The sequence below is a fragment of the Glycine max genome, chromosome 15 (genome assembly GCF_000004515.6).
Source record: "Glycine max cultivar Williams 82 chromosome 15, Glycine_max_v4.0, whole genome shotgun sequence".
Classification (NCBI taxonomy): Eukaryota; Viridiplantae; Streptophyta; class Magnoliopsida; order Fabales; family Fabaceae; genus Glycine; species Glycine max.
The window spans coordinates 18,261,101-18,333,189 of NC_038251.2; the positions used below are offsets into that span (position 1 = coordinate 18,261,101).

General features: G+C 34.0%; 2 protein-coding genes and 1 long non-coding RNA gene across 9 annotated transcripts; 2 read left to right on the plus strand and 1 right to left on the minus strand.

Moving 5' to 3' along the window:
- The first annotated feature begins 24,337 nt into the window (after window positions 1-24,337).
- LOC100776439 (dnaJ protein ERDJ2A) lies at window positions 24,338-30,984 on the plus strand. 4 transcript variants are annotated; one of them, XM_003546482.5, is made up of 11 exons: window positions 24,338-24,476; window positions 25,030-25,256; window positions 25,402-25,497; window positions 25,655-25,775; window positions 25,898-26,004; window positions 26,095-26,312; window positions 26,797-26,974; window positions 27,092-27,211; window positions 27,948-28,034; window positions 29,092-29,205; window positions 29,921-30,984. In XM_003546482.5, exons 2-11 carry the CDS (start codon window positions 25,071-25,073, stop codon window positions 30,749-30,751), a joined length of 2,058 nt encoding a protein of 685 aa, XP_003546530.1. In that variant the 5' UTR covers window positions 24,338-24,476; window positions 25,030-25,070; the 3' UTR covers window positions 30,752-30,984. The 4 variants fall into 4 exon arrangements, with proteins under 4 accessions (XP_003546530.1, XP_006597894.1, XP_014623482.1 ...); XM_006597831.3 differs by having other exon boundaries at window positions 24,346-24,476; window positions 24,985-25,256; XM_014767996.3 differs by having other exon boundaries at window positions 24,362-24,476; window positions 25,062-25,256.
- Window positions 30,985-32,000: 1,016 nt separating this feature from the next.
- LOC112999566 (uncharacterized) lies at window positions 32,001-48,068 on the plus strand. Of its 3 annotated transcripts, XR_005888868.1 has the most exons (5): window positions 32,001-32,285; window positions 32,411-32,592; window positions 32,691-33,026; window positions 46,862-46,969; window positions 47,677-48,068. It is a non-coding gene; the product is annotated as an uncharacterized lncRNA (long non-coding RNA). The 3 variants fall into 3 exon arrangements; XR_005888867.1 differs by having other exon boundaries at window positions 32,411-33,026; XR_005888866.1 differs by lacking the exons at window positions 46,862-46,969; window positions 47,677-48,068 and adding an exon at window positions 33,408-33,793 and having other exon boundaries at window positions 32,411-32,508.
- Window positions 48,069-49,912: 1,844 nt separating this feature from the next.
- Window positions 49,913-54,906, minus strand: LOC100806036 (uncharacterized). 2 transcript variants are annotated; one of them, XM_006597832.4, is made up of 9 exons: window positions 54,547-54,906; window positions 54,319-54,459; window positions 53,594-53,821; window positions 52,542-52,749; window positions 51,967-52,103; window positions 51,777-51,842; window positions 51,568-51,648; window positions 50,516-50,582; window positions 49,913-50,433 (listed from the first exon to the last, which is right to left on the minus strand). In XM_006597832.4, the coding sequence occupies exons 1-9, from the start codon at window positions 54,819-54,821 to the stop codon at window positions 50,134-50,136; spliced, it is 1,503 nt and encodes a 500-aa protein (XP_006597895.1). In that variant the 5' UTR covers window positions 54,822-54,906; the 3' UTR covers window positions 49,913-50,133. The 2 variants fall into 2 exon arrangements, with proteins under 2 accessions (XP_006597895.1, XP_006597896.1); XM_006597833.4 differs by lacking the exon at window positions 51,777-51,842 and having other exon boundaries at window positions 54,547-54,904.
- Between the last annotated feature and the right edge of the window lie 17,183 nt (window positions 54,907-72,089).

The window sequence follows — 72,089 nt, forward strand, 5'->3', positions numbered from 1 at the left end:
CTCTTGTAAGTTCTTAAGAGAGAGCCTCATCAATGATATTTTTTCAAGATAGCAAGGAAAGAACCAAGTTAGAATTTAGAGATCAAAGGGCTAACAAGGAATATGATAAGAACAATATGGATGATAGAAACAACAAAGATAAGAACAAATACAAGATAATGAACAAATATACAAGACAAAATTTCACAAAGAGATCATAAAGTCCTTCCAATTCACAAAACTATTTTTTCTTTCCACAAATTGGGTTGTAGTATATGTTGTTGATGCACTTATGAATCCTCGTAGTTTTATTTTACAAATTTTGTTTACCCTTTTTTCAAACAGAGTACTTAATATGATACCAAGAACTTTATTTTCTTCTTTTTTGCACAAATTTATTTATTTTTCTTTTTGAATAGAACTCAAACTTCAACTTAAAATCTAATGTTGAACACAAAGAAGATGAAGGGAAATGAAAAGACACAAAAGAAGAATAAGGAATCACAAAATGGAAATGAAACAAGACTCAAAAATAGAATAGAAAAACACAAGGCAAAAAAAAAGACAAACTAAAGAACAAGTACTAGACAATTTAGAAAAGAAAGATTGAAGCAAAGAAAACTCAAAGTTGAACCTCAAGGAGCTGAAGATCTGATGCCAAATGACATGAATGCGAAAATAGGATGGATCGCCTTGAAGAATTCAAAATTTAGAAATTAATTTTAGTTTTCTTTTAAGGGAAGGATATTGATGTCACTCTCAAGAAATAGTTGAGAATGTGAGTGATAAATCATTAGTTGATCTCCACAAGTTTCCTTGATTAGATCAATTTAGTTTTTTGTCCAAGAACCAAGGAAAGCTCTCACAAAAAGAAGAAAACTCATATTTTCATTCGAATTCAACTTGTCTCAAAGGTGCAAAGTTCTCTCTATTCATAGACTTGGAATTTTTCTAAACATCTCACTAAGAATTAAATTCCCACTTATACTAAATTTCCACTAGAAATAAAACCTCACTAACCACTATAATGGATTAGAAAGCCTAAAAAACATTATAACTGACCCAAAACATATCAACAGTCATGTGAAATTATTACCTAAAAATAACAACGGAATTCATAGGAAAAATAGAAAAATGGGTTTTAATTGTTCCTTTAACCTAAAACTACGTAACCAGCCCAAAGAAGCTATAGCCCACATATATGTCAATCTTAATTTGGACTAAAATTAGAGTGTTGCTAGGTGCACCCAACATTTTTGCTGGTGCACCCAACAAAGTTTTTAAATGGCAAAAATGCCCCTGGCTTCTTTCTTTCTTAAAAAATGATTTTTTTTAAAGAAAGGCGCAGAACCTCCATTTTTGTTCGTTGTGCTTTCTCTCGTTTTCTCTTTTTCATGCGGCATTGCATCTTGTTCGTGAGGGTAGCAACGTTGAGGTCAACAGTGAAGGTGAAGGTACCGGCATCGAGCGTTGCGGTGGTTGGTGGCGGCAAACGAGGTACGCAGAACCTCCATTTTTGTTCGCAGACGTATGGACATCCTTCCAGATCATTTTGATCCGGAAGCCTCTTACGGATCAAGTTGATCCGGAAGAGTATTAAGTAGCTTCCGGATCAAGTTGATCCGTAAAACACTTACGGATCAACTTGATCCGGAAGGATGTTACGGATCAACGTGATCCATAAGATACAGATCAAGTTGATCCGTAACATTCTTCCGGATCAAGTTGATCCGTTAGTTCCGGATCAACTTGATCCGTAAGTGTATTATTTTTGGTATTTGCTGTTTTTGCATCTGTTCTTGCATTTTTGCATCTGTTTTTCCATTTATTTTCCTTTTTTATTTTAAATTACTAATTTTTTTGTATGGTCATTTTTTGTTTGATTTGGTTAGATGGATGAAGATGAGTGGATGTATGAAATAATGTCTGAACGAGCGGATATGGATTATGAAAATGCATAATCATGTGGTGCGAATGAACCACATGTTGATTGTTCGGATGCGTTCAAGACTTCTCAGGTTATAATGTTAATGCTTGTCACATATTTAATAAAATGAATACTGGTAGAAAACTTAAATTATGTGGACTTTTTAGGTGTTTGAGTGCCGAGAGAATGTTTTGCGGTGGGCTCGATCCGGGGTTCATGAAAATGGATTTGTGGCGGTGATTTTAAGGTCGGACACAAACACAGGTAGTAGAGGAAGGAGTACGTTTGTGTTAATTGGCTGTGAAAGGAGTGGCGAGTATAAGTGTAGGAAAAAAGAATTTATCAGAAGAGACACTAGGACTAGGAAATGTGGGTGTCCCTTCAAGCTTCGTTGCAAGCCAGTGGCTGGAGGAGAAGGCAAGATGGTGAAGTTGATTTGTGGAGTGCATAATCATGAATTGGCCAAGTCATTAGTTGGACATCCATATACGGGGCGATTGACTAAAGTTGAAAAAACACTTATTGCTGATATGACGAAGTCCATGGTGAAGCCAAGAAACATTCTGCTAACTCTGAAGGAACACAATGCCAATAGTTGTACGACTATTAAACAGATATACAATGCAAGAAGTGCATTCCGTTCTTCCATAAGAGGAAGCGATCTTGAAATGCAACATCTGATGAAGCTTATTGAACGTGATCAATATATTTATTGGCACAGAATAAAGGATGAAGACGTGGTTCGTGATATCTTTTGGTGTCACCCTGATTCAGTGAAGTTAGTCAACGCATGCAATTTGGTGATTTTGATAGACATCACCTACAAAACAAACCGGTATAGACTCCCATTGCTCGATTTTGTTGGGATGACACCGACTGGGATGACATTCTTTGCCGGTTTTGCATATGTGGAGGGTGAACGCGTTAATAATTTGGTATGGGCTTTACAACGCTTCCGAGGCCTTTTTTTAAAGCGTGATGCCCTCTCTGGAGTTATTGTCACTGACAGAGACCAAGCATTGATGAATGCAGTGAAAGATGTATTCCCTGAATGCACAAATTTGTTGTGCATCTTTCACATAAACAAGAATGTGAAGGCTAAATGTAAATCACTAATTGCGCAAAAAAATGCTTGGGATTATGTCATGTATTGCTAGGGATCTCTGACTGATTGTCCTTCAGAACAACAGTTTGATGAATGCCTGAAGAAGTTCGCAGTAGCTTGCGCACCTTGGCCAATATTTGTTGACTATGTCAAGGAAACATGGATAATACCACACAAGGAAAAATTTGTTTCCGATGAAACTGTTCAACTATTTTTATTAACATTGAAAAATTTATGGAATTGTATTATTGTATATGTTTATTTTTATTTGTGTATTTGAAATGTAGGGTTGAATCTGCTCACTCGTCTTTAAAAAGACTGTTACAAAACAGCATTGGAGACTTATGCAGTGTGTGGGATGTCGTGAACAACATGATTACGTTGCAGCACACACAGATTAAAGCATCATTTGAAACAAGTACACATGTCATTGGACATGTGTTCACAAAACCTTATATAGGAGGCTACTTGGAATGGTTTCAAGGTATGCTTTAAATCAGATTGTTGCTGAATTAGAGCATGTTCACTATGCTGGCAAGAATCCCTCAAGTTGTGGTTGCGTGGTGAAAACCACACTTGGTCTTCATTGTGCTTGTGAGCTATCCAAATATGTTGGTGGTTGCATCCCACTTGATTCAATCCATATGTTCTGGAGGAGACTCAGTTTTTCAGACCAAGGGTTATCTGAGCCCGAGGTGGGCATCAAGGACGTAATGAAAACAATATACCAAAAATTCGAAGAACTTGATGTTTGTGGCAAGTTTACTCTAAGAAGTAAACTTTGGGAAATTGCACACCCTGATCAGAATTCGATGTGTCCTCCTCCAGCAAAGGTTAACACAAAGGGGGCACCGAAGAAAACTACGAGTAGGAACCCAAGGTCAACAAAGCGCGATCCATCTTATTGGGAGTATGTAGATGCCTTTGAATCACAACAAAATAGCAATTCGTCCATGAGACGTACTGCATCATCCTCTGAGCAACCGAATCAAAGAACGATGGGAGTATGTAGATGCCTTTGAATCACAACAAAATATCAATTCGTCCGTGAGACGTACTGCATCATCCTCTGAGAAATCGAATCAAAGAATGATGATGCCCATGTTGGACCAGTTTCAGCCATTTATGCACGACTTCATTGATAAGATTGTTGATGTCAAAGGTGATGGTAACTATGGATATCGGTCGGTTGCCGGTTTATTAGGTATGGGTCAAGACTCTTGGTCGGTGGTCCGCAACCATCTGCTTAAAGAACTTGCCAATTTCTCAGAAGACTATATCAAGCTCTTTGGTGGCACGGAGAGATTTGAGGAATTAAGGATGTCACTACTTGTTGATGGGTTAACCAAGGTATGTAATTTATGAATTTGATTTTTAAGACTTTAGTTTGAAATTAAGTTTGACGTGTATATTTGTTTTATTCAGGTGACAACGGATAAGTGGATGGATATAATAGACATGGGACATGTCATTGCATCAAGGTATAACGTAATCGTTGTATCCTTGTCTAAACAACAAAGCATGACATTCTTTCCCCTTAGAAGTCAACCGCTGACAAATTCTTCATTGCATCGTATAATTTGTATCGGTCATGTGTATGACAATCATTTTGTTGAGGTACATTGTATATATGAAGTGTTTTTTTTATGATTATGCAATGACTTTTGTAGGATTGAGTTAACATTTATTTCGCATACACAACTGGTTTATTTAAAAGAACGTTGTCCCTTACCGCCTGTATCATTGTTATGGTCTAGCAATTGTCATCCGCAGGCGAAGTCATGGCCAAATCCATATATTAGCAGAATGCAGCATTACAAGAGCTTCGTGATGTTCAAGAGAGACTATGTTGACTTAAATGATGATTGAACATGTAATTTATAAATGCCTGATCGTTTTGAACATGTAATTTATTTGTTACGTCCACAACAAAATTATTACTTAATTCTAAAAAAGAATGTATGATATGTCGTTGTCTGACTTGACTACACATTGTGGAAAATCGTGTATGATAAATTGTTGTCTACATTAACATAAAGCGCGTGAAAGGACCCTGCACAGCATGACTACACATGCAGATCTGATGCAAGCTAAAGCATGTCATGTCATTCGTGTAGTTGACAACACATACAGAAAGCATGTGCATGCGTATTTTCAATCTTTAAAAAATGCAGCACTAATATTAAAACTCATCTATATATATGGCACAACCTAACCTTGTAAGAAAGCACAAGTTTCAGTATCAACCCAAGTCTTACAAATGTATATTTGTTTTATTCAGGTGACAACGGATAAGTGGATGGATATAATAGACATGGGACATGTCATTGCATCAAGGTATAACGTAATCGTTGTATCCTTGTCTAAACAACAAAGCATGACATTCTTTCCCCTTAGAAGTCAACCGCTGACAAATTCTTCATTGCATCGTATAATTTGTATCGGTCATGTGTATGACAATCATTTTGTTGAGGTACATTGTATATATGAAGTGTTTTTTTTATGATTATGCAATGACTTTTGTAGGATTGAGTTAACATTTATTTCGCATACACAACTGGTTTATTTAAAAGAACGTTGTCCCTTACCGCCTGTATCATTGTTATGGTCTAGCAATTGTCATCCGCAGGCGAAGTCATGGCCAAATCCATATATTAGCAGAATGCAGCATTACAAGAGCTTCGTGATGTTCAAGAGAGACTATGTTGACTTAAATGATGATTGAACATGTAATTTATAAATGCCTGATCGTTTTGAACATGTAATTTATTTGTTACGTCCACAACAAAATTATTACTTAATTCTAAAAAAGAATGTATGATATGTCGTTGTCTGACTTGACTACACATTGTGGAAAATCGTGTATGATAAATTGTTGTCTACATTAACATAAAGCGCGTGAAAGGACCCTGCACAGCATGACTACACATGCAGATCTGATGCAAGCTAAAGCATGTCATGTCATTCGTGTAGTTGACAACACATACAGAAAGCATGTGCATGCGTATTTTCAATCTTTAAAAAATGCAGCACTAATATTAAAACTCATCTATATATATGGCACAACCTAACCTTGTAAGAAAGCACAAGTTTCAGTATCAACCCAAGTCTTACAAAAAACTATGGCATTCTTGGGAGAGACAAGCAGTCAGACAGTTGTGAACTCCACATTAGGTTTTATTTTTCCAAATGGATCCATTGTTCACAACGACAGTGGTGTTTCCTTCCAAGCTTCCACTCCAGTTCCCATTCGAGTACCTAACGGGTGTGATTTTCAAATGTTAAAAACCAGAATACACAATACCCTTAAGCTAACCGACAAGCAATTTTTGGATGAAATTTACTACCGCCAGCCTTTCACGTATGCAGGTAATCAATTTCGGTTTCAATGTATGCAACTGAAAGATGATGCTGATGTTTACACAATGTTAATGTGTAATGGTGAATTTTCGTTTGTTGGTCCGATTGAGTTATTATGTAGCATTGCTAGAACCCCAGATGGTATTTTAAACTTACTTGAAACTACTATGACCCCTACTCATGATGCCCTGCTATATTACAATGGGAGGTGGAACATGTCACGCCAAAATGAGTTTGTAGGTTACTCGTTCACAGGAAAAAATCCCAAAAACTTTGACATTCCCACCGGATGTACCATGGATGAACTGAAGGATTTGATCAAACAAGTTGCGCCTCGTGGGATTCCTCCTTATGGTGTTGATGAAACACAAATGGCAACGCGATTATTTTTTCGGAAACCAAGTCACCATGAGTATTCAGAAAAAGTTATAAAATTTGAAATAATTGAACTCAAAACCAACGAGGACGTGATGAAGGTGCTCATTGAGTCTAACTACTGGAAAAAGATTGAGCCAATAGAAATTTTAGCTGTTTTCAGTAAACCTTTACCGCAAATGGAAGACGAGTTATCCTTGTCGCAAAATTAGCATGAGTTAGTTAGTTGTAGTATTTGATGAAAATTTAATTCTGTTCGACTATGTTGAAGTTAATGTACTGTTTGAATTCATGTATTGCATAATCGTTTTCAATTACAAGAATCTCAACTAAAAAAATAGATTTCTATATATAACAAACTAATTAATAAATTGTTTTTCTTCTTACGGATCAAGGTGATCCGTACGTTGATCTGTAAGTGTTTTACGGATTAACGTACAGATCACCTTGATCAGTAAGAAGAAAAACAAGTAGGGGCAATTTTGCCATTTAATAGCTTTGCTGGGTGCACCAACAATAATGCTGGGTGCACCTAGCAACACTCCTAAAATTATCTTCAAGTTGCAAGCATTTTAGATTGGGCTCAAATTCAGATGGATCTTTAACTTGCACCTCCATGACCAAGCCTTGCAAAGTCTTTTTAACTTTTTTAGTTCTTGCTCTAGTCATTGGGTGTTATATTCCTTGCCAAGGTTCTTTGAGATTATTAGACCTATCATGCTTTCCATCTTTCTCTTCCTTTTCGAAATGATTCTTCCTCGAATCAAACTCATGATTTACACCAAACAAAGATATACCAGTCACATTAAAAGTAGCGCTTACTTGATACTCACTTGGAAGATCAAGTTTATAAGCATTATCATTGATCTTCTCAATCACTTGAAAATAGCCATTTTCTCATATGAACCCAAACCAAATAATTAGGCTGAAAAGATACTTTCTTGCCCCCTTTATTGACTTGTTTGGCATATTGCTGAGTTCTCTTCTCAATTTCTTGCTTCACCTTCTCATGTAGCTGCCAAACATATTTTGCCTTTTTCTTGTCATCTTGGTGAACTTGATTATTCATTGGCAAAGGAATCAAGTCCAATGGAGTTAATGGATTTAAACCATAGACCACTTCAAAAGGAGAATGGTTGGTAGTAGAATGTACAACCTTATTGTATGCAAATTCAACATAAGGCAAACATTCTTTCCAAGATTTTAATTTTTTTCAATTACGACATGTAGTAAAATGGCAAGTGTGGTTTACTACCTCAATTTAGCTATGTATTTATGGATGAAAAGTTATAAAGAAGAGAAATTTTGTGTTAGATTTGGACGATCTACTAAATTGGACAACCTACCATACCATAGATTTTGATATTAACAATAGTATAAATTATTGATAATCTAATGAGTTGATGTTAAGTGCACAAGACCAACTTCGTAAGAGGGTCATATCGCTATTATATCAGCATCTATGGCTCTAGTAAGCTGCATCCATGCTTAAAGTGGAAAATGTTGTGTTAAGATATATCCAACATCCAACGCGCCATAAAATCAATCGCGTCCACTTATTTTGAAAACCAATGTTTATACATTGAGTGTTTTTATTACTTGTGTCCACATGTTATAAGTCACTTACATACTCATTTTATACTTTTATAAGTGATGTCCATCTGAGTACAGAAAGAAAATGTTAGTCACAAAAGGAAGTGCATGATCTCTCCTTTACGAAATTCAGTTTTGCCTCTCTTTATTTGAATTGCTAACATTTGAATTTAAGGAAAGAAAAAAATAGAAGAGCGTAGAAGACATTTATAGAATATTCCTCAAGAGGTCACTTTCGATGCGGAAGAGGAGCACATGATGTTATCTGTACTATTTTCCTCTCCAATCAGAGTGAGCCACGTTGCCTCACCTCCACATGTAAGACAATGGTCATATCAAGACTTAGCGCTAATCCCATAATGGATCCTTCACTAAAGTCTATAAAAGGAAGCCTTTACTCGTAAGCAGAGCAAGGGGAAAAAACATAAAAGAAACAAGCAAAATCTCTGAAGTGAAACTCTATGATGTTGGATCGAGTGGCCTCATAATAATTAAGAAGGGGGGGGGGGTTGAATTAATTATTCCTAAAACTTTACCAATTAAAAATTATTCTTTTAAGGCTTTTACTAAATTGTTAAGAGAAAGAGGAGTAGAAGAGAAACTTAACAGAAAGTAAAAGCGGAAATTAAATGCACAGCGGAAAGTAAAAGAGTAGGGAAGAAGGAAACAAACACACAAGGATTTTTATACTGGTTCAGCACAAACCCATGCCTACCTCCAGTCCCCAAGCAACCTGCGGTCCTTGGGATTTCTTTCAACCTTGTAAAAAACCTTTTACAAGAAAAGATCCATAAAGGATGTACCCTCCCTTGTTCTCTTTGAACCTAGTGGATGTACCCTCCACTATAACTGATCCACAAGAGATGTACCGTCTCTTGTTCTCAGTCAAACCCAAGTAGATGTACCCTCTACTTGTGCCATAAAGGATGTACCCTCCAATGTGTTAAGACAAAGATCTCAGGCTGTTACACCTTTGATACTTTGTGAATGGGGATACAAAAGAATTCTCAGGCGGTTAAACCTTTGAACGCTTTTGTATTAGGGAATGGGAAGAATCAAAAGAATTCTCAGACTGTGTCGTTTTGAATTCTTTGACAAGGGAGAAGGGAGACACAAAAGAATTCATGCGGTTAGTCCTTCCTTCTTTTGGAAAAGGGAGAAGAGAGGCACAAAAAGAATTCAGGCGATTAGTCCTTGGTGAATTCTTTTTGGCAAAGGGAGAAGAGAATGAAAAGGATGAATGGCACAAGTTTTCAAGGTTTAGAAAACCAGAAAACTTCAGAAAACTTTTGGTACAAAGAAGAAGAAGAAGTTCAAAGAGACTGAAGGCTTGTAAAGGATTGTAGGAGATTGTTAGAAAGACTTGGAATAATTTTTCAAATGCAAAACAAAGCCTTGCTTTTATAGACTCTTCATGTCTGGTCAAGAAAGCCATTTAGAAGAGTTATATCTTTTAGAAAAGCTTAAAACCCATTTGAAAGAGTCAAAACCTTTTTGAAGAGTTACATCTTTAGATTTTTCAGAAACAAACACTGGTAATCGATTACCAAATATGTGTAATCGATTACACAAAGCTTTTGAATGAAACAATGTGACTCTTCACATTTAAATTTGAATTTCAACATTCAAGGGCACTGGTAATCGATTACCAAAACATTGTAATCGATTACAGCCTTTTGAAAATATTTGGAACGTTGTAAATTCAGTTTGAAAACATTTTCAAACTCATTTTGCTACTGGTAATCGATTACAACAATATGGTAATCGATTACCAGAGAGTAAAAACTCTTTGGTAAAGGTTTTGTCAAAAACTCATGTGCTATTCAAAGTTTTGAAAAACTTTTTAATACTTATCTTGATTGAGTCTTTTCTTCATTCTTGAATCTTGAGTCTTGAATCTTGATCTTGAGATCTTGAATCTCTTAAGTCTTGAATCTTGATCTTGATTCTTGAGATCTTGAATCTTGATTCTTGTTTGTAGGCTTTCTTCTTGATTCTTGAACTCTTTGACTTGTTCTAGATTTTCTTGAGATGGATGTTCTTTGATTCTCTTGAGCTTTTTTGTTCATCACTTTTGTCATCATCTTTTGTTGTCATCATTGTTATCATCAAAACACCTTTGAATCATTGTTGATTCATCATGAAGCTTTGCTTCCACATATGAAATCATTGGACAATACACTTGAGATTATATTGTCTATTCTTTGATAAGGAAAGCTATTTGTATACGAGCTTATACGATTTATTCAATCTTTGAGTGTTTTTGAATCATTGTATTCATTCAAACTTTTGTTTGTGAAAACCAGGAGTGGCTTAGTGTTAAACAATATTTGGGTGTTCTTAGATTCAGGGAGAATGTAAGGGTGTGCCAGAAGTGGCTAGAAGAATACTTGTATAACCAAGAATGATAGAACAAAATTACTTGTTTTGTAATTAAAGTTTTGATTAGTGAAACCCTTTACAATTGCGTAAAGGAGAACTAGACATACTTTTAACCAAGTGTTTCAATGTCTCTTTTAAGTAGTTTTATTAAGTATTCTAGTAGCTTACTTTGTCACTTCTTCTTCCCAAGTGTTTATTTGAAAATCTTTTTTAAATATTGCTTTACATTGTCTGGATGACCAACCTCTGTTTTTATCAAACTTGTTTTTCCTTATCAGTGGACAACTCAAGTACATATATTTTTCTGAACTTGTGATAAAACTATTTATTTATTAAAAATTTCTTATCTTTGATTAACACGATATTCAACCCCCCTTCTAAAGTGATTTGTATTATTTTATTTTGTAACTAACTTGTTTCGCACGTAACTATAATGGCTTAGGAAGCCTAAAAAACATCAAAGCTGACCCAAAAACATATCAAGAGTCATTTGGAATTATACCCAAAAAATAACTATGAAGTTCATAGGAAAATAGAAAAATGGGTTTTAATTGTTTCTTGAACCTAAAACTAAGTAACTAGCCCAAAGAAGCTCTAGCTCACATATGTGTCCATCTTAATGTTGAGTCATAGGATTAATCAGAATCCTTAATAATTTTGATTAGATGCAAATATTTACAATAGTTAAAAGCTGCATATTAAATGCCATCGACAAACTCATTGTATCTGCATCTAAAAGATCAGACGAAAGCAAACAAATCATAAGCTCTAAGAAAGCCTTTAATAGTTCGTTTAATACTCTATGTTGTTTTGTAGGGAATGTCTTGAACATTCTTCTTAGGATTTATCAAAGATCAAGGAAGTGAAAGAATAATCAAGTATTAAAAGAAAATTCTTCTTCATCTCAAAAGACGTGATCTGTTATACCTGATGTGATCAGAGTTGCTTTGAGCAAAATCATATTGACTTCTATTGAAGTGTAGCTCAAGAAAGATAAAGAGAGTGGTGTTCCAACATTAAGATGACATGCATTTGATTCACCAACGAGCATGTTTTCAGACGCAAGCTCTCAATAAAGAAAAATAAGTCGTTTAGGCATAGCAAACACTTTCTAAAGACTACCTACAAATACAAAAAGATTTGGAGAAAGGAACATTTAACCCAACACGTTTTTTTTAAAACTTTTTTGTTCTCTCTTAAGTTCTTTCTTTGTAATCTCTTAAGTTGTAAAAGCTCTCAAAACACTTTGCATATCCTGAGAGAAAAGACTAAGTGCTTCATCTTTGTAATCATCTTTGAGACGTTAAGAACTAGTCAGTGAGCAAACCAAAACCGATGAATCTTATCATTTATTTAGAGCCACTAATGGCTTGGTAGAACAAATAATAGTAGGTGTTTGTAAAGCTTAGGTGTAAGTTGTGTTGTAAAAGCCATAATTGGCAAGGAAAAATACATGTAACTTTTGTGAAAGTTAGTGGAACTTGATGGGTTACCAAGAGCCAAACGTGGTCTCAATGGTAGAGACAAACTAGTATAAAACTCACTACGTCTTATATCTTTATTGCCTTCTATTTTTAACTAACAAGGGTTTGAATTTGTTTTTTAGATTGACAAAACTTTTTTTTTGGTCAGCAATCAATGATGAATATATATATATATATATATATATATATATATGTATGTATATGTATGTATGTATGTATGTATGTATTATACTGTGAACGGTACCAAAAATTACAAAAGATCAAGTTTTGTAGAATTGAATAGCTAAGGTTAGAATTTATTCATATCAAAGACTAGATATAAATAAGAGATAACCCAAGCCACCAAAAAAGCTACCACAAATCAGTAACTCCACCAAATAAGATTTTCACAAAGGTTTCTAAGCCACCAAAAAGGAGAAATACTAAAGAGCAAAGAAAAGATGCAACAAAAGATTGTAGCAACACAACTTGAAAAAAAGTTGCATTTCTTCCTAGAGTTTTTAAATTAAGATCCAAAGCACCATTAATACTCCACAATATTGTACCAAACTATGAAAGAGTTCAATAAATAATATGTTTCTTGTTTCAATATTCAAACCCCAACATTGGACCAAATACGTACCCTATATGTCTCGGCACAACAAATCCCAAAATGTTATTGCAAAAGAAAACGTAACCACAAGGCTCACCCTAACACCCAAAACCCATTAGAGCTACCTTTTAAAAGGGAAAATGGTCAATCAACTAACTAGCTACTTCCTAAGAGAAAAAGGAGTGCGAGAAAAAACCAAGAGAAAACACAAGTTTGGAAACCTCAACTCCTTCAACCAAAACCAAGAGAAAAAATAGAAATCATCCATTACATACCATGGCCAAAGGAACCTCCCCTGAAAACACATGAATTTTGCACCTTCCATAAATTCCAAATCATTGCACCCCATACCACCATCCTTACCTTATTGCCATTACTTGATTTTGTAGAACAAAAATGTTGGAGGAAATGCATTTTTGGTGAGCATGGTAAAACAGTTAACTCATTGAGCCAAAAATACATTAAGGTCCATACTGGGTAACTTTTTGTGCATGAGAATAACACATGATGACATGATTCAGCTTCAATCAAACAAAAGGGGCATCTAGGATCTTCCACATTTATTTTTGTTCTCATAAGATTGTGTACCGTTGGTACTGATTATAGAGAATCTTCCATATAAAGCATTGCACTTTATATGGGACTTTAATTTTTCATAATTTGTTAAAGACATCTTCTACCACACCATCAAATACAATACCACTTAGATTTAAGTACTTGCCACAATTATCCATATTCTAATACCAAGTGTCCATAACATTGTTAACTGTTAGCATAGTAACATCGCTTAATAGAGATAACAATTTTGTTTTCATATTATCTTCTCAACCAAACAGTTCTCTTCTCCAAAGAAAGTTCCATTGCCACACACCATCTACCTAAGATCTCATATCTGAAACAAGATGTTATTGTTAGGTGAAAACAACAAAAAGTCTCAAAAATAAGAAACCAAAAGAAGATTTTCCACACCAAGTGTCACCCCAAAATTTCACTCTCTCACTATTTCCCACCTTCTAAGAAACCAAGAGATCAAACCACTTGCTAGAACTCTTACCCCCCCCCCCCCCCAACCAAACAATGATCCCTCCACCAAATATAAGGTTTATAATTTGTGTTTCCCTCCACTAACCTTCTCCACCCACCATACTTTGATTTTATCACTTTAACCCACAAAGAATCCTCTTGTTCAAAGAGGTTCCATCTCCAATTACCTAGAAGTGCTTCATTAAAACATCTCAAATCTTTTACTCTAAGCCCCCCTTGATTTTTCTCCTCACAAATCTTTTCCCACCTCACCCAAGGTAACTTCCTATTGGACTTATTACTACCCCAAAGAAAATCCCTTTGCAATCTCACAATTTTGTTAAGAACCCCACTAAGGGTGTTTGCATATTGGAATCAATCAGTTTTGAAGGAAAAATATCCAATCCAATCACTTCGATTTTTTCAATTCATCATCTAATTAATTTTGTTCAAAACATTAATCCAATCAAATCCAATTTAAATCGGTTTGGATTGGATCAGTTTTTAGTTTTAATCTTATTTTTCTTTTTGTGAGAAAATATTAAATAAATAATAAGATATATAATAAATAAAATAAAAAATAATGTAAAGTATCAAAACTTTCATTTGCATGTTATTATGTAACTAATAATAGTATACTTTTCAAATATGTACTATATAAAAAATAGATTTTACAACTTGATAATTTTATTATGCCTCTTAACTCAAATAGTTAATAATAATTTGTACTTAATTAAATATATTTGGTACAAGTTATGTGATAATTTTACAAATATATAAGAAATAAAAATATAAACATGGGTGATATTATCAAATTATGAATACAAATATATACATATGTACAATTTCAATTTGTATTAGATTGGATCAGTCTTGAAAATCAAATCCGATAATTTTGATTTTTCTAAATTTTGATATGTTCAATTTTTAGTTTATTCGGTTTTCAGTTTTTTGGACCATATTTTTTGTTTTCATTGGATTGGATCAATTTATGAACGCCCCTAAACGCCACTAGTAATTTCAAAGAAAGATAGAAATAAGATAGGTAGAGAAGAAATTACGAGTTGATCAAACAAAGTCTCCCCACAATGGACAAAGTTTTGTATTTTCTAGAGGCCAATATTTCCCCCTCTTTGCAAATAATAGGTTTCCATGTTTCTTCCTCCCTAGGATCCCAAGGTACACAAAAGGTAAATAAAGAATTTTGTAATTCATCAAATTTGCATACCTTTCAAGAACATCTAACTCCACCTCAAAGCACCAAAGAAGCTTTTATGGACATTCACTTTAAGCCCTAATACAAGTTCATAGCACCTCAACATAGTTTTAATGGTGAGAACATTGTTCAAAGATGCCTCTCCAAAAAACAAAGTATCATTCACATATTAAAGGGGATTTACCTTGACCTTCTCCTTACCCACCAAGAAACTAGAATATAAGTTCTTGTTCAATGCTTGTCTCATCATGCCACAAAGCCCCTCTCCAACAATGGTAATCAAGAATGGCGCCAAAGTATCTCCTTGGCTAATACCCTTCTTGGCCATAAATTCTTTTTTCGGACTACTATTCACCAACACCAAGGTTGAACAAAAAACTAGACAAGATTGAATCCATCCCACCCACTTGTTACAAAATCCCAACCTCCTTAGCATATATAAAATGAAATTCCAATCGATAGAATCATATGTTTTCTCATAATCTACCTTAAACACCAAAAATTTCTTCTTCTCTCTCTTGGCTTTGTCAATAACCTTATTTTCCACCAATACACTATGGAAGAGATATCTATTTCCCAAGAATTCACTTTGACGTTGATCTATGACCCCCGACAGCACAATCTTCAATCCTTTTGCAAGCAATTTAACCATTATTTTGTACATGCATCCCACCAATGATATAGGCCTAAAATCCCCCAAATTTTGAGGATTTTCCACTGATGATATCACCCATGTTTATATTTTGTACATTTATTCTTCTTTCTCTTGGCTTTGTCAATAACCTTATTTGCCACCAATGCACTATGAAAAAATCATTACTATCCTATGGAAAGACACCATGTGGACGGAATTCTCTAATGAATCTCAATATCATTCTTCGTTACTCCCCAAAATTCCTTCATGAATTTGAAGTTAAGACCATCCAAACCTGGACTCTTTTGACTTCCACATTCCCAAATGGCCTCCTTAATCTTCGTTTCTCAAACTTTACTACCAACATGTTGTTCTCCTTTAATGATATGGTGTTGAAAGTCGCACCATCCAAAAGTGGTCTTCTCTCATCAACCTCATCAAATTTCTTTTCTAAGAAAAAGTTTTACGTATTTTTGTACAACTATAGGATCTGTTGGACAAGTGGCCTCATAAATTTTAAGAAGGGGGGGTTGAATTAAGATTTCGTTGACTATTCCTAATTGAAAATTTCCCTTACTTAGATATTCCCTAGATTCAATTATTTCTTTAATTATAAGTTACTCGAATAATAAATAAGGAGAAGTAAACTTAAAGAAATATAAACACAACAGAAAGTAAAAAAGATTAAGGGAAGAGAGAATGCAAAACCAGATTCATACTGTTTCGGTCACAACCTGTGCCTACATCCAGTCCCCAAGCAACCCGCTTGAGATTTCCACTATCCTTGTAAAATCCTTTATAAGCAATGAACCACAAAGGACTTCCCTCCTTTGTGTTAAGTGATTACAACCAAGAAGTTATTCCCACTTCTTGCAATGAACCCCAACGAACGTTGGTCCCTTGTGTCCAGTGATAACAACCAAGAAGTTATACCCACTTCTTGCAGTGAACCCAAAAGACGTTGGTCTTTTGTGTCCAGTGATCAACCAAGAAGCAAATCCTGCTTCTTGTAATGAACCTAAGGAATGTTGGTCCCTTGTGTTCAGTGTTTGCAACCAAGAAGACCTTCTCTTGAAAACAATCATCAAGAGTCGGTCTCTTGAAAAGCTTTTTGTAAGAATGGAGGAGAGAAAGAAAATAGAACAACACAATTTTTTGCCCAATGAACTTTTCTTGACAAAGCAAGTGTTGAACAAAAACTCTTAGAAAGATATTGAGAATAAGCATTATGAAATTCGTGCCATGGTCACATATTTATAGCCATTTGATGGCTCTTGAAGAAAGCATGTTAAATGTTGTGACTCTTGACAATTTCTTCAAAACCAGTCACTGGTAATCGATTACTATTATGGTGTAATCGATTACACAGTTTATTTTATCAAAGGTTGTTACTCTTCATGTTGAAGTTTGAAATCCAACGTTCAGAACCACTGGTAATTGATTACAAATATTGTGTAATCGATTACACTATTTTGAAAATATTTTGTCGCAAGTTGTGACTCTTGAGATTTGAAATTCAATGTTAAAAAATATTAGTAATCAATTACATGTCCATGGTAATCGATTACTACTTTGTAAAACAGTTATAAAACTATTTTGGGCTTCTGGTAATCGATTACTGCCTTATGGTAATCGATTACCAGAGAGTAAAAACTCTGGTAAAAGATTTTTCTTTGAAAAATTCTTTTGGACAAATTGTGCTATTCAATCTTTGAAAAATTATTTTTATACTTATCTTGATGCTTTTCTTGAGGTTCTTGCATATCTTGAATCTTCTTGATTTCTTTAATCTTGTTTGAATGTATCTTTTAAAAATCTTTGCCATCATCAAAATAATCTTGGAAGCTTTGCTTCTAGAGGATCTTCGTTCCATCTACATCAATTAATAGACCTTTTAAAAAAAATTCCTCTTCTAATTTACCTAGAAATGGAAATATCTTGAGTTTTGATCTCCCTCTATTACCCATTTGCAATGGGATTTTTGTCTCAAGAGATATTCATTATACGTAGCTACACTCCAAAGTTCCTCATAAAGTGTTATCTTTTGCATAGCCTCCTTTTCACTCAAATTGCCATTCTCCTCTTTTTTATTTAACTCATTCATGTTTTTTTAACCTCTCTTAGTCTCTTCTCTAAGCAACCAAACTCATTCACATTCCATACCTTCATACTATTTTTCAACATGTTGATTTTCTCTTTTAGGACAAATGCTCCATAACCATGCACCTCCATTGCCCACCAAGACTCCTCAATGAACTTATGGAATTTTTTATTATTCAACCACCAATCAAAAAACTTAAAAGGCTTAGGTCCCTAATCAATAGATGATTTTTTTTATCAACATTGGATAATGGTCAAAAATATTCCTATCAAGGATATATTGAGAACAACCATTCCACACATTGAGGCAATCCATTGAAACCAACACTTTATCAATTCTACTTCTAGCCATTCCATTAGGTCTAAACCATGTGAATTTCCTTCCCACCAAAGGCATACCAATCAATTCTAGGTCTAAACCAACACTTTCTTTTCTTCCATGCATGTTCTCCCCCACCCCTTCCCTCTCACGTGACACCTTCTACCCCAACACGCATATAAATGTGAAAACATATAAATCGTGAAATCTAATTAAATCAATTTTATTCAATAAAATTGTAAGTAAATCCACGTGGGTAAAAGGTCCACATTTACTTCACTGTTACCAAATAAAAACTTCTCAGAAATATTTCTGGCTCAAAACAAGGTCGTTCAAGTTTACAAAAGAACTCAAGTTAAGCAGCATAATAAAATAAAGTAAAATAACATGTTCGGAACATCATGCAATTAAAATAGAAACCCATGCCCCAAAGTCACATCCTATTAGAGCATTGTGTCCTGACATCTTCTAACACATGATTCCTTAAAGCAATCCACCTGGCCATGAACACATCGAGATCATCACATGATCCAAACACAAACAACACACGGAGAGTGAGTCATCACATTCCTCAACGAATAGAGATAAATGGAAGCATACATGTATGATATAAATATAATAGTAATATAATTATAACAACAATATAGGTATAACAAGGCTCAATTTGGCATAGTTCGCATCATTTCAACATTCAACACGTAACATCACTTGTCCTAGAATTTAATCACAAATCACATTCTACTCCTTCACGATTAATCACATATTCAAGACAACATATTTCAAATACAATACAACATCTCACACTTACACAATTCATTACACACGTCAGTGAAAAACCTCGTTGAACGCCTAGGAGTACATGACAAGATAGACCACACACTGGTAAGTCAGGTCACTCTCATTAGGTAAAATCACAGGGAGGCCAATCAAGGTCACATTGTTTTGTGAGAATGTTCTAACCATGTGAGATCAACATAAGCTTAAAAAAGCACTCAAACTGGGTGTATTTACCCCCAAGGCCTAGACTCTGAAGAGTCTGTTAGGGCCTATCCCTCTTGATTCAGGTCCAACCCATAAAATATTTTAACACACAGATTGTCTATGAACTATACAAAACACACGATTTCTCAATTGTTCTAAACATAATTTTAACTTGTCGCGCCTCAAAGTGATTCAACTCGTCGGTTCCCATAGTGGATCCCATCAAAATACTCGTTGCACATTAACTCGTCATCCTTAAAGGGTCTTACAGTCGTGTGATTGTAAGGTTCATAGCTCACAACTCAATGCACACAACATCTCAATACACGTGTGATCTCACAATTTAACACATACTTAACTTGTTACTTACACGTAGTTCATCACACTTTCATAATCCAAGACATCACGTTATCACCCCTCATACATCATATACATATTACACAGTAATAATATTAATATGTTATGTTCATATGACTAGTATTCTCAATAAAACATACATTTAAAATCATATATGTACTGTTGGAGTTTGAACTATGCAATACACATAACTATTCAATTATTTTCAAAATAATTTCAACTCGTCGTGTCTCATATGTGTGTGTGTTATAATCATCAACACGTAATAAGCTTATGAAACCAAAACATGACAAAAAAAATGTTTCCTACAATTTAATTCTCACACTAATCTAGTGAATCTCATCCAAAACACAAACGAATTATACACAAATATTTTTCATAACACAGGGAGTAAAACTTCTCAAACAATTTCACATAATCACATTAAAATCAATAAAGGAATCAAAATCATAGGTTCAAAAATACGAAAACACCAAGAACACTCAATTTTATCAACCAATTCGCATTAAGACATCAATTGGTCCGTCAAACATAACTATCTTGTGATTATAATCATAAAGAAAGAATTACAATACAATAAATATCGCAAAATAAACCTCAATTTGATCCTCTAAGGATCCCTACACGTGTTCATCCTAACCCCAATTGCGATAAACATCCCTTACCTCTAAGCGGACTCACGTGTGTAGTTTGACATCAATAACAATATCTCTAGCGATTCCCTAAGATTCCTCAAGCTTTTTCTCTGGTTGCTCAACTAGGGTTTCTAAGCGTTAGAGAGAAAGAGAATGGATTGAAGCCTTAATTTTACTATCTCTATAAAAGGGGCATTTCTCTCTCTGAAGACACTGTTTTGCAAATTTCAACGGTGGTAATGTGCAGGAATGAGTCTCGAAGGTGGTGTCCAAATTTTAGAACAATCCAACGGTCAACGAGTCCGAGATCGTAATTTTAATGGAACAAGTTTGATTATAAGTGAAAAAAAAAGAGAATTTTAGGAGAGGAAAAAGAGAAAACGAATTTGGGAGGAAGAGAGGGTGTAACGAGGTATCTTAATGTAAAAACTGACATAATATATCTCTATATATATAGTTAGAGTACTTTGAAGCTATTATTTATTCTATTCTAAATATCGTTTTACTCTATTTATTTTTTAATACTATAAAACTCTTATTTTTATTAACAAAAATTCTTTTATCTCTATTTAATTTCTAAAAACTCAATTAATTTTTAAATAAAACTCTTTTTATTTATTTTACAAATGAGGTATTACATCTCACATAAACTTCTTATACAATTGAAATCTCCCATCAAGCACCATATATTGATATTACTCCTTCCCTTTGACCACAAGGCAAGTAAACATTTACCACGACCACTTCACACTCATTATCTTTCGGTACTCCTATCCCAATGTGTCCCTCTCCAACAAAACTATTAGATATTGCAAAGCTTTTTGTGTCCCACAAACATAGTAGACCTCCTATTGCCCTTTGAGCTGGTATAAACCTCCTTTTTTTGGTTTCGTGAAAACATAACATTTGTACTTCCTCCTTTCCTACCAATTTCCTTATAAATTTCCACTTTATCTTATCCCTCAAACCCCTAATGTTGTATGATATAATCTTCATGGTACACTCTGTTCACCCCTCTTGTTACTCCTCGCCAAATTACCCGTACCTTGTTGATCTTTACTTTCCATATTCTCTAATTTTTTCAACACCACTCCTACGTTGCCTCTGTAGGACACCCGTATACTTACCCCCTATCCCAAACATGTTTAGCATCTGCACCTTTATCATGTATCCAGAAATCCTTATTGCATCTCTTCACATTGCTATCTGAAAAACCTTATTCAAGGAGTAGTTGAATAAGCTTTTCTTTCTCCTATTTTTTTTTCTTTTTTTCACTTTGAATTCCTCTAGCAATACTCTTTCGAGAAGAAGAACGAGTTTTTGTGTAACCTTGTGTAGAGACAAATGCATTACCATTATCAACATGAGCCCACTACTTCAATTCGGAACCTCCTTCCAAACGTGGGTGCTTTAAATCTCCAACAACTTTTTTGTCTCCTCTTTGTGTTCAGTCAAACCCTTCACATTCTGGAACCTTCCATCAATCTCGCCCATCTCTTGTGTGAACATAATTACATAAATTTATCACTTCCTTTTAGTTTTTTACATATAACTAATAAAACATTATAGTTAATAAATCAATCAATCTCCTATGTACATTTGCAAGTGCATTTGGAGGAAACTTTTGTCAAGTATCATTCTCATTTTGCCAAGTGAATTTCTCTGATGGAACACCTTCCTAGGGACTCTTCTTTTCTTTCTCAAAAAAGAAAGAATTCAAAGTTCAACTTGTAAGAAATGCATTTCAACCACAATTTGAATTTGAATTTCAAATTTTATACACAAATGGTATAACATTTATTTTGTTTTTGTTTTAGGCCTTTTATGTATCTTAGAATTCTAATTAATACCATTTGTATCATTTTAAATTCTGATTGGTATCTACCTTCAATTACTCACAATATTTAATAATTATAAAACATTTTTTTTTGTGTGTGTTTAAACTTGCGATTGGTTTTCAGTAGTATTTATTAAATCGAAAGTGTTTAAATTTTTAAAAACATCTTGAAAACAAAAATAAATAATTATAAAATCATTTTTTGTGATTAAATATTAAATCTATCAAAGCCAAATTTATTTAATTAATGGATTTCAATCACAATTTGAATTTAAAATTAAAAAAAATATAGATTGCATTTATTTCATTTTTTAATTAAATACAACAAAATCAAATTGTCTCTTGGAATTTTACAGCAATGGTCTTTAACTTTTAAGAATAAATACTTAATTTGGTCTTTACAATTATGAGATGATAGTAAATTTGTTCTTTTTGAAAAACAAAAAATTAAATTAAAAAATGCAATAAATCAATCATTATTCCATTAACTTTCTCCGTTAACATTAAGGTATTTGCTTGTGACATATGGCCTAACTACATGACAAGCCATGTGTACTCAAACCATGCCACGTTGTTACCGAATATAGTAGACTAATATGTCGGTATCTTTTGCATTGAGGATGATTTTAGTAGTAGCTACTAATTCCTATTAGTAATTTTTTGACAAGTGATTTAATCACGTGAATTTATTTTTTGCGTGTGTGTGTCCGAAAGACAAGCAAAAGATCCGACAAAAAAAGAAGAGAAAATGGAGAACTTATGACAGACAACACAAAACAAACAGTGATGAAAAACAACACTACCATGAAGGGGGAAGCCCGATCGACTATTATGACAAAGTTCGCTAGTTGCTACTCTTCATGTTCATCCTCTATCTAGTGTTGAGTGTATTATGGGTGTGGAGACAAATTGCTTTTGCTGACTTTCTTTAGTGTGAGAAATCCTAGAAAAAAGTTTTGGAGGTGTTGAAATTGAACGTAGACTTAATTTAGTAACGTGGGTTTATGAAACTTTACAAGGGGTGTTTGTTTACGGTTTTACTATCGTTTTGGAGGGTGCTTTTTGCACAAAATAAAAATAAAAAATAGTATTTCAAACCAAACACAAAAATAATATACAGTTTGGTTAGATTTTATGATTTTTAAAATTTTAATTTAACTTTATATATTTTCCATAGTTATTTTTTAATTTGAGAACTAAATAACCAATTGATGAAATATGATTAGCCTTTTGAATTATCATTTATATAAGTAATAGATTCATTAAATATTAAATATTGCTCATGATAATAACTACGTTACAAACCTCCTATAAAAATTATTTATATTATTCATAGTGAATTGATCATATATTGTGAATATCATAAACTTATAATATTACCTAACCAAAATGTTTAAAATAAAAAATCATATATTATTATTACTATTATTATTTTATCAAAAGTTGAAAATATTATTAAATAATTTTGCAAACTAATAAAAGTATATTAAAAATAATTAAAAGTAGCATGGCATCTCAATATAATTATTTATCATAAATTAAAAATATAATTTACATGTTAAAATATTATTTATAACAAATTTCCTTATAATATAATTTATATATTTAAAATTATTTATTTATTATGAATTTTTATTATATTTAATAATTTTTTATTTTGTTCAATACTATAAAAGGTTCAAAATATTAGTACTCATTAAAATATATTTAATTTTCTTATTCATACAAATTAGAGATAATATCAAGAGATTTGTAATACTCATTTATCCTATTCAATGAAGTGAACTAAATCTTTTTTGGAAAAAATATATTTGATTCAATTCGATTTAAAAGAAAAACGGAAAAAAATTAAAGTTGAATAATGGAAATACACATTTTCAATATTTTGGTTTCTTAAATTTTTATTTTGATCCATTTTTAAGATGAATTTAGCTGTTTAATTAACACTCCTACGGTCTTACTAATCCATATTAGTAGCAAACAAGATATTTTGCTCACACACAGATGATCCTTTTTTTTTTTTCTTTTTCATTTTATGAATGGAAGATCCATTATATACATATTCTAAAAGAAATATATATTATTAGTGAGGATATTTTTGTTAGTACATAGAAATTTTAGTTAAGTTGATTCTGAAATTTCATGAGAATCAAATAGACCTTAACATTCAATAAACACCTATAAATATATTTATATGTTATTTAGTATAAAAATCTCACAATTTTTTTTTTTTACAATTTATAACTTTTTATTTATATCACAAGTAGTATTTGAAGATAATGGTAATAATTTTTTTTCTCTAAATATTTAATCGAATTGATAATGAGAAAGTAAATTTAGTCAATAAAAAGATAAACGAGAAAATAATTTTATTGATACTAAAATCAAGAATGCATTAATTTCACAAGGACTAAAATAATAATATTTAAGGCGTAAAATTATATAATTGTCCCCTCTCTCTGTTGCTGCGGTCTGATCTCAATGCTGAGTCCTGTATTCTGAGGTTCCATCTCCTCCTATTTCCCTCTCCCATCCAAGTTGACCTTTCATTCCACTTTTTCGAATCCCAAGACTCAGGTCTCTCTCTCTCTCTCTCTCTCAATTGCATGTCTTTTCCTTCTCGATCTCTCTGATTTCATTTCCGATTCGCTTGCATCTCTGTTTCGGTTTCAATTAGATTCGTCAAATTAAACCTCTCGATTTCCCAATTCATGACTTTTTAGGTTTTTGGTGATTCTCAATCCACGCACTGTCTGAACCATACGTATACTCTGTTAGTCTTTAACTGTAACTGAAGCTGCTTTGTGTGTGTATGGTTCGTTGTGCTGTTTTTTTTATTCGAATTTGACAATTTGTGTTTTCCCTTAAAATCCTTAATGTAGAAACCTGATTTGGGTTTTTGTTGAGAGACACTATTTGATAATCTCAATTTTTTCATATTCTGATAGGTCTTTTGCTACTTGTTTAATTATAGTGAGTGCTGCAGGAACTTTTTTATTTATTTTTTATTTGTGTATGTGCGTGTTTTCTGATTCTTGTATTCTGTGGATTGGTTTGTAATTGCTGATTTTTGTTCTGACGAAAGATTGAGAGATTGGGTTGTGGGCAATAACGAGAGTTGCCTTTGCAGGCCTGGTAACCTTTTGAGGTTGTTGGGTGCAGAAGGGAACGATGGCTGCTTCAGAGGAGAATAGTGCACTGTTCCCAATATTCATTTTGACGATAATGGCCATTCCTATTGTGCCATATACAATAACAAAGTTGTGCCGTGCTGCCAGTAAGAAATCAAAGAGCATTCACTGTCATTGCTCTGAGTGCTCGCGGTCCGGGAAGTACCATAAATCGATATTCAAGAGGGTGAGATCATTTTCTGCTACGTGTATCTCGTTATTTTTCTTAAATGATTGCTTGGTTATATACTTGTGATATTTAATATCTAATTCTGTCTTGACATCTGGTTTCTCCTTCTGATTTTTGTTCTCTTTCCCCTTTGGTTTTGCAGATTTCGAATGTCTCAACCTGTAGTAACTTTACATTGTTACTACTTTGGGTGGTTATGATTGTTCTGGTTTATTACATAAAGACCATGAGTCGTGAGGTAAACAATTAGAAAGTTCAAATGAATTCAGCTATTCCAGTGCTTGGGTTATGAAATTAGTATCGAGGGATCTTGTGTTTGTGGTATAACATTTTACTTATTGGCTGAGAGTTCCACCGGTGCATGTTCTGAATTTTTTCTTGTAAATTTTATGCAGATTGAAATTTTCGATCCATTTAATATTCTAGGATTAGAGCCTGGAGCGGCTGAGTCTGAAATAAAGAAAAAGTATAGGAGACTTTCTATTCAATACCATCCAGATAAAAATCCGGATCCAGGTTGAAGGTGTTTCAGTTGTTTAGTTTTCTTATTGTTGCAATGCAAATTTTGATGTTTGCAGGAATGTCGGCTTCCTACAATTGCCTATGTAACTGATATATTTTCATTCCTTTTATTTTAGAGGCACACAAGTACTTCGTTGAGTACATTGCCAAAGCTTATCAAGCTCTTACAGATCCAATAGCTCGTGAAAATTATGAAAAATATGGCCATCCTGATGGCAGGCAGGTAATAAAACATAAGGTTATGGAAAATGCTAAGTGGCTCGTTATCTTTTTGTTTACATGCTGTTGAAATATACATGATATTTAATTGCAGGGATTCCAAATGGGTATAGCTCTTCCTCAGTTCCTGCTAAATATTGATGGGGCATCTGGTGGAATACTTCTGCTTTGGATTGTTGGTGTGTGTATTCTCTTGCCATTGGTCATTGCTGTTGTTTATCTCTCCAGATCATCAAAGTATACCGGAAACTATGTGATGCATCAAACACTTTCTACTTACTATTACCTTATGAAGCCTTCTTTGGCCCCCAGGTATATATACATTGTTTATGTAGTTAAGCTCTGTCAGTCTTTATTCTTGCCATTATTCTTTGAGGATATAGAGATCTGAATTTTATGTTGACAGCCGTTGAATTTTTTCATTTATTAGCTTTTGTTATTGATGTTTGTTTAGTCTTTACACTGTGTGAATGTGTTAGTTTGCAAATGGATGTTTGTACAAAATAAAAAAGTTTATAAAACCCCTTTCCATCCCATACTGAATTTACAAGATTGAATTGCACTACAATATTGATGAAATATTGAGATTGAAAAGAAAACAGTAAAGTAACAGGTTATTTTATTTAACCCTTTCTTATGATACTACTGGTAAGGACATTGGTATTTTGGAATATTATGTTGTAATAGATTTAAAATTGAGTTATCCCCCCGCCCCCCTCTCCCAATTCATACAATAGCTATCTTTTATACTTTAAACTTTCAAAGTTTAATTATTTGTGAATATTATGTGGTACAGCAAAGTCATGGATGTCTTCATCAAGGCTGCTGAATATATGGAAATTCCAGTTCGTAGGACTGATGATGAACCTCTTCAGAAGCTTTTTATGTTGGTAAGGAGTGAGTTGAATCTTGACCTCAAAAACATCAAGCAGGAGCAGGCTAAATTTTGGAAGCAACATCCTGCACTGGTTAAGGTATCTTCTTGTATGGCTAAGCTTAATGAAGTGCTTCATATTTTTTCTTGGAATACAAGTGTTCTATTCTGATTTCTCTGCCTTTTATATGCTCACATATATCCTATTTTCTTTCAGACAGAGCTGTTAGTTCAAGCTCAGTTGACTCGTGAACTTGCAGCCTTGTCTCCATCTTTACAAAGTGATTTCAGACGAATTTTAGAAACAGCACCCCGCCTACTTGAAGAATTAATTAAGGTGACTAACTGACTATTTGATCTTATGTATCTAAGTAGACTCAATGCTCATGTTTTCTTAATTATGCTGTTCACTTTAAGTCTGCACTGTCTTTTGCAAATTGCAATCACAATTCAAAAGTTGCATCAATATAGAAATATTTGAACACTAAATTCTTAGAATTACCCAATATAAATAGAATCATTTCCTGCCAGTGCTCATGCCTGGGGTGCCTTGTGTCCAGCTTATGGATTTTTATTTTTGTTGACTCTTAGACACTTGTCAACCTTGAGTTTTTTAATGTAAGATGCAAAATGTTAGAGACATGTGAGTGTGTGACAAAATCCTATTCCCAAACTCAATCATGAAGGACATGGCAAAAGTATAACCAATCACTTTCCTGGAAAATATCTGAAATCCTAATTAAGTGAAATGATACATATGGCATTTATTTTAAGCTATTCTTGTGTGCTCTTGAAATGTTTTGGTAGCTTTTGTATGCTAATACTAGCTTACCTTAGAAGGTAGAGAAATAAGTAGGATAATGGATCACTGAGATTTACAGTACCAAAAGAAAGATCATACCTATAATTAAAGATGATATCATACATACTGGTTGCTCATTGTAATCATGAAGTTTTGCTTGTCATCATTCTCTTATATGATGTATATGATATTTCTATTTCTGGATTTATAGTCTTGAAGCTGTGATATTTGCATTTCTGAACCTTCTTTAATGCTCTACTTTCTTTAAAAGATGGCAGTTATACCACGGAATGCTCAGGGCCATGGATGGCTGAGGCCTGCAATTGGTGTTGTTGAGCTTTCTCAATGTATCGTCCAGGTGATGAATCTAAGTTTGAAGCCAAGTATATTTGCTCTGCGCAGTCATTTTTTTCTCCAATTGCACCTTGCCATATTTTTAGTTTTAAGCAAGTCATATTCTTCTGTTACATTTATGCCTTGTTTTCATTGATTTATGAGGGAAAGAATTTGAAGGGAGTGAATTAGAAGAGATTTACACAATTTCATTTGCTTGTTTATGGTGAATTAGAAGGAAAAAATGTTTAAATTCTGTGGCTTCCACCTAAATAAAATTCATCCCATCTGAGGCATGATTTGGGAGGTAATTACAGTGCACAAAGGAGAAGCTATCTAATTCATTTTCACGGTTTCACTTGTCTGACACCCAATTGTAAAGTTGAATAATTTTTCATCTAACAAGAAAATTAAATAATGGAGTAAAAAATAATAAATAGTTTTATGTTAAAAAATTTATGAAGTAAAAAATTAATTTTTTTAATTAATATAAAAATATTTGCTCTGTTTTAGATTTTAAAATGTGCTTGTTGACATCATAGATCATCCTACAAGTAAAATGGGAACCAAATTTTTTTCATTTTTTTCCTCTAGCATCTTTTGGTTCATATGCTGATGAGTGATGTCTATTAGCTTCAAGAACAAGACAATTGGGTATGCTACACAAATGTTCCACATTGATATGTTCTTAGTTTAGGTCAGTGTTGTTAAATGGTGGTGCTATGGCCACCATGGCAGAATGGTGTGGCGGTTTTTCTGCCAACCGCCATAGGCAATTTGTGAAGGGAAGCCTGCCATGACAGTGCCATAGGCCATGATGGCATGTTTATATGGTGGAATTTTGGCCTTCCCCCATGTTCCACCACCCGCCATTGATAATATTGGTTTAGGTTGAAAGGTGTCTTATTGGTACACTTTTATGAAATATTGAAATGTGAAGTGCTCATTGTTCAGGTTCATTTTTCTTGTGTTGTTTAGCCAAGCATTTTAACTGAATATATCATCAATTATTATTTTTAGCTTTGCTTTTTAATAAATCATTATTTATATGATGTGCTTTTCTTGATGTATGACCTATGCAGGCTGTTCCTCTTAGTGCTAGAAAGTCTACTGGTGGATCACCTGAAGGAATTGCACCATTTCTGCAGTTGCCACATATAAGTGAGACTATTATTATTAAGAAGGTGGCCCGCAAGGTATGTCAACATTATTCATGACCTTGGTAAATGATTAAATTTCCCTGGTCTGGATGTGGATTTTTGTGTCCATGCTGTTTACCTGTAGTTACATGGTGTAGAGATCTTTAACATTGACCTCAGATAAAATATCAACAAACCTTTTATGCACATATTTCCTGCGTATCTAACTAGCTAATTAGCCACTTTTTGGATCCAATTTAATGGAATTTTATTTCTGCTAAGTGTTCTCAAAATTGACAAATGGATAAATAATTAAGAAAATCTAGAAACAAAGAATGCGTCTAGGAAATGTTGATTGGTCCCCCCCCGCCCCCCTCTTTTTAATCTAGGTTAGAGGTTTTATAGAATTTGAAAGTGGAAACCATTTGCTTTATTTTAATTAGGTGTAACTACTTGAGTTGGATGAGAGGAAACCTTAATGTCCGATTTTTGAAATGGGGAATTCTTATTGGATTGGATCCTATCTTTAGTGGTTGAATGACTAGTTTTAGGATCAATGATTTATCTTATTTTTATTTTTTTCTTAAACTGCCTAGCTATCTCTTTTATGCACAATTAACCCAAAGTTGTGTATACTGTATAGTGACTATTGGCTATTTGAAATTCAGATGTTGAATTTCTTTTTTGTTTTTATGTTGGTCATATTGAATTTCCAAATTGATCCCATGACATTGAGTGTTGGAACTAAGCATTTCTCTTCTTGATAATGCAGGTGAGAACATTTCAGGAACTTCATGACATGGACTCTCTGGAGCGAGCTGACCTGCTTATTCAAACAGGTGGGTTATCTTCTACGGAAGTGCAAGACATTGAGACGGTACTGGACATGATGCCTTCCTTGACACTTGAGGTAACTTGTGAGACTGAAGGTGAAGAGGGTATACAAGAGGGTGACATTGTGACCCTCCATGCTTGGATAAATGTTAAAAGGGGTAATGGCCTGATTGGTGCCCTTCCACATGCCCCCTACTACCCATTTCATAAGGAAGAAAATTACTGGTTTTTGCTTGCGGATTCTGTTTCAAATAATGTGTGGTTTTCTCAGAAGGTTAGTTTCATGGATGAAGCTGCTGCTGTAACTTCTGCATCTAAGGCAATTGAGGAGTCTATGGAGGGGTCAGGAGCAAATGTGAAGGAGACCAGTAAGGCAGTTGCAGAAGCAGTTGAGAAGGTGAAAGGGGGCTCTAGATTAGTATTGGGCAAGTTCCAGGCCCCATCAGAGGGTAACTACAGTTTGACTTGCTATTGTTTGTGTGATTCTTGGTTGGGCTGTGACAGAAGGACAAATTTAAAGCTCAAAGTTTTGAAACGGACTCGGGCTGGCACCAGGGCTGCTGTTTTGGCTGATGAAGGACCTATCATGGAGGATGGAGTTGAGGAGGATGAGGACAACGAGGATGAAGAGTATGATGATGACTACGAGAGTGAGTACAGTGAAGATGAAGAGGATGATCAGAACACAAAAAATAAGCAACAAGCTGCCAATGGCACTGTGAATAAACATGGTAAAGCTGCAGAAAGTTCAGGCTCTGAGGAGGAATGAGAAGTTTTTTCTAACATGATAGAACCATAAGTTTCATCTTTTCCCCTCTTGGATGGTAGAATTATTAACTTGTAGCAGTAATAGTCTATAATGTCCATTTTGTTTATCAGTTGGACTGCGTTGATGCTTGGATTTCTGTTCGTATCCTAGTTCAGCTGATATTGTGATTAAATTGTAATATCATCTGAAAATCTCAATTATGGTAAATGAGTAAGGATTTAATTTTGATTTAATGCCGGGGTATAACTTTTTTAAATGTTTTATTGAGAAATTTTAGTTGAGATTTTTAATGTCGACTATTCCATGTAACCATCTCATCCTCAAGAATTCAACCTAGTTGAGATTTTAGTTGTTTTTAGAGACGTGCCACAGTAGGCCACCTTTATAGGTGGTTTACGGTGTACCATTTTTAAGAACCATTTGATCCATCTAAAGCCCACAGTAATACCTTAGAGGGCTATGGGTCCATAATCAAATGGTGAATTGAAAAGTGAAATATAGGTATTATTATTCATAATTTTGTTAATGTTTAGATTAAAGTTAGGAGAGATTAAAAGTATTTTACAAGTTTTTTCCTTCTTTATTTAGTGATATATAGGTATTTTCCAAACTCTCAAAAAGTGAGAAGAGACGCAACACCTAAGTGATGTGGTCCCACATCATAGAGCTCAAAGAAGAGTAGAGTATTTTTTTTTATCAGTATGAAAGAGAAGGGAGTAGAATATTAACAAAGTAACTCATTGTATTTGATTAAAATTTGATAACAGATAGATTGACAATAGGTAAGTGTTCTATATAAAACTTATTTTTAACAAGCTAATATTACTCTAAATACAAACTTTTTTGGTGGACAATGGTCACTGAAATATGAATATGAGATCTCATATATACTATTCCAACTTCTATGACTAGGTTGATTCTAAATGGTTTAACTTTGTTGTACAATCAAGAGGATAAACACTTTGGAGGTTTTCATCTTATACTTTAACAATCTTCAATCTTCCTCGAGGGTTTTTTCCAAAGCCTTTGTAATACAGTGGTATAGAGTGGCTTTTTTCCTATTCATCCTCAGTGGTTGATATGTTTTCTTCGGTATTTTTTATTTTAGGTGCGCTGAGCCGCGTAGTATAGTATCTTTTTGTATTCTACTTTGTCGTAACCATCTCTTGACTCATCTTGTGTGAAATTTTGGCTACAAAGTATCAATATTAATCTTTTTGCTTAGGGGAGGGAAGGAAGGGATGTAAATAGCAATGTACAATTCACACATTTGCAATAAGCACCTATCTATGCTGACAATGTCAAATGACAGTTCTGTTGTAAAATACGGGTGTAAAGTGCACACAGTATAATCCAAAAGCATGCTGTTTGACTCGGTCCCATAAAAATTTAAGAAAGAAGAGTGTTAGGACCGAACCCTACTATGTGCAGTGCAACTACTCATGATAAGATGAACAAATCAATCAAAATTATCACAGATCCATATGGACTACAACCCATTATTAATTTTTGGCCAAAGAAAAGGAAGAAGCTGGTATTGTATTTCTCATATCACATCCTCTTCCTTCCTCAGCATTTCAAGTTGTTGTAGATATCAAGTTTTTTGTTTTATAAACTCTGATTTTTTCACTTCATTTCTAACTTTCTTTTTCTTTGCAGTTTACCTTGTAGCTCATACATATTTCAGTGTAGAGACTAGAGACAGACAGATCCTGTGTGCACTTGTTCCGATCCAACACCATATCGTATTTCTCTGGGTACTGTTTTTCTTGGTTATTTTCAAAACTGAAGGGTGTAGAGGAAAAAACCATGTCAAACAACAACACTACTACTCAAATAAAGTATGATATTTTTGTTAGCTTTAGGGGCAAGGACATCCGCAACGGGTTTCTTAGCCATTTGGTTGAGGCTTTTGACATGAAAATATATGCTTTTGTAGATGATAAGCTTGAGAAGGGGAAAGAAATATCGCCATCACTTGTTAGAGCAATGGAAGAATCATTCATTTCGTTGATCATATTCTGACCGGACTATGCATCTTCACGTTTGTGCTTAGAAGAACTCGTGACAATACTTGAATGCAGAGATAAATATGGACAGACTGTAATCCCTGTTTTCTGCAAAATGGAACCCGCAGATATAGGACATCAACTTGAGAGTTAGATAAATGCATTTGCTGAGCATGGAAGAAAATATGAGACCAACGTAGTGCAACTCTGGAGAGATATGCTTAGAAGAAAACTGCTAAGGTATCCGGGATTGTGTCGTCAAATCGGTAAGCTCCTTTTTCCCTTAATATTTTCTAGTTGTTATATAGTTATATGCATTTTGTCACGTGGTTGCTTAAACTAATACATCACATTGCATATGTCAAAATATACGCTTATTAGTCATTGCCACTATGCTAGAATTCTGATTTTGTTGTCCATTAAATTTAGTGGTTTAGTTACAACCATGTAATACATTTAAACATATTCAATTTCTAAATGGTACTTGTTTTCAGATTTCTAGATACATCTAACAAGGCCCTTATTATTTATTCGTGATCTCTAAAGGAATCCCACTAAGAAGGAAAAAATGAAGCCCCCCCTCCCACAAAATAAAAGACACATTAGTTTTAACACACACTTTCTCTCTCTTTGTGTGTGTTATCCAGAACTGATGCTGAGTTGGTTAAAGAAATTATCGATGTTGTGCTGATGAGGCTGCATAAACCCCTGGTTAACTTGAAAGGACTGGTTGGAATTGACAAAAAAATTACAGATGTGGAATTGCTGATACACAAAGAACCAAGACATCTGTCTTACTGGATTATGGGGTATGGGAGGTATTGGCAAGACAATCCTTGCGGAAAAAGTATTCATTAAACTACGGTCTGAATATGATGATTGTTTATTTTTAGCTAATGAAAGAGAACAATCAAGGAAACATGGGATAATTTCTTTGAAGGAAAAAGTTTTTTCAGAACTACTAGGAAATGTTGTTAAAATTGACACACCAAATTCGTTGCCCAATGATATTGTTAGAATTGGTCGAATGAAAGTTCTTATTGTTCTTGATGATGTGAATGATTCAAATCACCTAGAAAAATTACTGAGAACTCTTGATAATTTTGGATCAGATAGTAGAATCATTGTAACAACTAGAGATAAGCAAATTCTTGAAGCTAACAAAGCTGATGAGATATACCTACTTAGAGAATTCAGTTTCAATCAAGCACTTGAACTTTTCAATTTGAATGCCTTTAACCAATGTCATGATCAAAGGGAGTATGACAACCTATCAAAAGCGATGGTTAATTACGCCAAAGGCATTCCATTAGTTATGAGTTGACTCATCTTCTTCGTGCAAAAAATTAGGAAGTATGTGGAAATGAGTTAGACCAGCTTGAAAAAATACCTTTTCAAGAAGTTTATGATAGAACGAAACTGAGTTATGATGATCTAGATCCCAAAGAGCAACAAATTTTTCTAGATCTTGCATTTTTCTTTGGTGGACATCTAAAATCTTAATATAAGTGAAAGTGTAGATTCAGTCTTTATTGAGTTAGAAAGGCTGAAAGATAAAGCTCTTATAACTTTCTCTAAAGATAAATTTATAGCTATGCATGATAGTTTACAAGAAAAAGAACGAACGGTTGTTTGTCGAGAGTCTAGCAAAAATGGAAGCCACGGTCGGTTGTGGGATCCTGATGACATTCATGAAGAAATGAAAAATGACAAGGTTAAAGCCTAACTAAATAATACATATAGACAATTAGTTAGTTAGTAGCTGAGTCATTGTTGACTTAGCATAACAGTTAGTCAGTTACATAGACAGTTAGTTAGTTAGCAGTCGAGTCATTGCTAACATAGCATAACAATTAGTTAGTTAGACTAATTGTTATGTAGTTAGAATTTTTTATAAATACACTGCTAAGCATTTAGTTGTAGCTGATCAATTTCATAATACAATAACAGTTTCTTAGCTTTCAGTTTTATCTCTTTCTCTTTCACTGATATGAATTTCTTCATGGTATCCAAAGCTTCCTAAAGCCTTCAATGGTAGTTTGATCCTATTTTTTTTCTTGCGCCAATGTATTCTATTAAGTTCGTTATTTTTGTTCATGTGATTCAAGCAAATCCTTGATTTTTCATTTTGTTTGGCTTTTCGATGGTTGTGTCTTCTTTGGTCAATTTTTTAATCTGTTCAGATGTGGTTTTTGGTTTGCAATTTTGTTTCTTCATTGATCATGATTTCCTTTTGCATCATGATCTCAGCGTTGAAGTGTTAAAGTTTTGTTTCTCGTAATCTCCATATCAGGTTCATGGTTGTGTTTTCTTGTTTTTGTTCGATTTCGCCTCCTGTATTTGTTATGTCGTCATCACCGTTCAATGTTGTTCCAGTGACTAGAGGTCCATTTAATTCCTCGGGTGTTGTCAATAATTTTGCATATCATGTTACGACTAAACTTATAGATGATAACTTTTTTCTTTGGAAACAATAAATTGAACCAATTCTAAAGGTTCACCGTCTTCAACATTCTGTTGTCAGTCCTCTTATTCCTCCAAAGAATCTTACACAAGAATATGCAGACATGGATAAAGAAAATCCAGCTTATGCAGCATGGGAATATCAAGACCAGTCATTACTTGTTTGGCTTCAGTCGTCCTTATCTGAGGCAATTTTGTCAAAAGTTGTTGGTTGTGTTCATGCACATCAAGTATGGGAAAATATAGATAATCACTTTCATGCTAAGACAAAAGAAAAATCCAGATACCTTCACATGGAACTTAGGAATACCAGAAAAGGTGAACACTCCATAGGTGAATTTCTCACTCGTATAAAGACAATTGTTGATTCTTTACTAGCTATTGGACAAACTATTTCTATTCAGGAACAAATAGATGTTATTCTTGAAGGTCTGCCAATTGAGTATGAATCACTAGTTACTGCAATTAGCAACAAGATTGATTAGTTTGAATTTGAGGAGGTCCAAGCTCTTCTTTTGGCTCAAGAGAAAAAGGCTTGAAAAGTTAAGAGAAAATGCTATTGCTCCTGGACTGAATTTAACTCGAGCTCAAACAGCAAAGATAAAGGATATTGATTTAGATTCACCACCTCAAGTGCAATTTACTCAACACAATGATAGAGGCAGATCCTCTAATTACTAAGGAGGAGGTGACAGGTCTGGCTATGGGTATAGAGGAGACAAAAATTATGGTAACAATGATAATAGAAACTATGGAAATAATGAGAACAAGAATTTTGAAAATGGTGACCACAAGAATTATGGAAATGCTGGAAATTATGGAAATACTGATAGGTATAAAATACAATGTCAAGTCTGCTACAAGTTTGGCCACAATGCAATTGATTGCTATCACAAGTTTAATCCAAATTATGTAGCTCATCAGTATAATCAAGACCAGTCTTGGAATCAGCACAAAAACTACTCTTATCAAAGGTCTAATTCTAAAGACCAGGACAATAACTCTCAGTCACAACAAAATGCACAAGCTCCTTAGGCCTACTTAGCCAATGCTAATCCTACTCAACAATCACAGAATTGGTACATTGACTTTGGGGCAACTCATCATGTCACTGTATCTCCTTAGAACTTGATGAATGAAATTCCAACCTCGGGCAATGAGCATGTTTTCTTTGGAAATGGTCAAGGTTTGCCTATTATTTCCACTAGTTCAACAGTTTTTAATTCTCCTTTTGCCTTTAATGTTAAATTAACTCTAAATAATCTATTGCGTGTTCTTGACATAACTAAGAACTTAGTTAGTGCGAGTTAGTATGCCAAAGATAATAATGTCTTTTTTGAGTTTCACTCATCTCATTGTGTTGTTAAATCTTAGGTTGATGGTTCCATCCTTCTTAGAGGTGCTCTTAGCCAAGATGGCCTCTATGTCTTCTCAAATCTTTTGAATTCTTTTGTCAAGTCCATTATTAGAAATACTACTGCCTCTGTTCATATGTAAAACATAAAAATAATGTAACACAACAAACATTCAGACTTAAAGAACTACGTAAGTTTGAATTCCTCATCGCACCGGAGGATACGTAGGAGCAAGGGCAACAACCTTGTCGACCACAAAAAATAAGAAATATAAAAAGGGAAAATACACAATTTTAAAGTCATGTTTTGCACACTCGATTGAAGGTTTCTATCCCTTGTGACAGATGCGTGGGGTGCTAATACCTTTCCCATGCATAAACAACTCCCGAACTTTCATTTTTAAAGCTCGTAGACCTTTTTTTTTGGTTTTTTCTAGCATTTTCCTCAAATAAATGTTGGTGACGACTCCACTCGTTTTCTCCCTTTGAGACAAACGCTTTGGCCCATCTTATTTGGCCTTTTCGCACCCTCGCCGAATGGTAGGTTGCGATAGTTGGTGACTCGATTGGGGACCGTTAGAGAGTTAAGTCATTTGATCAGTGTGCAATGTTTTTATCATGACTTCTTCTTTATTTATTTTCCTTTTTCCCTTTTATCTTTTGTTTTGTCCATATTTTGTATATAACTTTTGCTATGTTGTTGTGTTTGGTGTGTGTTTGTCTATCGATTACATTCATAGTTAGGAATATTTTTTCTACGCACACATGACACCTACACCTCGCACACATTGAGATATTATGCCCTATACCTACGTCTATGTGAGCCATAAGGAGTAAAGGTCAATCTGTGGTCATGCTGGGTCTCCGACTTGCTTGATAACAGTGAAGCCTCGTCTAGAGTTTTCCACTTTTAGTGATGCATTATCGCTGATAGTCCCTATCGCCACAGTGTATTGCCTAAGAGGATGATATCTCTAGAAGCCAGTAAAGTTACATGAAAACACCCTTGGGAGTTGTCACTAGAAAGGGACTTTTGGATCCTTTCCATTAGATTCCTGAATTAGGGGCACATAGCAAATTTACCCTGGCTTGTTCCTTGATTGCATCATGCATCTCTTCATGGCATCTTAATGGACACATCATTCCTGCATTTAGCATTTGTCATATTCATACATTGCATTTGCATAAGTCATTGCATTGTCATATACCTTCATTTAGCATGCTTTTGTTCCACCAACTGCACGCATTATGTTTCCACAGTTTGCATGCATGATCCTTGCATTTTCCTTTGCAAAAAAAAAAAAAAGAAATGAAAAAGAAAAACAAGAACAAAAAGAACAAGAAGAAAGTCAAAATTAAGGATGAAAGTTTACACCATATTCTTAGTTACATGTGTTGGGTACCATAATGATGGCTATAAACCAACCATGTTGGGATTATACACCCACTTTTCTAGGAAAATGATTGAAAATCATGTGAACATGGTACCTAATGCATGGTTAACTAGGAAATGGTGGTTCTTCGAACATCTCATGTCAATCTCATAATTACATGTGTCATGCATAGCATAGGTGTGCCCAAGTCATTCATCTCTATGATATGTTGTCGAAGTATTGGCGATCAAAATTTCTATTCCTTGGATTATGGGGTTGAACCAAGCACATGTTTTTAAGGAAAGGTTCATCAAGTCAAGGTCAAGTATGGAAGTAACCAACTTGCAAAAGTTGGGGCAGAAGATGGATCCAGTTACATCGCTTCTTTGTCTATACCAACACATGATTGAGATAAATGATTTACAAAAAAATCAAGGACTCGTGACGTCCATGTTTTATTTCTAGTTTCACTTTGACAATATGTGATGAACCATGTTGTTTTAATGAAAATCTAAATTGATTCGACTTTATGTCCTATGTAAAATTCACAGCACTTCAACAATGCATCATTCACATACATCCATGCTTTTTTTTTCTTTTCACATTGGTGGCATTACTCATTACATTCTTTCCTTGAAATCAGAACTGTAATTATTGTAATCAAAAGGAAAGAATGCACTTTACGGTGCCCTTACCAAACACGTGCCAGAGCTAGAGTAATGAGTGAAGTAGAGGAGGTGCAAGACCAGATGAAGGCTGACATGGAAGCCATGAAAGACCAAATGGCAGCCATGAAAGACCAAATGGCCGCCATGATGGAGGTCGTGTTGAGCATGAAGAAAATCATGGAGGGCAATGCGGCTGTGGTCACCACTACGAGTGTCGCCATTGAGGTAGACCCGACTCACCTATCGGGCCTCAATCAAGTAAATCATCCTGCCTCGGATATGGTAGGTCAAGGAGGCAAACTGTTAAGAAGTATGGGCGGCCCCCATTTTGTGCAGGTTCAAAACAAGCATTCCTTCCCACAATACGGCTTGCCTCCCAACTATACGCCACTCAATGTGGCACACACTCCCAATGAGGATGACAACAACTCTGCATCTATGCCCATTGAGAGCCAACACCCTCAATATGATCATGCGCATGTCTCTCAACCCATAGGGGAGACACATGAAGCATCTCGAGACCACAATCTAGTCGACTCCGAGCCTTGCCTCGAATATTTCACTGAGGGGCAGGCATTTTGTGGCGTACCCTTACCAAAAAGTTTGGAGGGCCCTCAGTACCTCCCACAACCACAACCCTTGCCTTTTGTAATGGGAATAGTCCCTCTTGCCATGGTGGAAAGGGAAAAATTCAATCATATAGAGGAAAGGCTGAGGGCCATTGAAGGAGGCGGAGGTCATGCTTTTGCTGACATGGCAGAGTTGTGCCTTGTACCCGATGTCATCATCCCTCCGAAGTTTAAGGTGCTAGATTTCGATAAGTACAAAGGGACTACTTGCCCCAAGAATCACCTGAAGATCTACAACAAGAAAATGGGGTCATACTCGAAAAATGAAAAATTGTTGATGCATTTCTTCCAGGAAAATCTTACTGGGGCAACCGTCACCTGGTATGCTAATCTAGAACCTTCCCGAGTCCATTCTTGGAAGGACCTAATGGTTTCCTTCATTAGGCAGTATCAGTACAATTCTGATATGGCTTCGAATAGAATGCAACTACATAACTTGTGCAAGAAGAAGCATGAGTCGTTCAAAGAATACGCCCAAAGGTAGAGGGATCTAGCAGCTCAAGTAATGCCCCCAATGATGGAGAAGGAGATGAAAACAATGATAGTAGACACATTATCAGTGTTCTATTATGAGAAGTTGGTGGATTACACGCCTTCAAGCTTTGCCGATTTAGTTTTCGCTGACGAAAGGATCGAAGTGGGTCTGAGAAGAGGAAAACTTGATTATCCTGCTTTGATGAATGGGAAGCCTGGGGCCAATGGAGAGAATGAGAAAAAGGGAGGAACCTATGCTATGATTGTCGTTCCTACATGGCAAAATTTCCCACCAGCTCAACAATATCAATACTCTGCCAATATCAGCCCTTCTCATTACCCACCACCCTATCAACCAAGAACACTCAATCATCCACAAAGGCCACACCTAAATTAGCCACAAATCCCGCCTGCCGCACATCCAATACCAAACATCACCCTTAACACAAACCAAAATACCAACAGGGGAAGGAATTTTCTAGAAAAGAAGCTTGTAGAATTCACCTCAATTTCGGTGTCGTATGCTAACTTACTCCCATATCTACTCAATAATGCAATGGTAGCCATGACCCCAGCCAAGGTTCCTCAACCTTCATTTTTCTGAGGATACGACTTGAATGTAACATGTGCTTATCATGGAGGAGTTTCGGGGCATTCTATTGATCATTGTATGACCCTGAAACATAAGGTGCAAAGTCTAATTGATGCGAGCTAGCTAAAATTTGAGGAGGATAATCGCTCATGAATTTTGATGTTGTCAAGCAATACTGTGTATGATGCTTGGGGCAATGTGAAAGTTGTTTTTAGATGTCTCTAATGACTCATTAGGATTTTCAAGTTTATGAAATTACTATAAACAACAGTCATAATGCTAATAATATGGATAAATTTGATGTCTCTCATTCTCTCAATTACATCTTTGCTTATTTAACTTTTATTGGAATGTGAATGTAAGCCGATGGTTTGTTTGCCCAAGCTACACTAGGCCAATGAGAGACATCGTGCATGAGCCTCGAGCGAACCTAGGGGCAAATTAGAAGTTCTTACCCGATAGGTCGAGAACCCGAAAGAGCGGCCTATGCAAAAATTAGGGTAATAAAAAATAAAAATAAAAGGAAAAAGAAAAAAATCAGGGGCATGTTGTTAAGGTTTTGTCCCCAAAATCCAAACTACAAAAGGATATAAGTCAAGATTTGAAATGACACATAGCCATATTTCAACATCCCAAACACTAGTTTATCCATTGCTACCACTTCCGAGCCAAAGCATACTTGTTTTCTAAAAACAATAAAAAAAAAACAGCAAAAGCAAAATAGAAACCCTGAGTGGGAACCATTGCTAAACCAGCGGGAAGAGCAATGCAAAGAACATATGCATGAAGTTAGGCAACAATGAAGAAAACAAAATCCGCCAAAGGCGAGTGAGAAAAAGGGGGAAACAAAAGATCTCCAAATTTTGCAAGAAAGGCACAAAAGTGCAATAAAAGATTAATGTATAAGACAAAAGGAGTAGAGCCCAACTCAAAAGTTGAAATGAATAAAATACAAGCAAGACTCTCAAGGTTCTTACTCAATATAACCATCAAACACTCTTTGAGCCTCTCTAATCCTTTTTTTCATATCCCTCTTACCCCTGACCACGTTACAAGCCTAATAAAGCCCATGTGGATCAAGGAATGACTAATGTTTCTTTTAAGTTGGGATTCTGAAATGAAACCCGCACACGCTTATGATTGTTGAAAAATATATGGAAAAAAAAGAGAGAATCCTCAAGTTTTCACACTTGCACATTTGAGAAGAAAACTCATTCAACCAAGGGCTTGTGGAAAATGCCCAAAGACAATTGTGATAGTAGGGTACATCTGATGTTAGTCTCTCATGTAGACTCCTTTGGGATTCCTTTCGAATCCAAGGGTAGCTTCGTTATAAATTCTTTCGTGATCAGCCCATGTCATCAAGTTTTAGTGGGATCGACAGACCCTTGGTATCACTCTATGACCTTAAATCAGGAAAGTTTCACTTGGTCACATACCAAAGTGTGACAATTCATTGCTATCCTTCAAGGGGATGCACGATCGATCCCAAAGAATTATGTTTTTCTTGCTGTGCAGAATAATCGAAGTTTTTAAAAGAAAAGGGGAAAACCCTAGGATCAATATTTCGGTTAATTGATTTAATGTCATACGGCTCCCATGCCATCATTCCAAAATTTTCAAGTGACTAAATCACACAAAACATACACTCTGAGCCAGTCCCAAAGAGATTTGCAAAAGATAGGGTGAGGTTGCATGAGTTATCACATCTTTTAGAAAAAGACAGTCAATCTGTATTTTCCACAAAAAAAGGGAAAAAAGAAGAAAAAAAATAAAATCAAAATAAAAAATAGGAAAGAATGTCATGAGCATTACACAATTTTCATGGTTCAAAACCATTTTGCATTACTAGCATTTCAAGATGAAGGTTGCATGCATCTGCATCCCAAAAATCATGTTCATAAGTGCATAGACTTCTCTGTATATACCGATTTCCTAAATCTAATGTCCTATCTTTTGAGGATGAGAGGCCCTCTCAAAGATTCAACCTCTTGCTTTCTCATAAGGTTGAGCCCTTTGGTACTAGTACTTATTGGCTTGTTTCATAGGACTCAAAGTCATCGCTTTTATCATTCATAGGACTCAAAGTCCTCGCCTTTATCTTTCTTAAGACTCAAAATCTTCACTTTTATCTTTCATAGGACTCAAAGTCCTCGTCTTTTATCTTTCAGGGGACTCAAAGTCCTCACAATTATCATTTCAAAGACTATTATAGTTTGTTGTCTTGCAGAGACAATCAAGGTCATCTGCTCCTTTACTTTTCAAAGACTTCAATGTCTTTTGTCAAGACTATCACAGTCTTCTTTACATTCTAAAGACTTCAATGTTTTTTGTCAAGACGATAATGTCTTCATTTACTTTTCAAAGACTTCAATGTCTTTTTGTCAAGACTATCATAGTCTTCTTTACATTCTAAAGACTTCAATGTCTTTCGTCAAGAATATCACAGTCTTCTTTACATTCTAAAGACTTCAATGTCTTTTGTCAAGACGACAATGTCTTCATTTACTTTTCAAAAGACTTCAATGTCTTCAGCCATTTACGCTTTCAAAAGACAACAATGCCTTCATTTACATTTCAAAAGACTTCAATGTCTTCAATTAGTTATGCTTTCAAAAGACGACAATATGTTCATTTACATTTCAAAGACTTTAACGTCTTTTGTCTTTTATAGGACTCAATGTCCTTGTCTTTGTGATTCGTAAGACTCGATGTTCTCTGTTTCTATGCTATGAAAAAATATATAAAAAAAAAGAGAAAAAGAAAAATGAACTTCAGATATCTTCCACTCTACAGAACTTCAATGTCCTCATGTTTTTCTCAATTTCACTTCCTTGATTCGCTAGTTGCCCAGTCGAATCGCAAGATCGCTCGAACGAAATTAGTGTCCTTATCTTTACTTCTCTTTTATTTCCAATAAAAGATCAGTAAAGAGGGGCAACTGTCATACCTTAATTTCGTCCAGGGACTATCGTTTGTTGATCTTCTGATCCTTGCTAGTTGACTTGCGGTGTTAAATGCTAGTTACAGTGCGAAACAGATGATCATCCAATGTTTTGATCAAGGATGCAAAAATACCCAAAGGGGAGGGCAAAAAGGTCATTTTAAGTCTTTTTCTGAACCCTGGCTCGCCCAGGCATGCCTCTGGCTCGCTTGGGCCACCAAATAACTTCATGGTGAAGTGACCAGCTCGCCTGGGCGAGCTGTCATGACCCCAAATGCCTTGTTTTGCTATAAATAAGGGTAAAGAGGGGTTGAGAGGAGGGTTCTGAGGTCTAGCATTGAGAGCAATCAGAGAGAAGAAGAAGAAAGAAGAGAAAGACAAGGCCGAGGAGCTACCAAATTGCGACTGTAATCGTTCTTCGTTCTTCGTTCTTTATCCGGTCAGTGTTCATCTCCTTCTCCTATCATCGGTAATCACTTTTCTCTTGTAAAGTAAGTTGTAACCGATCATTAGTGCCGCAAGTTCTCTTTAAACAACAAATTGAAGGTTAATAAACAAAATCAAGAAATCATTTCAAGGTCCAACGCCTTAACGATTCTCTCTGCTTTTGAAAGCTTAAAACATTGTTTGAAGGTCCAACGCCTTAAACGACTTTTGTTCGTAATTAAAATCAATCTTTCAAAAAACATAAAAATAATGTAACACAACAAACATTCAGACTTAAAGAACTATGTTGGTTTGAATTTCTCATCGCACCGGAGGATACGTAGGAGCAAGGGCAAGACCCTTGTCGACCCCCATAAATAAGAAATATAAAAAGGGAAAATACACAATTTTGAAGTCATGTTTTGCAAACTCAATTGAAGGTTGTCGTCAGTGCTAATACCTTCCCTATACATAAACAACTCCCGAACCCTTATTTTTAAAACTCGCAGACATTTTTTTGTTTTTTCTAGCGTTTTCCTCAAATAAACGTTGGTGGCGACTCTGCTCGTTTTCTCCCTTGGAGACAAACGCTTTGGCCCATCTAATTTGGCCTTTTCGCACCCTCGTCGAAGGGTAAGTTGTGACATCACTCATAATACCTGCAAAACAAGCAACAACAACAACCCAAGCAAGTGTTAGTCATTGGCTGACACTGGCCTCAGACATAAACGAGCACAAGGTTAGGCACTTTACCATCCAAGGCAGTGAAGGGATCACTCACTGAAGGAAGAAACAAAATGAACCACACATCTAGCAAGGCCAGCAGTTACTCCAAAATTGTTTTGTCAGCCCTCTCCACAAGGGTCAGCAGATCCTTGTCATATGACTTGAACCTGGTAGGGTCTGACTGCCAATAGAATAGGAAGCAAGGCTCCTTGTCCCTGTTGAACATCAGTGGCATACCATCAGCCACAACACCAGTAGCTAAGACCTTGAAAAAATATTCCTTAAAATGGCAAAAAGATGTTTGAATCAAACTCAAATAGCTTATTGGACACGTTGTTCAAGGAGACTCATCCAATCTTGCCAAATAATTTCCTTTGAAAGAAAAACAAGACCGACACACTAGGCTGGATGTTGAAGAAAGGGCATAGAATTTCAAAGGCCATCACTATTGCCCAACTGTTTGGGTGGAGTTGAGAAAGGGCCACATTCAAGTGATAAAGCAAAGCACACTGGAATGCGGTCAAGGGGAGAATGAGACCCAAGACTTGAAACAGACATTTGTACATAAAGAAGAAGGGGGGATGACCAGGCAAGGTTATCAAACTCGAGAGTTTACGCAAACTCGTGAGAGTTTCATAGATTCGACTTGTAGACTCGTAAGAGTCTACTTCATATAAAAAAAATAACAAAATATCTATAAATAACATACTAATTAAACATTTCAACAATATAATAAAGCAAAATAGTAAATCATAAAGTTCAAAATATTTAAGTAACCAAGTCTAGTAATAATACATCACTACTAGACAATAACTTGTAGAGGTTATAGTAGTGGTAGGTCATTCTCATCAAGGATTTGATGTTATTAGAGAACAAGAGTTTGCTATTATTAAAGATGAGAATTTTGTATTTGAGAATAACACTGTAAATGAAGATATGTTGAATGCTAAACTGACAAAAAATAATAAAAAATGACTTACATTTTGGTCTAATTTTTTTACTTGCTAACTCTTGACTCCGTGGTAAACTCGAGAGTCTACCGAGTTTACTAAAAGTTTATAGAGTTTACCCAGAGTCTACTAAAAAAAGAGTTTACTTAAGAGTCAACTTGCAAAGGACAAGTGGACTCGTAAACTCGTAAGAGTTAACGAGTTAACTCAAAAGTTTGATAACCATGTGACTAGGTGTCGCCCTCAAGAACAAGAAGACATCACTCTCACAAGCCTGAATGACCAAATTGTAGGAGTCCTCAAGATTTGCCAGTTTCACCTGGCGTTGAAGCATAGCGACACTCACCGCCGAGGTGAAAGAGAACTTGTACTTCAAAACGTCATCCCTCACCCACTCATAGCCAGTGACGGAAGGGGTAGACGACAGCGACCCAACACTTCGGCTACATCGCACACAGGGAGATGCCCTAACATCTCCACTGCCACTACCTCTCCTCACACCCCAGAAGCATAAGGGGGGAGTATCACAGTAACCGGGATAAGCTCCCCGACAGTAGTGGAAGGTCGTGCCTTCCTGTGAAGAGGAATAGTGCCCCCACTAGTGTGAGGACCTCACCCTCTCCGAAGAGGAGAGCTCACTGTCGGAGGCACCTCGAGAAGTATCCTCTGACCAGGAACCACCTATCGAGATGACCTCTCGATCCATTATGAGCTAGTCAATCGAGTCCCTAGAATCACTGCCACCCATACCGATGGTAGAATCAGACAAAAAGGAAGACATTTTGTAAGATGAAGTACCTTAAGAGATTGAACAAAGAAGAAAGAGAAAGCACAAAAGCAAGAAGGTGAGAAAGCAAGGAAACAAAAAGAAGATCCGAGAGTGAACAGTGACCCAAAATCAAACGTCCACTCCATTTCACACCACGACGCTCCCCCACCCACGCAAGACCACTACTCCAATACGTGCCCACTCTACGAATGACACGTATGCAAGAGTACTGTGTGTGCGCCGCACACGGTTGCAACAACAAGCAGATGTTACGCCCTGTCGTCAATGCACTCTCTAACGGTCAGAAAAAGGGTAGAGTTGCCAAATTTGACGACTTACCTTACCTGACACACCAAAGACATGTCCATCATGAACAACTTGACAAAAGTAGGCAGCCAATACTTGTCCAGGCTCGGGGCTTGACAAGCCACATCGACTTGCAATTCACTCACACTCGTTGAGGTTACCACACCCAACATCGGACAACACTCGTCCACACTTGGGGGCTCGACAAACTCGTCACCCTCTGCCTGTCAAGACTACTCATCGACAAACTAGTATTTATCCCTAACAGTCACGCTCCACTCTTATAAATACTAGGTTCCATCGAACCCTCTACACATCTCATTCACTCACCCTTCGAGCTTAAGCATATTTTCTCTCATAAGCATATACTTACTTATTTCTCCTCATTCATATTTTTACTTAATCATCGTAGTTCTTTGTTTTGCAGGTTCCTCTGTCTGTCCTCTCAACAAAGCTCATCCTCAAAGCCAATGTGTAAGGTCTGCGACACCACATTCGCCGCGTCAACCCAGATGTGTCCCGATTTCAAATTTTGGTATGGACGTACAATTTAGAAGGTGTATTGTTTTATATTATAATAATTTAATTGGTTAAGACATTCAAGTTATTAACATGAGTTCTTATGGACCTTCTATGTTCTTAAACAAACAACTACATGTAATGATTACTCAAAAGGCAATACTATGCAAGCATACTCAATACTACCAAGGAAGATACTAGTATGCATGCATTGTTATTAGTAAGGAATATGACCTTAGTCCAATAAATGATTGTAGTAATTTTAAAGAAAAAGTAATGCACATTACTATTGTCAATCTGCATTGTAAATTTACAGGGTTAGATATATATTTTAAAAATGAAAGTTTTGGTCTTATGCTGCTATCATCTAGATTTTTTAATATTAATCCTTCAGCACCACCTTCTTTACCACTTGCTGAAACATATAGAATTGCTTAAGATGTGGCAATTTCCCTTGACTCTGGAATTCTTTTGAATATTGATCCATACATTACCTCGTATAGTAAGTGTGCCTCCATGTCATAAATTTTTATTCTTGTAAGTCATAAAAATATCTAGGCGAGACAAGTGCTCCCCTACCTTTACTTCCTCAACCCCACATGACAGAAAAGGAAAAAATAATTATTGTTTTCAGAATCTGGTGGCAAGATATTACCTAGAGATTTTTTACTTAAGAGTTGTGATTTTAGGAGTACTAAATGTCTTTCTTTTTTGTGCATGAAGGTTGTGCACCATCTCCTGGTTGTTAAAATCCATAGCCATTCCCGAGGATCAATCGAGTGAACTGTACTATTCTGTAGGGGCCATTGCAGTTGGAAACCATCCATATTATGCATATTGTAGAGTGGCAAGTAACCGAAGCTGGAGTTTGACTTGAATGATGGTTCTAATGTCTTCATCTTATATAAAAAGAAAGTTGTAGTTATAGTCAATGGTGGAGGCTACGGTGGACCACCTTTATAGGGTTCTCTACCAAAAAAACTAAGACTATTTTGTGTTAAGCACGCATGATATGAATGGTTATTGACCATGTAGAACGTGCCAACACATTCTAGCATTAATTTTAATTAGTATGTAACTTGCATGTTTTATTTAAAGGAGAATGCTCTTGTTAATGGTCGGTCTCATATTCCATGGGTAAGACAAACATGCCATTGATTGCCTCTCGAAAATAGAATACCAAGGACAGTAAATGATAAATAAGACTTGGCACATACCCGAACACGAAGGTTAAAAAAAAAAAAAGAAAAAGCCTTTATATGATTTCCATTTTCACCATAAAACCATAATACACAGATTCAGGGATTTGAAGACAAATACATGTATTTCTTTTGGAGATAGGAAAAAACTATCAATAACACTTGATAGAAGTTTTATTGCACTGTCGACAACTTTAGTCTTTTGGGGACTTAGTTACTAAATTTTAAAATTAGAAGTACTTAATGAAAAACACTCAAATGATAGAGACTTAATTAAAGTTCTATCAAAACTATAGATATTTAAAGATTAATTTAACTTATTAATTATTTATCTAATGAGATAAAAAAAATGTTTACTTATCATTTCTCTTTTAATTTTTATAAGCCTTTTTATCTTCTAACTACTAAAGTTAGTTATTTTTACCTTTTATAGATTAATAATCTTTCTTCTGAATAATTCAAAAATATTTTTAATTTATACATAATATTAAAAGAGAAAGTAAAAATTTTAAAGCTTTGAAAAGTTGAAAGAAAAAAAAAAATTCACCAGACAATTAAAACAGTATCTCGCACCTCCACTTGTGAGTATTTACTATTTGTTTTTTCAATATGCTTTTATCAGATATTATATGCAGAAACACAACTTTAACAATATCCATTAGGTTAATAAAGATTGATTCAGTTGAGAAAAATTTAACTCATATCTCATAAGAACATAAGATTCAAATTCTGCTACACAATGTAAGAACTTTATTAATAGACAATCAGTATAATAATTTATCTTTGATTTTAATTCCTCATTTAAGTAAATCAAATCCTATTTTTAAAATTAAACAAATTTGATTCCATATTTGATTTTTTGTATACTTAAAACCTTGTTTTACTCAATCTTCATAATTTTAAGTTAATTAAATTGATTAAACATTTCACTAAAAAATAAAAAATCCCATTTTTTCCACTTTAAATTATCACATCTTACAAATATGTGGATAGAGGAAAATGAGAATTTTAGAATTAGGATGGAAGAAAAATTTGATACAAGAATTAAATTTACATAATTTTAAAAATAAAATTACATAACTAACTTAGAAAAAACTTGCAAAATCAAATTAAACAAACCAACTAAGAATAAGAATAATAAAATTAAACCTAAATTATAATATTATGATTTCTCTAAAAAAAATAATCCACATTTACAATTTTGAAATAAAAAATTAAAAAAGAATGGAACTGAGTTTATGCCCACCCTTCTATAAGCTCCTACTTGTTCAAATAATCCTTCTAGTTCTCAACTCAATACATAATAAGAGAAACATGTTAAACCACCAAAAGCCATGTAAAATAACCTAAATAACGCATAAGCTGCAAGACGTCGCTGCTAAATGACGAGGATCCGATTTGATGTACCGCGTAAACACGTTATCAACATACTCTCCATTTTAAAATAAGTTATGCTTAAGATTTTTCATAAACATTTTAAATACTAAATAACTTGATGAGTTGAACAATATTAGTAAATCATTCTTACTGTATTATCTAATTCTTTATCCTAGGACTAATTTCACTATATTATCTATTTAAGTAAGAAATGGAATAAAATATTCAATGCTTTACTTAAACTCTTAACATCACTTAATATGAAAAAAAATATATTAAAACTTCATATATTTTAAAATGGAAAGCGTATTTTCCAACGCAGTCTTTCCAATACACTACTATTATTGAGTAAATATCACCTAAGTTCCATTAAATGATATGGGTTTCTATTTAAAGAATTTCATTGATTATTTAGAAACGCATGAATTACAACCAATAAAAAAAATGTGCTGGAAATAATGCGTTAGAAAGTGTGTTTCCTGGTGCAAAATTCAGGTTCAAGGCCACCAATGAATTTGAGAAGGTAAAAAATCATGTATAAACTACCAAGTCAAGGGCAATTTTTCAAGATAAAATACCCACCCTTCTGGGCTAGCACTTGTGCCTACCCATCTTTGCATCGTGGGGTTTCACAAGGAGGAGGAGGTACACCAAATACCCAATCAAGGACATTTAAGTATTTGGATCTAAACACTTCCCTCTCCTCTGCATAACAATGCATTATGATGGCTGTTGACAAGCTGAAAACCACAACATCAGCTCTCTTGATCCTTCTTGATTGTGGCAGATATCCTGCATCCGCTATGCATGTGAAGAAACTCTCGATAGCCCGGGCAAGGCAGTATAATGATATTTCTATTCGCCTGCTTTTCTTCTCAATGGCCAATGCAAGGCCAGTTGGGAACTGCACCATAATGCAAAGTTCAGCATCTATAACAAAATTGTTGATACATAAAAACAAATGGATGCAGTTAGTAACAACATACCGTTCCCATGGCCACCATTGGAATGTTACATCTTTTCAAAATCCTGAAAAGAAAGCACGTCCACATCCTGAAGAAGAATAGATGCATCCACGTCATACATGTCAGTTTCAAGTTTCTACAAAATTCATGCTGTCAAAGTAACAATGAGGTGTTGCAAAGAATAAGAGGAAGAAAGGCTAGCAAAGGAATATCTCATGAGCCATTTACTGCAAAAAGCTTGAACTATTAAGTAAAACTCATGAATGGTTTTACATTACATCTCTAACACACACCCTCATGTAAAAGGCCTTAGGGTTTGAATCATGGATAATAAAGAGGCCCACCTACCTAAGCTGAAATTCAATTTTTTATTAGAGAAATGTGGCAGCAAGGATGAACATTTAAGATCACTGGGTTATAGAAGATTTACTACAATATTAGAAATGGATCTAGACCTAACTCAACCCTAAAAGTTAGTTCAAGGAACAGCAAATGAGAAGATGGTTCATATTATAGTTGGGTTATCAGCAAATGAATAGATGGTTCATATTATGGTATCAGATCATGAGCCGTTTGATGAAGAAACAGCATTGTTTACTTTTACATTACTTGTCTAAGAGCAAAGACAAAGATTATAGAACATAAGAAGGAGAAATTGTTACATTAATTGGATACCAGTAACTTTTAAAATCAGGTGTTCTCATTTCCTCTCTCAAGAAAACCATATAACTTAAATTGAAGCTGCCAAGCTGGTATATAGCAATGATAGAAAATCTTTTAAATAAAGATGAAAAAGAAACCGTTACATTAATTGGATACCAGTATCTGTTTAACCATTATATATCTGAAGCTGCTTTTTTTTCTTTCTTTTTTTTTTTTTATAAAAAGAACTACTTACAAAGTCTTTTATTTGAACTGAAATTTTTATTTGAGCATATTGACCCTCATATCCCACACAGGTACAGGTAGCATGTTCATTTTTTTAACACAGTCGGAAATATCGAACAACGCAAAATCTAGCAAATTTAGCAGTAACAATATAGTAGTGCATGAAACAAGTTTTTGATGCTAACCAGGCAGAAGCACAATACACAGACAGAAACAAGCTTGATCTTGCAGTGCCAAAAAGACCCTTGGCTAATATTGTGTAAGGCCTGCACATAAGCACTTTGATAATGGGCAATAAGATCAAAAACAATATAATTTCAAATTGAATATGTCATGACTATATGACGCAGTATGATTATATTGTGCTAAAGTTGAGTGTTTGGTGAAATATTACATGGAATAATTAATTGTCCAAGCCTCCAAGGAAGCCCTTTTCATGACAAAACCAGCATATGTGCCACTGATAACATTGATCAAGGTTTACAAAGAAATTAAATCCTGATATAACATGTATTTTGTAAAAGTCCCACATAGGATCAGGTGAAGTGTAAACTGGTTGCTATGCATTCCTATTGGATGATCACCTTTTTAAAAGTCCTTTTCTATGAACTATAAGTGCAGGTATTAGGTAAACTGGAAGATAAACAGGTAGTGCTCTTTGGTAAGCTTGAACGAGAAACGAAAGGATGTGTCCGCTGCATGATTGATTCCCATGTACAATCTGCAAAATACCATTGATTTTAGAAGCCAGAAGAAGGGACAGAAATCACAATTTTTATATCCTGGCTTGCAAAATTAACTATTGAACAGATCTAGATGACATGTTTCAAACTGAGATTGCAGAATACACAGCTCAATATCACAAGTTAGATTAAACTTAATGCATAGTTTTGATAGGTCTTCGATCAAAGTCTAGACATTAATTAAATTCCCTAATCAAATGAGTTAGCATTTGTCATAAGATAAAAGCCACAATTCCTAAAATTCAATTACAATGAAAAAATTGATGTTACAGTTATGGTGCAAACAAATTCAGCTTCCAAATTTTATAATGAACATGGTGTTCAATAACCAAGTTTACTATTTATTTCCTATAGGTTAATTACAACTATTGATGGCGAATAAAAGGAAAACAATCACATAAATCCTTATTTCATACCGAGCATGGGACTTTCATATTTGGGTCTAATTTCACATTGACACCCATGGTCTTGTAGTATTTCTCTATTGCACCCAAATTAGTGAAAGGCTTGCCACTAGCTATATCTTTTACACCTTGTAAGATAACTAGATCCTTTCCACCATGTTTATTGAGAAAGGATTTATATGAAGCTGGCAAACTGTCTTGCTTTAATATATAAGCAGACCTGAAACCAAAATATTCTCCATTATCATTCATCCTTCTTTGAAAAAACAAAAAGAAAGAAAAGATTATTCTAATTATTATTGAAAGGCAAGAGGGAGAGGGAAGAAGGACATAAAGTGTCTCAGTCCCAGAAAGATAGCCGAAAAAAGAAACTATCAAGGGTGAACCTGTGTGGACACTATCATGGCTGTAAATGAGACATATATTCAACAATTTAATTGGCATCCAAAGTTCTCTTTCTATATCAAAATTAATGCAACATTTGTCATGAGGTAAATCTAAAGGGTTATCAAGAAAAAAATTGAGGTGGGCAACAGGTTTATCAGTATGATTTCTTTTCTCTTCCTTTCCATATAAGCTTACTATTTATCCAATAGCATTTTATTGACCATACTGCTATAGGACCACATTGTATTATGTAGTCAGTAACAAGCATTGAGCAAACATATATATGCAATCACAAAAATTTACTCACACAGTTGGTTTTCCTGGAGTGCACATATAAGCATTTTCATGTAACAATGCATCACAGTTGGTAGCTATTTATATCAAGTACAGGCATGCTTTATCCATGAACTGAACAAAACAACCAGGATCCACATCATCCAACAACCTTAAACTGTATGAGGCCATCAAATCAGATAAAGCTATGTTTATAAAATCACAAGACCTGGCCATAAAAATTGAAGGAAAAAATAACTTATTCAAAAGAGATGCTAAGCTAAAAAACAAGGGGCGGGGGGAGGGGGCGACAATCATATAAAAAAAAAAGTAACAATATAACAATTTCCTCAGTAAAAATTACCAAGAGAGAGAGAGAAAGGGTGAGTAACATGATCACATACAATATTTGTGAGGAGGATAGACACATGAGGAAAATGTCACCATGCTTCCACGTGAGAGGCTTGCAGATTTTCCCAAATCGTTTGCTCTTAATCCCACAACGAGACGCCAAAACAGCTGCACGCATGAGAATGTAAATGGCCAAACTCGTATGCTGATCTTCTAACCCCGTTAGAAGCATGGACAACCCTGCAACCGCCCCGGCAACCAGAGCCCTCCACTTTGCTGTCCTGAACAACCACAACACAAAATCCCAATCACCACCACCATTTCTAGTCCATAAAACTAAACAACAACAACAACTCTAAATCACAAGACACTAACTAAGACCGTGTTTGGAATAACTTATCAATAATCAATAAGTACTTATAAAAGAAGAAAAAACAAATTAAAATTTTTCCATAAATTAAAACTAATTTATCCACTTCAACTTTTATAAAAAAAATTCTCTCATCTAATTTTTCTAAAAAGAAAATGGACATAACATGATTTTAACTTACAGAAAACTCAATTCGTTTTACTTTTTATTTTCTTCCACAACAAGTTAACGCTTATTAAAAACTTTATACAAACAGAGCATAATTCAATTATGCGACTCAAATCACAATTAACAGCCACTAACATGCAAGATTCGAAACACCGAGTTTTGAATCAATTCTAACTTCTACGAGACCTATATCGTTACAGAGTGTTATGCGCATTTTAGCAACAGAGAAAGAGAACATGCCTGCGATGACCTGCGAGAGCACCGATAACCTCGTCGGTGGACACGAACGTTCCGGCGAAGGTTCCGAGAAACAAACCGTATCTCAGCGTTTCCTTCAGAGCCGCCACAATCGCTTCGCCGTTCGAAACCACAATTCCCTTCCTAAACGAACGAATCACGCCAGTTATAGTAAACGAGATAAAGCACTTAAAACAAAGCCATTTTAATTTTTTTATATTTTTTTCTTACCTTGGCGGCTTTTTGCGCGTCAATCGCGCCAAGATCGCGAAGAGAGCGAGGCCTCCCTTGAGGCCGGCTCCGATTGAGAAACCCTTCGCCGAGGCGACGAGGATTCTCCGGAGCTTCTCCCGCTCCTTCGACGGAATTGAGTCGACGATGCAGCGCACCGCCGACGAGGAGGCCGTGGAAGGAGCGGACATTTCCGCTTGGCCATTGCCGAAGCCGTTGATTTCTTCCCCGGGAAAGCGATGGTTTCCGCCGTGGTGTTCGGAGGACGGGGACATGGCGGCGGAGGGATAATGGAGGAGTGTGGGCTGGGGGGAAGTAATTTCAAAGAGTGAACAGAAAGGGAATAAAGATGCGAAAGTAGAGTGAGTAGTAATAGTATCATTAATTGGCGTTTCTCCTTGAGGGTGGCGTAATATGTGACACGTGTGTGGTTTCGGGTGCTAGCCATTTTGCACACTCCTTAATGAATGACATGTCAAAGGTTATATTTTATTGAAAAATGTTGGATGAATACCCATTGTGCTATAAGATACATAGGGGATATAGAAGATAAATTTTTTCATGTCCATCGTCATGATTCATGTATATCATAAATTATGGGAATTATATTTTCTGAAAATGAATAAAATTTGTTTCATTAATTATTGAAAACTTTTAAATAAATTTCCTAGAATCAGAGAATTACGCATAATTTTATTGATTATTTTAATTATTTCATATTATATAATTTAATAAAAAATAGGATGATATTTTTACTATAATAAAAAAAACTAAACTTAAAAAAAATAAGATTTTCCCCACCCTATGGAAAAGTTTTGTTGAAAACTTATTAAAAAAACATTCTCAAAAAATATTTTTTCCTAAGAATGTTATTTCTAACGTATGATTTCCGAAAAATAAAAAACTTATCTTCTATCAAACTTTCCTCAGGAAGAGAAGAAAAAGAGAAAAAATATATATAAATATAATACGATTTATAATGTGACAAAAACAAAAATAGAGAAAATTAAGAGATATTAATAAAGTGTTTAGAATAAGAGAATATTTATATACCATCATTACTCTAATCTATGTAGTGTTTTACCAAATTAGTGGATTATTAATTTACATGTAGTTGAATTTTTTTATAGTTTTTTTAAAATGAATAAATTAGTAAATATAATTATGGTTATTTTAAGATATATTTAAAGTGTAGATTATTAAGATAACTTTTTTTAAAAAAAAATGACTATACGTTAATAAAAGTTCTTAGAATTTTTTTTAGGTATTAGTGTTCTTATAATTTGTTAATTGTTAATGTACAACTTGATATTTAATATGAGTGTTTAGTTTCAGTTTCGAATTTAATTAATTTTAAAACTGAAACTTAAAATCTTCATCTACTCTGCCCAATCTTCATCTACTCTACCGACTTTATCAAACCTGTTACTAAATGCACTAGATTTTTTTAGGTAAACGGGGAGGTTGAATATTTTTATTTGAATTTAATTTGTTTATTTAATTGTAAAAATGAGCATAATGTCTGTAAAAAAAATATGATAATTTTTATTTAATTTATTTTAAATGTGATTTTTTATTTATTTAATGGAAATAAAGAATTGAACAACATTTACAAAAGATAAATTTAAAATATGCAAAAAAACATCAGAATTAATACATCAAACATATTATTTAAGATGTGCATAAACATACATAAAAAATTGAACCATATATTTAATTTATATTATTTACTTAATGTTATTAACCCAACTATGAAAATATGCATAGATAATTGTCAAAGAGTGTGATAATTTTTACTTGAATTTTGTTTGATTGTATCCAATTGATGTTATAATTTTATCTTTAATGTGAATATCTTTATTAAAATGATTACTTGAGTAATATTTACTAAGAATAAGTTTAAAATATGTAAAATCACAACAGGATTAATACATTAAGCATAGTATTTAACCTAAGCATAGTGAAACATAATTGTTGAATCCACATTTCTGATTTTAATTATGATAAACCATTAGCAATGTAAATTGAAAGGATGATAGGTTTTATGTGATGACTAATATTATCCTCAAGTGTTTTAATGCTAAACTTATTAAGAAGCAAATATGTTCATGCATTCTGAGGTGCTCAGAAAGATTGTCTCAGAGCATCTATCAAGAGTGAAGAACTCAAAAGATTCCATGAAATTCATCTACATGATGAAGAATGCTTCCCTTTGAGTGCTTAGCATTGGCAAAGTACAAGACAACAAGGCCTTACATAAAAGACACATCAAAGACTACAATGAGAGCATCAAAATGAAGTTGTATCAGAGTTACATCATAATGATGAAGAACTTGACTCTAAAGACCGAACTTCAAAATGGAGTTTAGAATGCACCTCAAGGACAACATCAGTTCTTCCACATGTTGCCACACATACAAAAGGCACGTGAGAAGACTGAAGTTGACTACATATCATTTTCAATATGTTTCCACACATACTAAGGGCACATCAGAAAGTGATTGCTAATTACATCGGAAGATGCAACCAAGTTGAAAGCCAAAACTGTCCATGTGAAGAACTCATGAGGAACATCAAAATGAAAGACTGAATACATCATAGAGTCTAACCTTGGACAAAACACTAATACACTAGTAGTTGTTTCTTCACTTTTCTTTTAAGAAGCAATCTACTTTAGAATGTTTTGTGTTGTGAAGATGTGTTAAGATTGATGAAGTTGTGCTATTCTTAATGACATATTAAATGAATTTCATCAAAAGGATATACTATCAGTATGAATCCTTTCTTAGCTAACATCAAAATCTTCATTCTGATAACTTCAAAATGTTCATCAGAAAGATTCCTCAAAATGACTCTGCAAGCTGTCATAAGTTGGCAACTGTCACCTTTTGTTGCTTCTTCTAGAAGTCAATCAGATGAGTGGGCTTCACTTCAACAGTCTTCTTTGGAGCATTAAGAGGTCACCAAGAAGCATCATGAAGTTAAGTTGAAGCCTTCCAAGAGAGAGAAACTCAAGCCAAAATCTATATGTGAGAAATTTGTCATTGTTGCTTCAACCTTCTCATTAAAGAGTGAGCCACTTCTGTAAAAGCTTGTAAAGTGTGATAGATCTAAGATAAAAGTAAAATATTATAATTTCCTAAGTGGAAACCCTCTTGTGAGGTGAAATCTATATTTGTGCAGTTAAAACACAGATACCTTTTGTTGTTGAAAGTCTAGGACGTAGTTGGAAAAGGATGTAACCAGTGGTATAGCCACTACTAGAAACTGGGTTTTCAACATCGGTCAAAAACGGGATTCAACAACGGTGGCTAACCGTTGTTGTATGTAACGTTGTTGAAACTACAAATTTTCAACAACGGTCCAAAATTGATCGTTGTAGAATTACATTCATTTCTACATCAGTGCCTACGCCAGCACCGATGTAGTAACCTGCACTTTCAACATCGTTTCTCGCTAGCACTGATGTAGTAACCTGCACTTTCAACATCGTTTCTAGCCAGCATCGATGTAGTAACCAACGCTTTCAACATCTTTTCTCGCCTTAGCAATGATATAGAAATTGAGAATGAGTGGTAAAAATTATTTATATTTTTAATAATCAATAAATATAATCAAATAATAATTAATTAATTAAAACCTAACAATGGGTAATACAAATGATCTATATTACTAATAATGAATAAATATACTTATATAATATTAAATTAAGTAAAAGCTAAGTATATATGATATAGCAGAAAAAATAAATAACTACAAATAATGACATACTTATTTTTGTTTTTGAAATTTAATATTCAAGAATCAAGATCCTATTAGTTAAATTGTGTGCAACTAATAAAGCTAAGTATATATGATATAACAGAAAAATAAATAACTACAAATAATTGCACTAGTAACTTTGTCAGATGAAAAACTTATTTGTAAATTGCACGCCAACATATTGTCAAAAAACATTTAAATGAAGTGTACCTCTGCTAACTTGCTGCTTGAGTATCCTACCATACTAGAAAATTTCCTTTTTCCAGATGTGAGATTCATATCTTCAGTGTCTACAAAGCCGACATGATGCATCTACAGAAAAGAGGGGAAAAGAAAAGACAAAGCACCCTAAAAATTTTCTTATGGTCAGAGTGTGAAAGATTAAAAAACAAAAAAAAAAAATATTTTTTACTGCTCTAAAATATATTTTTTATTTTCTAGGATTAATTACTTTACCATGAAAACAACATTAATTATTTCTGCACTAATTATTTTCTAGGATTAATTACTTTACAATCAACATTCAATAGTTTAAAATCATAGAAAAGTTAAACAGAAAAATAATAATATACAGAGAACATTAAATACCTGCCAAACATCATTCTACAACCTTTATTTCTGCACTAATTATTTATTCGACACACTCCCTTTTTATTAAGCATCCAACTTTTAATTCCTTGGATATCCCTTGGATAGAAAAGGGATTTCTGCCAAACATCAATCTGGATATCCCATGTCCTTCAATTTTTAAGAATTAGAAAGAAAAAAAGTAGAAGTGATTTGAGTATACCAGCTTCATTCGATCTGAGGCGTGAATGTGATTATCTGGATTATCCTCCTCAATTCTTTTCTTATCAAGAAGATTGCCATTTAAAACACAGTAAATATAAGAAAAAAGGAAGTCCTCTTGTATGGTTCCAAATCTGAATATTATAGATATACATTATTACAAATAAAATAACCAAAGTAGCCCTGTTTAAGCATGACCCTGTAGGATAAGTTTCTCTGCAAACAGTTACATTGGTAAAAATTGATATTAGTCAGGCTACACATACAAGTATGTTTTGTGTTTCCTAGTCACAATGGAAAAAGGATCATTTTGGAGATTTCTATCTTGGGTAATCTTTTTTTTTTTAAAGGATAATACTGTGAATGCTAGAATAAAAAATGAGTTGAAAAGTCAGCTCCTTTGATACTGAATATAAACATAAAATGAGATTTTGGAAAGCTAGAATAACAAGCTGAAAATATTACCAACATTTAGCTCCTTTGATACTGAAAGGTCAATCTGGTTCATAATATCCCAAAACACATTTAAGAAAACAAAATGATCAAATTGAGAGAGATAAATGAGATCAGAATATATATACCTCCAGAGTTTCAAAGGACTTCTTAAGGTATTCTAATTCAGAATCAAATTTTGCAATGTAGAGCATAGCATCCACTCTCTTAAAAGCAAAAGGTATATCAAGCACGACTTTAAGAAATTTCTCAGCCAGGCCAAGCTTGAAGGGCGATTCATCTTGAAACTCCTTCAGCTTTGATTCTTCTTCTTTAGTTGGAGCCATCTTCAATAAACTTTCAAGAAGTTATGTCCCCAACGTATCACAATTGCCTATAGAAAGCAAAATGAGGCTTAAACATTTTCCCCAAAAACATAGAGCCACTAACAAGGAGAAAAAGAAGATAAACAGAGTTTAACAAGGAACAACATTGCATAACTTTTCTTACAGTAGGAGCAAAGTTTGATGTTGAGCCATAAGACCATGAACTACACAAAAAAGCAGTAAAGACCAATGAAGAATACAAACAATAAATCATTTTTACATGCCATTCCATAAACAAGCACAATAGATACACATGCATAATGATGATAAAATGACAACAAAGCAAAAGCAGTGCAGTATAAAAAAATTACAAAAAGAACTACACCTTTAGTTGTTAATGAGTTGTTGCCTATGTCTAGAAGCGTAAGTTTCCCTTGAGAACAAATATTGCTTGTCAGTTAATAGTAAAATATTAAAGTGGAACATTAGAAGCATAAATGACACATGATCAATCAATATCAGAAATTAGTACAAGTTAACCTTTATGTGAAGATAACCCTGTCATCAAAGAACAGATTCCTTCATCTCCAATAAAATTCCCATGCAAATGAAGTTCATGTCCATATATTGAGGTTCAGGGTAAATCATGCCATTTTAAGGCTGCATACAACCAGATATGCTTCTAGTGGATGCAACAACATTGTCATTGTGATAAAAGAATACATCTTGAAAGGTTATTGCTCAATTTTTCTTAGGTATGCTACAGAATTTGAGATGTTCTGTAAGGACCCGCAAACTTGAATTTTCCTTCAACATTTCAGCAATTGCTTTTGCACCCTGCATAACATAGTAAGCATTTCTTAGCGCCATATGGGAGGCATTCTATGAAAAATACGGATCAGCAAGCTAACCTCATCACCCAAGTCAGCATTGTTTAGCTGGAGCTTCTCAATGCTAGAGTTATTCACCAATATGTCACATAAGCATTGTGAAGAATGAATAGGATATTGATAGTCAATAGTTGAATACAATAGTTAAACCTAAGTGTATGAGAAAGATCAACAACAATTGTTAACATATTTATTTTCTTTTATCTGTTTGAGAGAGGATGGAGGTGGGTTATAAACATATCTACATAATTCTAATAATCATCATGGTTAGTTAAGCCATAAGCTTCTTCATCGTTGTTCTTTACGACATAAAAAAGGAATATATTTTAGCAAATACAATATTATAGAGAGAGGAACATTGTGTAATAGCTATTCCAGTCATCCTGTATATGCTTGATATAGGATTGTCGATAATTAAACAAGCTGAAACAGTGAACAAATAAGCATATAATAATTAATTGTACTCCTCATCAGCACGACTCCATCACCCAAATAGATAAAAGTGCATATACGCACACGGCCTTTATAAAAACCATCCAAAAATATATTATAAGGACCTTTCAATAATTAGATAAAATAAAGGAATCCGAACAGTAATTAACTCAAATCTTGAATTCATAGAAGTGTCTAATACATCTAAACCACTTGGAACTGACCTTAGCACCTTCATCTCCAACAAGGTTTCCTGAAAGATCAAGAGTCTTCAATGTGATGTTTGATTGAAGAACACCATCAAAAGCTCTTAATCCAGCTGCAGATATACCATTTGCAGCAAAACGACCATCCTCCCGAACCCGACTTCACCACCATAATCCCGAACCTTGCCATCAAAATGACCATCCTCCACTGGTGCGACAGTTCTTGCACCCAACACCCACTCCCACCGGATTACGCCTCCCTCGAGCGCCACGTCAGAGAACAAAGAGATAAGGAACAAGAAAAAGAAAACCTAATTAGGGTTTCACAAAAGGAGCTTCTTGATGTTGTGGCCGATAACCCTCCCATCATCTTCTCCCACGCCACCACCGAGTTAGGCCCCCGAGTTAATCACTTCAACTCCAGAGCCCAGAGTCAACAAGGGGTATGGTGATCTGTGTAGGGCAAGTGAGTGAAGAAGGGATGAGCTGAGTGTTTGAAACGCGAATGAAGTCCTCTAAAATGATCGAGTGAGGTCACGAGCTAAAACGAGTCACGTGACTAGCTGACGGGCACACCACGTCGGTCTCCACGAAATCAATCTCGTGGAAGTTGCAATTGAAGTAATTCAACAACGGGTTTCAAGAGCACCATTTTTGTTTTTGAGCTAATAATTACGAAACTGTCACCGCGTATTATACCACAATGGTTATTTTCGACTGATGTCATAAGTGTGTCGTAAAAACTACTTTTTTAGTAATGAGTTGGTCAGTGGTTAGGTGTGAAGTCCAGTGGGGTTGCTGACAAGTTGTTGAAATCTAGTGGTTTGACTAGTCCAACAGTGGTTGGTTTTGTTAGTGAAATTTCATCTTGAAAGGTGAGGATTGGACATAGCTTAAGGTTGGGATGAACCAATATAAAAATTATTATGTATCATCTTCTTCCCCTCTTTCTCTGTATTGATTTTTGAATTGTGATATGTTAACTGTTTTCATAAGTCTTTAACTCAAGTAACACTTTTATAAAGGAACTTAGAACTAAATTTGTTCATCAAAGTATTTCCAATTAAACACATCTTTTGAAATAGAACTTTGAACTACCAAAATCCTTTTTTCAAAACTATTTTGCATTTTCATTCTAAGCTCAAAACAATTCTTCATTCTGAACAATTTCTTTCTGAACTTATATAAGAAGTTTTTTATTTTCAAAAAGGAATAAAAGTTTATGAAAACATAATTCAACCCCCTCTTTTCTTGTGGTATTTTTGTCATTTTAATAATAAAATTGAAGCACAATAATTTTTAACTTAGTTGACTAATGCGTAAAATAAGTACTCGCACAAGGACAAGTGAACCCTATGCAATAATATTATGAACTCAAAAGTCCGGATATCATAACCTAGAGACCAAGTTTGTTCCTAAATAATTCAAATTATATAAACTAAATAATTTTGGGGATTGTTGATCAATTACGTCAAAGAGATGAAAATTAAGCCAGACAATAGTTTCTAAGAGAGAAATGTATGAGTAAAAAGAAACTCGGACTATGAATTTGCATGTACCTGTTTTCCCCTAATTCCAATTTTAATTAAGAATCCTAAGTTATCAATTAATAGTCAATTAATTACCTCTTCATTTAATTATCAACCTATCTGAAAAATACTCTCACCCTTAAATTAATTCTCAATTGGCAATTTGGAATTCAAATTGGGGTTAAGGATTAATGACAAAGAGGTTTGCAAAAAGGGAGATTCATGTCACCGGTTTGATCATGCAAGTTTTATGAACCATATTGTTCTACAAGCCAGTTAATTATGAGTAGATGGTCACTAGCATGTAATCAACTATGAATTAGAGTGATCAATTCCAATATAAAAGATAAAACAGTTGAACAACACAATTAATTGAATAACATTGGAAAACTCAATTAAAATAAGTGATTAAAGTACATGGGTACAACTACATCATAATCCGATCTTTAAGGTTTTAGCCAACCATGGTCACAATATAGCCAAACAACATACAAAATAACATTTAGAATAAAGGAGATAAAAAATCCTTATAAATTAGGATCCTAATTGTTTTTTATGCAGTTTTTTTCACTCAGAAACCCTTGTTGTTTGAAAAGAAAAAAAGAAAAAATACCTTTACAATTAAAACCTAAGTTATTTATAGGCAAAGGAATCAATTTTGTCATGCAGGGGTAAGCATGGCCCATGTTTAAGTATACATGGGGTCGTGCTTAAAGTTTGGAACATTAACAAATATGCATGCCTCATGCTTGGAGGATTGTGTTTGAGTAAGCATGACCCATGCTTAGTTAAGCATAGGTCCACGCTTCAAGTTTGAAATGCTAGCCAATAAGAATGCCTTGTACATGGGGGGTTGTGCTTCTAAATCTTTAAAAACACAGTCTAATAAGCACGTCTCATGCATAGATTAAGCATAGGACGTGCTTCATGTCAGAAATAAACTTTTAGTTTTCCTTTTATACTCTTTCTTACTCCTTTGGAGATTTATAGGATTTGTACAAATTTAACAATATTTAGAGTGAGACAATCAATCCATATGTTTATTATCATAAAATTATGCTAAAAAACCTGTGAAAATTATATATAAAAAAGACTTGAAAAACTAATTTTTTTTTTAAAAAAAAACTTCTCGAAATTAGTAATCCTTCTATAATTTTAACAGTTAAAATCCCTTTAGAAATTTCTAAACATACTTATAAAACTTCTGAAAGAGTTACTTTTAAAGGAAGTTGATTCATCCTATGGAGAGTAAGTTTAAGAAATTACTCTCAATCTAGACTTTTCATTTCATTTTAAATTAATGGCTTAGATGATGTTTAAAATGTTATTGTTAATATCTCACGTGACCTCTGCCATACAATTCATGATCTCTGTCTTTCTTTTCGTAGTGTCCTTTCATCTTCTCATCCCGCACCACACCGATTCTCCATAATTTCTATCTTCTCATCCCGTAAAAATTTTCCAGCACAAGGAAGTTCTTTCGAGCTCTGCAACAGTGGCAAAACTAACTTCATTCTCTCCTCCATTCCTGATCACCTATAGAGAGCGAAAGAGAACACCAAACGAACAAGTGCAACAATGGCTAACAGTAAGGTTGCATAATGTTATGCAAATGGCAACATGGAAGTGCAACACACGTTATATTAAATTTAATAAAATAAAAGATAACAGTATGTTACGTGTATGAGAAAGCGGCAGCTTATAAAACATTATTATCGATATTTTAATTTCACCAATTGTTCAAAATCCAAATGTATTTAAACACCATAAAGATGTCAAAGTTGAAAGAGTTTCGGAATTAGGAACCGAAATACATTTAAATCATTAAGAGTTTATTAATTTAATAATAATAACATTCTTCTCATTCCCAATGAAAAGATTCAGAAAATCAGAGCATTTTTTTCCTTAATATGATGCAAGTTTCAAGCCGTTAAACAAGCTATCTAGGCCAGTCAACAAGGTAAGCATTTAAAAAAAAACAAGTTTTAACCATATCATGAAAGAAGGCAATCAACAAGGTCACGCTCTGAATGCTTACTGGTCACAGTTGAAGAGCTCTGAAAGTTCCGGGATGATGGAGAGTTAGTACGGCATGAGAGGATGGAAGGTCATTTACCAAAGGCAAAGACGAAGGACACATTTTCGAAGAGTTCTCCAATGTTAGAGAATTGGTAAGGGTGAGAAGAAAGAAGGTCACCTACAAACTGTGCAGATAAAAGTCACATGAGGGGGTTTAATAGTTTCATCTAAGCCATTAATTTAAAATGAAATGAAAAATTGAGAGTAATTACTTAAACTTACTATTGTAGTTGATCAATTTATTTCAAAAATAATTCTTTTAGAATTAATTTATATTTTTATCATTTTTTTTAAAATATAGTCAAAATAAATAACTAATTTTAATTATTAGATTTTGAAAAAATAATAATTAAAATAAAAATAACTTTTTTAAAATTACTTGATAACTTGATCATTTGTAAGTATCCTAATAAAGTTTTGAGGGAAACAACTATTAAAATTATAGAAGGATTACTAATTTTGAGAAGACAAAAAATTTAAAAATTTAATTTTTCAATTTGTTTTTACTGCTAGTTTTTCAAGTTAAAAATATAGCATTGCAATAATAGTAATGAAAATGGTTTTTAAAGTGTGAAAATAACAAATACTTTATCGAAAAAGCTTCTTGTGTAAATTTGTAAAGTACTTCCAAAATCTACAGTAAATCATGCATCAAGTCTTTATTTTAATAATATTTCTTACTTGATTTCATAAAATAAAATATGCATCCCGTTAGTTTCATTTCATATATAATAATTTTATAAAATTAAAGTATTTACATCTATATATCAATGTTAAGAGAAAAGTTAAATTTACCTATGTAAAAGAAAATCTTCAAATTTTCATAATTGAGAAGATAAAAAATGATGATTTATCTAAAAATATGATTTTATATTTTATTCAAATAGAAATTTAAATAAAAAATAAATTGTATTAAGATTATTATAATAACAATGAATTAAAAAAATAATTTCATCATAACAATTTAGACATTAACGTGATTTTAGTCAAATTGTTTATTCCCTTGAGTCAAATGTAAATTTTGTTACTTGATTTCATATAAAATATTCATTCCAATAAATTCTATTTTATACATAACTTATATATTAATAAATTTACATATAGATATGAAGTTATATATTTTTTCTACAAACCTTCAATAATTTAATGATATTTTATGTATTTTACGGATACTTTAAATTTTGTTTTAGATGAATCTTCATTTCCATGAGTTGTCCTTTATATACAATTTCTATATTAATAAATTTACTTATAGATATCAATGCATACAAGAAAAAATAAATTTATAAAAATAAAATAAAATCTTTAATAACTTGTATAAGTAAGAAGATAATAAATAAGAAATACATAATTATTTGTCTAAAAATTAATTTGAAACATTAATTTTACACATACTTCCTATGTTAGAAAAATAAAACATTGAATAAATTATTTAACTTAGATGATAATGTGGAAGCAATGTTTTCCAAAATTATTTTGATGATGCCTAAGACTCAAGTCAAGAATCAAGAGTCAAACAAGTTTCAAGAATCAAAGACTCGTTCAATCAAAGCAAATTTCAAGAATCAAAGAGTCGTTCAATCAAGATTCAAGATTCAAGTAAAGAATCAAGAGAAGACTCAATTAAAATAAGTATTAAAAGAGTTTTTCAAAATATTGAATAGCACAATTTTGTTCAAAAGAATTTTTCAAAGAAAAATCTTTTACCAAAGAGTTTTTCTCTCTGGTAATCGATTACCAGAAGGCAGTAATCGATTACCAATAGTCAACATTCTTTTCAAACTGATTTACAAAGCTGTAATCGATTACCATAATCATGTAATTGATTACCAATGTTTTAAAACGTTAGATTTCAAATTTCAAGAGTCACAACTTGTGATAAAATATTTTCAAACCATTTCAAACTGGTGTAATTGATTACACAATACTTGTAATCGATTACCAGTGTTCCTAAACGTTTTGATTTTCAAATTTAAACTTGAAGAGTCACATCTGTTGATGTGTAATCAATTACACTATGATGGTAATCGATTACCAGTGACTTATTTTGAAAAATAAATTATCAAAAGTCACAATTCTTAAAGTGACTTGTTTCTGAAGATTTTTTCAAAAGTCACAACCTTTAAGTGACTAGTTTTCAAAAGAGTCACAACTTTTAAAGTGACTAGTTTTCAAAAGAGTCACAACTTTTAAAAAGTGACTAGTTTTGAAAAAATTGCCAAGAGTCATAACTTTTAACTTGTTTTTTCAAGAGCCATCAAATGGCTATAAATATGTGACCATGGCACAAATTTTAAAGAAAGAACTTTCAAATTTCTTTCATTCATTCAAAGCATTCTTCTAAGAGTTTTTGTTCAATACTTTCTTTATTCAAGAAAAGTTTATTGGCCAAAAACTTGTGGTATTCTTTTTCTTCATTCCCTCTCCCTCTTGCCAAAAGAATTCAAAGGACTAACCGCCTAAAAACTCTTTTGATTTTTCCTTCTCCCTCTTACCAAAAGAATTCAAAGGACTAACCGCTTGAGAACTCTTTTGATTCTTCCTCTTCCCTTTAAACAAAAGATTTTAAAGGACTAATCGCCTGAAATATTTTTTGTTTCCCCTTACAAAGATTCAAGGGACTAACCGCCTAAGAATTCTTTGTCTTAACACATTGGAGGGTACATCCTTTGTGGTACAAGTAGAGTGTACATCTACTTGGATTGTAATACTGAGAACAAGAGAGGGTACATCTCTTGTGGATCAGTTCAAGTGGAGGGTACATCCACTTGGTTGTTCAAAGAGAACAAGGGAGAGTACATCCCTTGTGGATCTTTGCTTGTAAAGGATTTTACAAGGTTATTGGAAATCTCAAGAACCGGTGGTTGCTTGGGGACTAGATGTAGACACGGGTTGTTGTCGAACCAGTATAAATCTTGTGTTTGATTTCTTCTTCCCTACACTCTTTACTTTTCCATTGTGTATTTTTTATTTCCGCTTTACTTTTGTCTAAGTTATTGTTTGTGTTCTTTACTTTCTCATAACTTAGTAGTAAAGCCTAATTGAATCTAGTAATATTAAGAAGGATAATTTTTAATTAGTCAAGACACATTAATAATTAATTCAATCCCCCTTCTTAATTACTTTGAGGTCACTTGATCCAACAGATAATCAACAATAAAAGGAATACATTTATATTAAAACATTTATATCAATTATAATGAAAGAAATTTATTTTCACTTTAATAATTTAGATGATAGTATGATTTTAAGTAAATTATTTATTTCAATGAGTAAAGTAAAAAAATTCTTACTTTATTTCACAAAACAATGTTCATCCCATGAGTTTCATTTTATATATAGATATATAATAATATCTTTTATAAGCATAATTTCTATATTAATAAATTTACTTATAAATATCAATGCATAAAAATTCAAATTAATTGAACCAAGTAAAATAAAATCATAATGTTGTTTTAATGTTTTCCATACAATTTTACAAAACTAGAAATAGGGAAATAATTTTAAATTTGCAAATAAAACAAAAATAAAATCTCTCAAATATAACAAAAAACATTTTTCCAAATTAGTTTTATAAGCAAAAATATATTAATGCAATATTTTTTACTTTAATTAAATATCTTTTTATTTTAACTTTATTTATCATGGAATAAATAGTAAAAATAATATATAAAATATTTTTATATTTTTCCTATAAAGTATATGTTAATTGTTGGACAATGGACGATAGAGATAAGGTGGACAAAAACCTTGGTTGTATGGTCCAGTATCTTGTTTTCTATACTGGTCATTCAATCTTCTGTAATCTGGTGGAACATTCAGTCACGTAAAAGGAAGCGTACAATCTAGTGATTCATTAACATAGGTTGTGTTGTGATTGTTTTCTATCTTTTTGTTGTAACTGTTTTTTGTTAGACAATTAGTTGTTGTCTCCTTCATATGGAGCTTTGTATTCTGGGTTTAGAGAGTTTTAGAGTGCTTTGAACCCATTAATTGTAATTTTTTTATTCACAATAAACTTAACAACTTTGTGCAATATCTTTCTTCTCCTTTTATCATCCGAGCTTCTCTATCTGAATAGAACTTCTTGAATCTTTCCCAACTAATTGGTATATAAAGTTTTGGTCAAGATCAATTCCACATCTGTTTTGTGGTAGATCAAGTTAACAATGATCAACCATTTTATTTGTCATCTGTTTGTGCCGTGTCTTCAAGATTCTATCAAGAAGATGGTAAACACAATCAAGATTGAGAAATTCTCAGTGAAAAATAGCTTCAACCTTTAGCACATCAAGATGCGACCCTTGTTGAAAGAACATAGCTTATGAGCTCCTCTCTCCAGTCAAGTGTCAAAGATTGACCAGTTAGTGCATGAGTTACAAGAGGAAATGACACATTTACTAATTTTCTTATCTTTGTATGATAAGGTTTTTTTTATGAAGTTTCTAAAAAATTAATTGTTGTTGGGCTTTAGGTCAAATTGGAGAAATTCTTCATGACGAAATCAATCTACAACAAGTTGCTTTTGAAATGACATTTGTTTGGCCTTTGAATGTGGGAAGGTACGTCACTAAAGGAACATCTTGATGAGATAAACTCTATTTTGATGGAGCTACAAGACATTGATGTTAAGATGAAAGACAAAGATCAGACAACGATTCTGTTAGCCTTTCTTCCTCTCTTCTATGAGAATTTTGTGAGTTATCTTAGTGTAGGCAAATACTCCATTACACTTAAAGAAGTCAACTCTAATCTCTATTCTAGAGAGCTTTGACTAAAGGCATTTAGGAATGGTGATGAAGCCTTTGCGTCTGGATTATCGATGATTGATTCTACTAAAGGGAAGAATAATAAGAAAGGAAAAGGTGGCAAGAAGAGAAAATTTGATCCTAAGGACATATGCAATTATTGCAAAGAATTGGGTCATTGGAAGCAGAATTGTCCAAAGAAAGCAAAGAAATATTATGTTGTTGCTCTTGTTCAGAATGACTTTTCATCGAAAAACAATTTGGTTCTTGTTGTTGGTGAACAACTACAACAATATTCTGAACAATGAGTACTAGACTCAGGTTGTTTTTATCACGCGTGTCCACACATATATTGGTTTGTGACATATGAGAAGAAGTTTGGTGGTAACGTCCTCGTGGGTAACAATGCTCTTTGTAAATATGTTGATATAGGTTCTTTACAAATCAAAATGCATGATGGTGTTGTTAGAACATTAATTGAAGTTCTTCACATTTCATAGCTTAAAAAATCTTGTATTTGTGGATGCCATGGATTCAAAAGGTTTTCCTTGTTAGGTTAAAGATGGAGTTATGCAAATCAGACAGAAAGGGAAGTCTATGGTAATGCACGAAACCAAACAAGAAAATTTTTACATCATTTAGGGGTCCACTGGAATAGGCTTTCGCTCTGCTATTTCACAATTTGGAAGCCATGCATCCAATGGCTCATCTAATAATTCTCTATGGCGTTTACGTTTAAGCACATAAGTGAAAAAGGTCTGGATATTCTGAACAAGTGAGACTTACTTGGAAATCACAAGGTGGAACGTCTTCAGTTTTGTGAGGATTGCATCTATGGGAAGCAACATTGGATAAAGTTCCCAAAGGTTGCACACACAACAAAGGCCATGCTAGACTACATCTATTCTGATTACTGGGGGCTTTCAAGAGTTCCATCAATGGGAAGGGCAAGATATATTCTCTCCATCAACGATGATTACTCTATTTTGTTATAGAGTATAGCATAGAGTATGTTGTCTTGTTATGTCTTCATCTCTATAGAATTCATTGAACTCAGTAGAACAAAATTCTAAGCCATTATCAATTCTAAGATACTTTATTTTCTGTCTGATAAGAATTGTCCAATGCTTGAAAATTTTGAAAGCTTCAAATTTTTGCTTCATCATGAATACCCATGTCACTATCCACTACCATAGACTTCAAGACCCCTATTGAGGTATGGTTTAACAAACCAGTTGAATACTCAATGCTAAAGGTGTTTGGATGTCCAACATACTATCATGTAAGTGAAGGTCAGTTAGAGCCTAAAGCCAAGGAGGGATTCTTTATGGGATATGGAGATGAGGTCAAATGATTTTAAGTCTGGTCTCTATCTGAAACAAAGGACATTCTGGGTAGAGATTTTGTCTTCCACAAACTCTCTATGATGCATTCTAAATCTGATGAAGATTTGGGACAAGCTGAGGATGTCACTAAATAGGTGGAGTTCAAGAGCTCCACAATCAGAAACATTAACGATCAGAAGCAGTTTGAAGCACCTAATAAGATTGATCAAGATCTTCAAATGAATCCTCAACATTAGAATTCAACACCAATTGAGAGGATTGATTGGATGAGTCAAAACCATCCAAAGCAGCCCAAAACCACAACACCCAAAAAGTCATAAAGGCAAATCAAAGCTCTTGGAAAGATATGGCTTTGATAGTGTCTTATGCGCTATAGTTAGCAAAAAAAGTTGATTACTTCGAACCAACCACTTATCATGAAGCAATTTCCTATTCTAAAGTCGAAGAGTGGATGATGACTATGGATGAAGAGATGGAATCCCTTCAAAAGAACCAAACTTGGGATTTAGTTAAGTTACTTGAAGGCAAACGAGTAGTTGAGTGCAAGTGGATCTTCAAGAAAAAATCTAGATTGTCCATTGAAGAAGTTGTCTTTCATAAAGCACGTCTGGTAGCTAAAGGTTACAATAAAAAGGAAGGAGTGGAGTACGATGACGTTCAATACACTTCCATACGTGTTTTTTTGGCCCTAGTGGCAACTTTGAACATGGAGTTAGAGCAACTTGATGTCAAAACTGCCTTTCTCCATAGAAGATTGGAGGAAGACATTTTGATGCAATAACCTTAAGATTTTGAGGTGGAAGGAAAGGAAAATTCTATTTTTAGATTGAAGAGGTCTCTTTGTGGGTTGAAGTAATCGCCAAGGCAGTGGTACAAGAGTTCAATGAATACATTGTCTCTTATGGGTACATCAGAAGTCCCTATGACTCATGTGTTTATCATTGCAAGGTGGATGATGGTTCCCACATCTATCTACTGCTATATATGGGCGACATGCTCAT

Bases quoted from the DNA above. Each gene is read 5' to 3' on its own strand.
- LOC100776439 (XM_003546482.5), top strand. From the start codon at position 25,071: ATGGCTGCTTCAGAGGAGAATAGTGCACTGTTCCCAATATTCATTTTG. The intron at 25,498-25,654 runs GTAAACAATTAG...AATTTTATGCAG, and splicing joins TAAAGACCATGAGTCGTGAG to ATTGAAATTTTCGATCCATT. The intron at 27,212-27,947 runs GTGACTAACTGA...TTTCTTTAAAAG, and splicing joins TACTTGAAGAATTAATTAAG to ATGGCAGTTATACCACGGAA.
- LOC100806036 (XM_006597832.4), bottom strand. From the start codon at position 54,821: ATGTCCCCGTCCTCCGAACACCACGGCGGAAACCATCGCTTTCCCGGG. The intron at 51,843-51,966 runs GTGATCATCCAA...CAATGTTATCAG, and splicing joins AGAAAAGGACTTTTAAAAAG to TGGCACATATGCTGGTTTTG. The intron at 50,434-50,515 runs GTATGTTGTTAC...ATTATGGTGCAG, and splicing joins CAATGGTGGCCATGGGAACG to TTCCCAACTGGCCTTGCATT.